The sequence below is a fragment of the Pristiophorus japonicus genome, unplaced genomic scaffold (genome assembly GCF_044704955.1).
Source record: "Pristiophorus japonicus isolate sPriJap1 unplaced genomic scaffold, sPriJap1.hap1 HAP1_SCAFFOLD_56, whole genome shotgun sequence".
NCBI classification, from domain to species: Eukaryota; Metazoa; Chordata; class Chondrichthyes; family Pristiophoridae; genus Pristiophorus; species Pristiophorus japonicus.
Genome location: NW_027254467.1, coordinates 105,168 through 177,256, shown reverse-complemented (window position 1 = coordinate 177,256; position 72,089 = coordinate 105,168).

Below are 72,089 nucleotides of genomic sequence, written 5' to 3'. Positions count from 1 at the left end.
CAATTCCCAAACTAATCCCACTACCCCGCTCTCTCCATAGCCCTGTATCAATCGCCAAACTAATCCCACTGCCCCGCTCTCTCCCCATAGTCCTATATAACATCCCCAAACTAATCCCACTGCCCCGCTCTCTCCCCATAGCCCTGCATCAATCTCCAAACTAATCCCACTGCCCCGCTCTCTCCCCATAGCCCTCTATCAAACGCCAAACTCATCACACTGCCCCGCTCTCTCCCCATAGTCCTGTATCAATCTCCAAACTAATCCCACTGCCCCGCTCTCTCCCCATAGCCCTGTATCAATCGCCAAACTAATCCGACAGCCCCGCTCTCTCCCCATAGTCCTGTATCAGTCTCTAAACTAATCCCACTGCCCCGCTCTCTCCCCATAGTCCTGTATCAATCCCCAAACTAATCCCACTGCCCCGCTCTCTCCCCATAGTCCTGTATCAATCCCCAACTAATCCCACTCCCCCGCTCTGTCCCCATAGTCCTGTATCAGTCCCAAACGAGTTCCACTGCCAGCTCTCTCCCCATATTCCTGTGTCAATCCCCAAACTAGTCCCACTGCCCCGCTCTCTCCCTGTAGTCCTGTATCAATCCCCAAACTAATCCCACCGCCCCGCTCTCTGCCCATAGTCCTGTATCAATCCCCAAACTAATACCACTGCCACGCTCTCTCCCCATAGTGCTGTATCAATTCCCAAACTAATCCCACTACCCCGCTCTCTCCATAGCACTGTATCAATCACCAAACTAATCCCACTGCCCCGCTCTCTCCCCATAGTCCTGTATCAATCCCCAAACTAATCCCACTGTCCCGCTCTCTCCCCAGAGTCCTATATAACATCCGCACTCTAATCCCACTGAACCGCTCTCTCCCCATAGTCCTGCATCAATCTCCAAACTAATCCCAATGCCCCGCTCTCTCCCCATAGCCCTCTATCAAACGCCAAACTAATCCCACTGCCCCGCTCTCTCCCCATAGTCCTGTATCAATCCCCAAACTAATCCCACTGCCCCGCTCTCTCCCCATAGTCCTGTATCAATCCCCAAACTAATCCCACTGCCCCACTCTCTCCCCATAGCCCTGTATCAATCCCCAAACGAAACCCACTGCCCCGCTCTCTCCCCATAGTCCGGTATCAATCCCAAACTTATCCCACTACCCCGCGCTCTCCCCATAGCCCTGTATCAATCCCCAAACTAATCCCACTGCCCCGCTCTCTCCCCATTGTCCGGTATCAATCCCAAACTTATCCCACTGCCCCGCTCTCTCCCCATAGTCCTGTATCAATCCCCAAACAAATCCCACTGCCCCGCTCTCTCCCCATAGTCCTGTATCAATTACCAAACTAATCCCACTGCCCCGCTCTCTCCCCATAGTCCTGTATCAATCCCCAAACTAATCCCACTGCCCCGCTCTCTCCCGATAGTCCTGTATCAATCCCCAAACTAATCCCACTGCCCCCGCACTCTGCCCATAGTCCTGTATCAATGCCCAAACTAATCCCACTGCCCCGCTCTCTCCCCATGGTCCTGTATCAATTCCCAAACTAATCCCACTACCCCGCCCTCTCCATAGCACTGTATCAATCACCAAACTAATCCCACTGCCCCGCTCTCTCCCCGTAGTCCTGTATCAATCCCCAAATTAATCCCACTGCCCCGCTCTCTCCCCATAGTCCTATATAACATCCCCAAACTAATCCCACTGCCCCGCTCTCTCCCCATAGTTATATATAACATCTCCAAACTAATCCCACGGCCCCGCTCTCTCCCCATAGTCCAGGATCAATTCCAAACTAATCCCACTGGCTCGCTCTCTCCCCATAGCCCTGTATCAATCCCCAAACTAATCCCACTGCCCCGCTCTCTCCCCATTGTCCGGTATCAATCCCAAACTTATCCCACTGCCCCGCTCTCTCCCCATAGTCCTGTATCAATCCCCAACCAAATCCCACTGCCCCGCTCTCTCCCCATAGTCCTGTATCAATCACCAAACTAATCCCACTGCCCCGCTCTCTCCCCATAGTCCTGTATCAATCCCCAAACTAATCCCACTGCCCCGCTCTCTCCCGATAGTCCTGTATCAATCCCCAAACTAATCCCACTGCCCCGCTCTCTGCCCATAGTCCTGTATCAATGCCCAAACTAATCCCACTGTCCCGCTCTCTCCCCATGGTCCTGTATCAAGTCCCAAACTAATCCCACTACCCCGCCCTCTCCATAGCACTGTATCAATCACCAAACTATTCCCACAGCCCCGCTCTCTCCCCATAGTCCTGTATCAATCCCCAAACTAATCCCACTGCCCCGCTCTCTCCCCATAGTCCTATATAACATCCCCAAACTAATCCCACTGCCCCGCTCTCTCCCCATAATCCTATATAACATCTCCAAACTAATCCCACTGCCCCGCTCTCTCCCCATAGCCCTCTATCAAACGCAAAACTATTCCCACTGCCCCGCTCTCTCCCCATAGTCCTGTATCAATCCCCAACTAATCCCACTGCCCCGCTCTCTCCCCATAGTCCAGTATCAGTCCCAAACGATTCCACTGCCCTGCTCTCTCCCCATGTTCCTGTATCAATCTCCAAACTAATCCCACTGCCTCGCTCTCTCCCCATGGTCCTGTATCAATTCCCAAACTAATCCCACTACCCCGCTCTCTCCATAGCCCTGTATCAATCCCCAAACTAATCCCACTCTCCCGCTCTCTCCCCAAAGTCCTGTATCAATCCCCAAACTAATCCCACTGCCCCGCTCTCTCCCCATAGTCCTATATAACATCCCCAAACTAATCCCACTGCCCCGCTCTCTCCCCATAGCCCTGCATCAATCTCCAAAATAATCCCAACGCCCCGCTCTCTCCCCATAGCCCTCTATCAAACGCCAAACTCATCACACTGCCCCGCTCTCTCCCCATAGTCCTGTATCAATCGCCAAACTAATCCCACTGCCCCGCTCTCTCCCCATAGCCCTGTACCAATCGCCAAACTAATCCGACAGCCCCGCTCTCTCCCCAAAGTCCTGTATCAGTCTCCAAACTAATCCCACTGCCCCGCTCTCTCCCCATAGTCCTGTATCAATCCCCAAACTAATCCCACTGCCCCGCTCTCTCCCCATAGTCCTGTGTCAATCCTCAACTAATCCCACTCCCCCGCACTCTCCCCATAGTCCTGTATCAGTCCCAAACCAACACCACTGCCAGCTCTCTCCCCATATTCCTGTATCAATCCCCAAACTAATCCCACTGCCCCGCTCTCTCCCTGTAGTCCTGTATCAATCCCCAAACTAATCCCACTGCCCCGCTCTCTGCCCATAGTCCTGTATCAATCCCCAAACTAATACCACTGCCCCGCTCTCTCCCCATAGTCCTGTATCAATTCCCAAACTAATCCCACTACCCCGCTCTCTCCATAGCACTGTATCAATCACCAAACTAATCCCACTGCCCCGCTCTCTCCCCATAGTCCTGTATCAATCCCCAAACTAATCCCACTGTCCCGCTCTCTACCCAGAGTCCTATATAACATCCGCAAACTAATCCCACTGACCCGCTCTCTCCCCATAGTCCTGCATCAATCTCCAAACTAATCCCACTGCCCCGCTCTCTCCCCATAGCCCTCTATCAAACGCCAAACTAATCCCACTGCCCCGCTCTCTCCCCATAGCCCTGGAGCAATCGCCAAACTAATCCCACTGCCCCGCTCTCTCCCCATAGCCCTGTAACAATCGCCAAACTAATCCGACTGCCCCGCTCTCTCCCCATAGTCCTGTATCAATCTCCAACTAATCCCACTGCCCCGCTCTCTCCCCATAGTCCTGTATCAATCCCCAAACTAATCCCACTGCCCCGCTCTCTCCCCTTCGCCCTGTATCAATCCCCAAACTAATCCCACTGCCCCGCTCTCTCCCCATAGCCCTGTATCAATCCCCAAACTAAACCCACTGCCCCGCTCTCTCCCCATAGTCCGGTATCAATCCCAAACTTATCCCACTACCCCGCGCTCTCCCCATAGTCCTGTTTCAATCCCCAAACTAATCCCACTGCCCCACTCTCTCCCCACAACCCTGTATCAATCCCCAAACTAATCCCACTGCCCCGCTCTCTCCCCATCGCCCTGCATCAATCCCCAAACTAAACCCACTGCCCCGCTCTCTCCCCATAGTCCGGTATCAATCCCAAACTTATCTCACTGCCCCGCTCTCTCCCCATAGTACTGTATCAATCCTAAACTAGTTCCACTGCCCCGCTCTCTCCCCATATTCCTGTATCAATCCACAAACTAATCCCACTGCCCCACTCTCTCCCCATAGTCCTGTATCAATCTCCAAACTAATCCCACTGCCCCGCTCTCTCCCCATAGTCCTGTATCATTCTCCAAACTAATCCCACTGCCCCGCTCTCTCCCCATAGTCCTGTATCAATCCCCAAACTAATCCCACTGCCCCGCTCTCTCCCCATAGTCCTGTATCAATCCCCAACTAATCCCACTGCCCCGCTCTCTCCCCATAGTCCAGTATCAGTCCCAAACGATTCCACTGCCCTGCTCTCTCCCCATATTCCTGTATCAATCTCCAAACTAATCCCACTGCCTCGCTCTCTCCCCATAGTCCTGTATCAATTCCCAAACTAATCCCACTGCCCCGCTCTCTCCCCATAGTCCTGTATCAATTCCCAAACTAATCCCACTACCCCGCTCTCTCCATAGCCCTGTATCAATCGCCAAACTAATCCCACTGCCCCGCTCTCTCCCCAGAGCCCTGTATCAATCGCCAAACTAATCCCACTGCCCCGCTCTCTCCCCATAGCCCTGTATCAATCGCCAAACTAATCCGACTGCCCCGCTCTCTCCCCATAGTCCTGTATCAATTCCCAAACTAATCCCACTGCCCCGCTCTCTCCCCATAGTCCTGTATCAATTCCCAAACTAATCCCACTACCCCGCTCTCTCCATAGCCCTGTATCAATCGCCAAACTAATCCCACTGCCCCGCTCTCTCCCCAGAGCCCTGTATCAATCGCCAAACTAATCCCACTGCCCCGCTCTCTCCCCATAGCCCTGTATCAATCGCCAAACTAATCCGACTGCCCCGCTCTCTCCCCATAGTCCTGTATCAATCTACAAACTAATCCCACTGCCCCGCTCTCTCCCCATAGCCCTGCATCAATCTCCAAACTAATCCCACTGCCCCGCTCTCTCCCCAAAGCCCTCTATCAAACGCCAAACTCATCCCACTGCCCCGCTCTCTCCCCATATTCCTGTATCAATCGCCAAACTAATCCCACTGCCCCACTCTCTCCCCATAGCCCTGTATCAATCGCCAAACTAATCCGACAGCCCCGCTCTCTCCCCATAGTCCTGTATCAATCTCCAAACTAATCCCACTGCCCCGCTCTCTCCCTATAGTCCTGTATCAATCCCCAAACTAATCCCACTGCCCCGCTCTCTCCCCATAGTCCTGTATCAATCGCCAACTAATCCCACTCCCCCGCTCTCTCCCCATTGTCCTGTATCAGTCCCAAACGAGTTCCACTGCCCCGCTCTCTCCCCATATTCCTATATCAATCCCCAAACTAATCCCACTGCCCCGCTCTCTCCCTATAGTCCTGTATCAATCCTCAAACTAATCCCACTGCCCCGCTCTCTGCCCATAGTCCTGTATCAATCCCCAAACTAATCCCACTGCCCCGCTCTCTCCCCATAGTCCTGTATCAATTCCCAAACTAATCCCACTACCCCGCTCTCTCCATAGCACTGTATCAATCACCAAACTAATCCCACTGCCCCGCTCTCTCCCCATAGTCCTGTATCAATCGCCAAACTAATCCGACTGCCCCGCTCTCTCCCCATAGTCCTGTATCAATCTCCAAACTAATCCCACTGCCCCGCTCTCTCCCCATAGTCCTCTATCAGTCCCAAACGATTCCATTGCCCTGCTCTCTCCCCATATTCCTGTATCAATCTCCAAACTAATCCCACTGCCCCGCTCTCTCCCCATGGTCCTGTATCAATCCCCAAACTAATCCCACTCTCCCGCTCTCTCCCCATAGTCCTGTATCAATCCCCAAACTAATCCCACTGCCCCGCTCTCTCCCCATAGTCCTATATAACATCCCCAAACTAATCCCACTGCCCCGCTCTCTCCCTATAGTCCTGTATCAATCCCCAAACTAATTCCACTGCCCCGCTCTCTGCCCATAGTCCTTTATCAATCCCCAAACTAATCCCACTGCCCCGCTCTCTCCCCATAGTCCTGTATCAATTCCCAAACTAATCCCACTACCCCGCTCTCTCCATAGCACTGTATCAATCACCAAACTAATCCCACTGCCCCGCTCTCTCCCCATAGTCCTGTATCAATCCCCAAAATAATCCCACTGTCCCGCTCTCTCCCCATAGTCCTATATAACGTCCCCAAACTAATCCCACTGACCCGCTCTCTCCCCATAGTCCTGCAACAATCTCCAAACTAATCCCACTGCCCCGCTCTCTCCCCATAGCCCTCTATCAAACGCCAAACTAATCCCACTGCCCCGCTCTCTCCCCATAGCCCTGGATCAATCGACAAACTAATCCCGCTGCCCCGCTCTCTCCCCATAGCCCTGTATCAATCGCCAAACTAATCCGACTGCCCCGCTCTCTCCCCATAGTCCTGTATCAATCTCCAAACTAATCCCACTGCCCCGCTCTCTCCCCATAGTCCTGTATCAATCCCCAAACTAATCCCACTGCCCCGCTCGCTCCCCATAGTCCGGTATCAATCCCAAACTTATCCCACTGTCCCGCTCTCTCCCCATAGTCCTGTATCAATCCCCAAACTAATCCCACTGCCCCGCTCTCTCCCCATAGCCCTGTATCAATCCCCAAACTAATCCCACTGCCCCGCTCAAACCCCATAGCCCTGTATCAATCCACGAACGAAACCCACTGCCCCGCTCTCTCCCCATAGTCCGGTATTAATCCCAAACTTATCCCACTACCCCGCGCTCTCCCCATAGTCCTGTTTCAATCCCCAAACTAATCCCACTGCCCCGCTCTCTCCCCATAGTCATGTATCAGTCCGAAACGAGTTCCACTGCCCCGCTCTCTCCCCATAGCCCTGTATCAATCCCCAAACTAATCCCACTGCCCCGCTCTCTCCCCATAGTCCGGTATCAATCCCAAACTTATCTCACTGCCCCGCTCTCTGCCCGTAGTACTATATCAATCCCAAACTAGTTCCACCACCCCGCTCTCTCCCTATATTCCTGTATCAATCGCCAAACTAATCCGACTGCCCCGCTCTCTCCCCATAGTCCTGTATCAATCCCCAAACTAATCCCACTGCCCCACTCTCTCCCCATAGTCCTGTATCAATCTCCAAACTAATCCCACTGCCCCGCTCTCTCCACATAGTCCTGTATCAATCTCCAAACTAATCCCACTGCCCCGCTCTTTCACCATATCCCTGTATCAATCCACAAATTAATCCGACTGCCCCGCTCTCTCCCCATACTCCTGTATCAATCTCCAAACTAATCCCAAGCCCCGCTCTCTCCCCATAGTTCTGTATCAATCCCCAAATTAATCCCACTGCCCCGCTCTCTCCCCATATTCCTGTATCAATCGCCAAACTAATCCGACTGCCCCGCTCTCTCCCCATAGTCCTGTATCAATCCCCAACTAATCCCACTGCCCCACTCTCTCCCCATAGTCCTGTATCAATCTCCAAACTAATCCCACTGCCCCGCTCTCTCCCCATAGTCCTGTATCAATCCCCAAACTAATCCCACTGCCCCGCTCTCTCCCCATAGTCCTGTATCAATCTCCAAACTAATCCCACTGCCCCGCTCTCTCCCCATAGTCCTGTATCAATCCCCAAACTAATCCCACTGCCCCGCTCTCTCCCCATAGTCCTGTATCAATCCCCAACTAATCCCACTGCCCCGCTCTCTCCCCATAGTCCTGTATCAGTCCCAAACGATTCCACTGTCCTGCTCTCTCCCCATATTCCTGTAACAATCTCCAAACTAATCCCACTGCCTCGCTCTCTCCCCATAGTCCTGTATCAATCCCCAAACTAATCCCACTGCCCCGCTCTCTCCCCATAGTCCTGTATCAATTCCCAAACTAATCCCACTACCCCGCTCTCTCCATAGCCCTGTATCAATCGCCAAACTAATCCCACTGCCCCGCTCTCTCCCCAGAGACCTGTATCAATCGCCACACTAATCCGACTGCCCCGCTCTCTCCCCATAGTCCTGTATCAAGCTCCAAACTAATCCCACTGCCCCGCTCTCTCCCCATGGTCCTGTATCATTCCCCAAACTAATCCCACTGCCCCGCTCTCTCCCCATAGTCCTGTATCAATCCCCAAACTAATCCCACTGCCCCGCTCTCTGCCCATAGTCCTATATAACATCCCCAAACTAATCCCACTGCCCCGCTCTCTCCCCATAGTCCTGTATCAATCCCCAACTAATCCCACTCCACCGCTCTCTCCCCATAGTGCTCTGTCAGTCCCAAACGAGTTCCACTGCCCCGCTCTCTCCCCATAGTCCTGTATCAATCTCCAAACTAATCCCACTGCCCCACTCTATCCCCATAGTCCTGTATCAATCTCCAAACTAATCCCATTGCCCCGCTCTCTTCCCATAGTCCTGTATCAATCTCCAAACTAATCCCACTGCCCCGCTCTCTCCCCATAGTCCTGTATCAATCCCCAAACTAATCCCACTGCCCCGCTCTCTCCCGATAGTCCTGTATCAATCCACAACTAATCCCACTGCCCCGCTCTCTCCCCATAGTCCTGTATCAGTCCCAAACGATTCCACTGCCCTGCTCTCTCCCCAAAATCCTGTATCAATCCCTAAACTAATCCCACTGCCCCGCTCTCTCCCCATCGCCCTGCATCAATCCCCAAACTAAACCCACTGCCCCGCTCTCTCCCCATAGTCCGGTATCAATCCCAAACTTATCTCACTGCCCCGCTCTCTCCCCATAGTACTGTATCAATCCCAAACTAGTTCCAATGCCCCGCTCTCTCCCCATATTCCTGTATCAATCGCCAAACTAATCCGACTGCCCCGCTCTCTCCCCATAGTCCTGTATCAATCCCCAAACTAATCCTACTGCCCCACTCTCTCCCCATAGTCCTGTATCAATCTCCAAACTAATCCCACTGCCCCGCTCTCTCCCCATAGTCCTGTATCAATCTCCAAACTAATCCCACTTCCCCGCTCTCTCCCCATAGTCCTGTATCAATCCCCAAACTAATCCCACTGCCCCGCTCTCTCCCGATAGTCCTGTATCAATCCCCAACTAATCCCACTGCCCCGCTCTCTCCCCATAGTCCTGTATCAGTCCCAAACGAGTCCACTGCCCTGCTCTCTCCCCATATTCCTGTATCAATCTCCAAACTAATCCCACTGCCTCGCTCTCTCCCCATAGTCCTGTATCAATCCCCAAACTAATCCCACTGCCCCGCTCTCTCCCCATAGTCCTGTATCAATTCCCAAACTAATCCCACTACCCCGCTCTCTCCATAGCCCTGTATCAATCGCCAAGCTAATCCCACTGCCCCGCTCTCTTCCCATAGCCCTGTATCAATCGCCAAACTAATCCGACTGCCCCGCTCTCTCCCCATAGTCCTGTATCAATCTCCAAACTAATCCCACTGCCCCGCTCTCTCCCCATGGTCCTGTATCAATCCCCAAACTAATCCCACTGCCCCGCTCTCTCCCCATAGTCCTGTATCAATCCCCAAACTAATCCCACTGCCCCGCTCTCTGCCCATAGTCCTATATAACATCCCCAAACTAATCCCACTGCCCCGCTCTCTCCCCATAGTCCTGCATCAATCCCCAACTAATCCCACTCCCCCGCTCTCTCCCCATAGTCCTGTTTAAGTCCCAAACGAGTTCCACTGCCCCGCTCTCTCCCCATATTCCTGTGTCAATCTCCAAACTAATCCCACTGCCTCGCTCTCTCCACATAGTCCTGTATCAATCCCTAAACTAATGCCACTGCCCCGCTCTCTCCCCATAGTCCTGTATCAATTCCAAACTAATCCACTGCCCAGCTCTCTCCCCATAGTCCTGTATCAGTCCCCAAACTAAACCCACTGCCCCGCTCTCTCCCCATAGTCCGGTATCAATCCCAAACTTAGCCCACTACCCCGCGCTCTCCCCATAGTCTTGTTTCAATCCCCAAACTCATCCCACTGCCCCGCTCTCTCCCCATAGCCCTGTACCAATCCCCAAACTAATCCCACTGCCCCGCTCTCTCCCCATCGCCTTGTATCAATCCCCAAACTAAACCCACTGCTCCGCTCTCTCCCCATAGTCCGGTATCAATCCCTAAACTAATGCCACTGCCCCGCTCTCTCCCCATAGTCCTGTATCAATTCCAAACTAATCCACTGCCCCGCCCTCTCCCCATAGTCCTGTATCAATCCCCAAACTAATCCCACTGCCCCACCCTCTCCCCATAGTCCTGTATCAATCTCCAAACTAATCCCACTGCCCCGCTCTCTCCCCATAGTCCTGTATCAATCTCCAATCTAATCCCACTGCCCTGCTCTTTCCCCATAGTCCTGTATCAATCCGCAAACTAATCCCACTGCCCCGCTCTCTCCCCATAGTCCTGTATCAATCCCCAACTAATCCATCTGCCCCGCTCTCTCCCCATAGTCCTGTATCAGTCCCAAACGATTCCACTGCCCTGCTCTCTCCCCATAGTACTGTATCAATCCCAAACTAGTTCCACTGCCCCGCTCTCTCCCCATAGTCCTGTATCAATCCCCAAACTAATCCCACTGCCCCACTCTCTCCCCACAGTCCTGTATCAATTCCCAAACTAATCCCACTACCCCGCTCTTTCCATAGCCCTGTATCAATCGCCAAACTAATCCCACTGCCGCGCTCTCTCCCCATAGCCCTGTATCAATCGCCAAACTAATCCCACTGCCCCGCTCTCACCCCATAGCCCTGTAACAATCGCCAAACTAATCCGACTGCCCCGCTCTCTCCCCATAGTCCTGTATCAATCTCCAAACTAGTCCCACTGCCCCGCTCTCTCCCCATGGTCCTGTATCAATCAGCAAACTAATCCCACTGCCCCGCTCTCTCCCCATAGTCGTGTATCAATCCCCAACTAATCCCACTGCCCCGCTCTCTCCCCATAGTCCTGTATCAGTCCGAAACGAGTTCCACTGCCCCGCTCTCTCCCCATATTCCTGTATCAATCTGCAAACTAATCCCACTGCATCGCTCTCTCCCCATAGTCCTGTATCAATCCCCAAACTAATCCCACTGCCCCGCTCTCTCCACATAGCCCTGTATCAATCCCCAAACTAAACCCACTGCCCCGCTCTCTCCCCATAGTCCGGTATCAATCCCAAACTTATCCCACTGCCCCGCTCTCTCCCCATAATCCTGTATCAATCCCCAAACTAATCCCACTGCCCCGCTCTCTCCCCATAGTCCTGTATCAATCTCCAAACTAAACCCACCGCCCCGCTCTCTCCCCATAGTCCTGCATCAATCCCCAAACCAATCCCACTGCCCTGCTCTCTCCCCATAGTCCTGCATCAATCTCCAAACTAATCACACTGCCCCGCTCTTTCCCCATAGCCCTGTATCAATCCACAAATTAAACCGACTGCCCCGCTCTCTCCCCATACTCCTGTATCAATCTCCAAACTAATCCCAAGCCCCGCTCTCTCCCCATAGTTCTGTATCAATCCCCAAATTAATCCCACTGCCCCGCTCTCTTACCATAGCCATCGATCAATCGCCAAAATAATCCCACTGCCCCGCTCTCTCCCCATAGCCCTGTATCAATCGCCAAACTAATCCCACTGCCCCACTCTCTCCTCATAGCCCTGTATCAATCCCCAAACTAATCCCACTGCCCCGCTCTCTCCCCATAGTCCAGTTTCAATCTTCAAACTAATCCCACTGCCCCGCTCTCTCCCCATGGACCTGTATCAATCCCCAAACTAATCCCACTGCCCCGCTCTCTCCCCATAGTCCTGTATCAATCCCCAAACTAATCCCACTGCCCCGCTCTCTGCCCATAGTCCTATATAACATCCCCAAACTAATCCCACTGCCCCGCTCTCTCCCCATAGTCCTGTATCAATCCCCAACTAATCCCACTCCTCCGCTCTCTCCCCATAGTCCTCTATCAGTCCCAAACGAGTTCCACTGCCCCGCTCTCTCCCCCTAGTCCTATATCAATCTCCAAACTATTCCCACTGCCCCACTCTCTCCCCATATTCCTGTATCAATCGCCAAAATAATCCGACTGCCCCGCTCTCTCCACATAGTCCTGTATCAATCCCCAAACTAATCCCACTGCCCCACTCTCTCCCCATAGTCCTGTATCAATCTCCAAACTAATCCCACTGCCCCGCTCTCTCCCCATAGTCCTGTATCAATCTCCAAACTAATCCCACTGCCCCGCTCTCTCCCCATAGTCCTGTATCAATCCCCAAACTAATCCCACTGCCCCGCTCTCTCCCGATAGTCCTGTATCAATCCCCAACTAATCCCACTGCCCCGCTCTCTCCCCATAGTCCTGTATCAGTCCCAAACGATTCCACTGCCCTGCTCTCTCCCCATATTCCTGTATCAATCTCCAAACTAATCCCACTGCCTCGCTCTCTCCCCATAGTCCTGTATCAATCCCCAAACTAATCCCACTGCCCCGCTCTCCCCCCATAGTCCTGTATCAATTCCCAAACTAATCCCACTACCCCGCTCTCTCCATAGCGCTGTATCAATCGCCAAACTAATCCCACTGCCCCGCTCTCTCCCCATAGCCCTGTATCAATCGCCAAACTAATCCGACTGCCCCGCTCTCTCCCCATAGTCCTGTATCAATCTCCAAACTAATCCCACTGCCCCGCTTTCTCCCCATGGTCCTGTATCAATCCCCAAACTAATCCCACTGCCCCGCTCTCTCCCCATAGTCCTGTATCAATCCCCAAACTAATCCCACTGCCCCGCTCTCTGCCCATAGTCCTATATAACATCCCCAAACTAATCCCACTGCCCCGCTCTCTCCCCATAGTCCTGCATCAATCCCCAACTAATCCCACTCCCCCGCTCTCTCCCCATAGTCCTGTTTAAGTCCCAAACGAGTTCCACTGCCCCGCTCTCTCCCCATATTCCTGTATCAATCTCCAAACTAATCCCACTGCCTCGCTCTCTCCACATAGTCCTGTATCAATCCCGAAACAAATGCCACTGCCCCGCTCTCTCCCCATAGTCCTGTATCAATTCCAAACCAATCCACTGCCCCGCTCTCTCCCCATAGTCCTGTATCAGTCCCCGAACTAAACCCACTGCCCCGTTCTCTCCCCATAGTCCGGTATCAATCCCAAACTTAGCCCACTACCCCGCGCTCTCCCCATAGTCCTGTTTCAATCCCCAAACTCATCCCACTGCCCCGCTCTCTCCCCATAGCCCTGTATCAATCCCAAACTAGTTCCACTGCCTCGCTCTCTCCCCATAGACCTGTATCAATCCCCAAACTAATCCCACTGCCCCGCTCTCTCCCCATAGTCCTGTATCAATTCCCAAACTAATCCCACTACCCCGCTCTTTCCATAGCCCTGTATCAATCGCCAAACTAATCCCACTGCCGCGCTCTCTCCCCATAGCCCTGTATCAATCGCCAAACTAATCCCACTGCCCCGCTCTCACCCCATAGCCCTGTAACATTCGCCAAACTAATCAGACTGCCCCGCTCTCTCCCCATAGTCCTGTATCAATCTCCAAACTAGTCCCACTGCCCCGCTCTCTCCCCATGGTCCTGTATCAATCAGCAAACTAATCCCACTGCCCCGCTCTCTCCCCATAGTCCTGTATCAATCCCCAACTAATCCCACTGCCCCGCTCTCTCCCCATAGTCCTGTATCAGTCCGAAACGAGTTCCACTGCCCCGCTCTCTCCCCATATTCCTGTATCAATCTGCAAACTAATCCCACTGCATCGCTCTCTCCCCATAGTCCTGTATCAATCCCCAAACTAATCCCACTGCCCCGCTCTCTCCCCATAGTCCTGTATCAATCCCCAAACTAAACCCACTGCCCCGCTCTCTCCCCATAGTCCTGCATCAATCCCCAAACCAATCCCACTGCCCTGCTCTCTCCCCATAGTCCTGCATCAATCTCCAAACTAATCCCACTGCCCCGCTCTTTCCCCATAGCCCTGTGTCAATCCACAAATTAATCCGACTGCCCCGCTCTCTCACCATACTCCTGTATCAATCTCCAAACTAATCCCAAGCCCCGCTCTCTCCCCATAGTTCTGCATCAATCCCCAAATTAATCCCACTGCCCCGATCTCTTCCCATAGCCCTCGATCAATCGCCAAAATAATCCCACTGCCCCGCTCTCTCCCCATAGCCCTGTATCAATCGCCAAACTAATCCCACTGCCCCACTCTCTCCTCATAGCCCTGTATCAATCGCCAAACTAATCCGACTGCCCCGCTCTCTCCCAATAGTCCTGTATCAATCCCCAAACTAATCCCACTGCCCCGCTCTCTCCCTATAGCCCTGTATCAATCCCCAAACTAATCCCACTGCCCCGCTCTCTCCCCATCGCCCTGCATCAATCCCCAAACTAAACCCACTGCCCCGCTCTCTCCCCATAGTCCGGTATCAATCCCAAACTTATCTCACTGCCCCGCTCTCTCCCCATAGTACTGTATCAATCCCAAACTAGTTCCACTGCCCCGCTCTCTCCCCATATTCCTGTATCAATTGCCAAACTAATCCGACTGCCCCGCTCTCTCCCCATAGTCCTGTATCAATCCCCAAACTAATCCCACTGCCCCACTCTCTCCCCATAGTCCTGTATCAATCTCCAAACTAATCCCACTGCCCCGCTCTCTCCCCATAGTCCTGTATCAATCTCCAAACTAATCCCATTGCCCCGCTCTCTCCCCATAGTCCTGTATCAATCCCCAAACTAATCCCACTGCCCCGCTCTCTCCCGATAGTCCTGTATCAATCCCCAACTAATCCCACTGCCCCGCTCTCTCCCCATAGTCCTGTATCAGTCCCAAACGATTCCACTGCCCTGCTCTCTCCCCATATTCCTGTATCAATCTCCAAACTAATCCCACTGCCTCGCTCTCTCCCCATAGTCCTGTATCAATCCCCAAACTAATCCCACTGCCCCGCTCTCTCCCCATAGTCCTGTATCAATTCCCAAACTAATCCCACTACCCCGCTCTCTCCATAGCCCTGTATCAATCGCCAAACTAATCCCACTGCCCCGCTCTCTGCCAATAGCCCTGTATCAATCGCCAAACTAATCCGACTGCCCCGCTCTCTCCCCACAGTCCTGTATCAATCTCCAAACTAATCCCACAGCCCCGCTCTCTCCCCATAGTCCTGTATCAATTCCCAAACTAATCCCACTACCCCGCTCTTTCCATAGCCCTGTATCAATCGCCAAACTAATCCCACTGCCGCGCTCTCTCCCCATAGCCCTGTATCAATCGCCAAACTAATCCCACTGCCCCGCTCTCACCCCATAGCCCTGTAACAATCGCCAAACTAATCCGACTGCCCCGCTCTCTCCCCATAGTCCTGTATCAATCTCCAAACTAGTCCCACTGCCCCGCTCTCTCCCCATGGTCCTGTATCAATCAGCAAACTAATCCCACTGCCCCGCTCTCTCCCCATAGTCCTGTATCAATCCCCAACTAATCCCACTGCCCCGCTCTCTCCCCATAGTCCTGTATCAGTCCGAAACGAGTTCCACTGCCCCGCTCTCTCCCCATATTCCTGTATCAATCTGCAAACTAATCCCACTGCATCGCTCTCTCCCCATAGTCCTGTATCAATCCCCAAACTAATCCCACTGCCCCGCTCTCTCCCCATAGCCCTGTATCAATCCCCAAACTAAACCCACTGCCCCGCTCTCTCCCCATAGTCCGGTATCAATCCCAAACTTATCCCACTGCCCCGCTCTCTCCCCATAATCCTGTATCAATCCCCAAACTAATCCCAATTGCCCCGCTCTCTCCCCATAGTCCTGTATCAATCCCCAAACTAAACCCACTGCCCCGCTCTCTCCCCATAGTCCTGCATCAATCCCCAAACCAATCCCACTGCCCTGCTCTCTCCCCATAGCCCTGCATCAATCTCCAAACTAATCCCACTGCCCCGCTCTTTCCCCATAGCCCTGTATCAATCCACAAATTAATCCGACTGCCCCGCTCTCTCCCCATACTCCTGTATCAATCTCCAAACTAATCCCAAGCCCCGCTCTCTCCCCATAGTTCTGTATCAATCCCCAAATTAATCCCACTGCCCCGCTCTCTTCCCATAGCCCTCGATCAATCGCCAAAATAATCCCACTGCCCCGCACTCTCCCCATAGCCCTGTATCAATCGCCAAACTAATCCCACTGCCCCACTCTCTCCCCATAGCCCTGTATCAATCGCCAAACTAATCCGACTGCCCCGCTCTCTCCCCATAGTCCTGTATCAATCCCCAAACTAATCCCACAGCCCCGCTCTCTCCCCATAGCCCTGTATCAATCCCCAAACTAATCCCACTGCCCCGCTCTCTCCCCATCGCCCTGCATCAATCCCCAAACTAAACCCACTGCCCCGCTCTCTCCCCATAGTCCGGTATCAATCCCAAACTTATCTCACTGCCCCGCTCTCTCCCCATAGTACTGTTTCAATCCCAAACTAGTTCCACTGCCCCGCTCTCTCCCCATATTCCTGTATCAATCGCCAAACTAATCCGACTGCCCCGCTCTCTCCCCATAGTCCTGTATCAATCCCCAAACTAATCCCACTGCTCCACTCTCTCCCCATAGTCCTGTATCAATCTCCAAACTAATCCTACTGCCCCGCTCTCTCCCCATAGTCCTGTATCAATCTCCAAACTAATCCAATTGCCCCGCTCTCTCCCCATAGTCCTGTATCAATCCCCAAACTAATCCCACTGCCCCGCTCTCTCCGGATAGTCCTGTATCAATCCCCAACTAATCCCACTGCCCCGCTCTCTCCCCATAGTCCTGTATCAGTCCCAAACGATTCTACTGCCCTGCTCTCTCCCCATATTCCTGTATCAATCTCCAAACTAATCCCACTGCCTCGATCTCTCCCCATAGTCCTGTATCAATCCCCAAACTAATCCCACTGCCCCGCTCTCTCCCCATAGTCCTGTATCAATTCCCAAACTAATCCCACTACCCCGCTCTCTCCATAGCCCTGTATCAATCGCCAAACTAATCCCACTGCCCCGCTCTCTCCCAATAGCCCTGTATCAATCGCCAAACTAATCCGACTGCCCCGCTCTCTCCCCATAGTCCTGTATCAATCTCCAAACTAATCCCACTGCCCCGCTCTCTCCCCATGGTCCTGTATCAATCCCCAAACTAATCCCACTGCCCCGCTCTCTCCCCATAGTCCTGTATCAATCCCCAAACTAATCCCACTGCCCCGCTCTCTGCCCAGAGTCGTATATAACATCCCCAAACTAATCCCACTGTCCCGCTCTCTCCCCATAGTCCTGTATCAATCCCCAACTAATCCCACTCCCCCGCTCTCTCCCCATAGTCCTCTATCAGTCCCAAACGAGTTCCACTGCCCCGCTCTCTCCCCATATTCCTGTATCAATATCCAAACTAATCCCACTGCCTCGCTCTCTCCACATAGTCCTGTATCAATCCCTAAACTACTGCCACTGCCCCGCTCTCTCCCCATAGTCCTGTATCAATTCCAAACTAATCCCACTGCCCCACTCTCTCCCCATAGTCCTGTATCAATCTCCAAACTAATCCCACTGCCCCGCTCTCTCCCCATAGTCCTGTATCAAACCCCAAATAATCCAACTGCCCCGCTCTCTCCCCATCGTCCTGTATCAGTCCCAAACGATTCCACTGCCCTGCTCTCTCCCCATAGTACTGTATCAATCCCAAACTAGTTCCACTGCCCCGCTCTCTCCCCATAGTCCTCTATCAATCCCCAAACTAAACCCACTGCTCCGCTCTCTCCCCATAGTCCGGTATCAATCCCAAACTTATCTCACTGCCCCGCTCTCTCGCCATAGTACTGTATCAATCCCAAACTAGTTCCACTGCCCCGCTCTCTCCCCATATTCCTGTATCAATCGCCAGCTAATCCCACTGCCCCGCTCTTTCCCCATAGTCCTGTATCAATCCCCAAACTAAACGCACTGCCCCGCTCTCTCCCCATAGTCCTGTATCAATCCCCAAACTAATCCCACTGCCCCACTCTCTCCCCATAGCCCTGTATCAATCTCCAAACTAATCCCACTGCCCCGCTCTCTCCCCATAGTCATGTATCAATCTCCAAACTAATCCCACTGCCCTGCTCTTTCCCCATAGTCCTGTATCAATCCCCAAACTAATCCCACTGCCCCGCTCTCTCCCCATAGTCCTGTATCAAACCCCAAATAATCCAACTGCCCAGCTCTCTCCCCATCGTCCTGTATCAGTCCCAAACGATTCCACTGCCCTGCTCTCTCCCCATAGTACTGTATCAATCCCAAACTAGTTCCACTGCCCCGCTCTCTCCCCATAGTCCTGTATCAATCCCCAAACTAATCCCACTGCCACGCTCTCTCCCCATAGTCCTGTATCAATTCCCAAACTAATCCCACTACCCCGCTCTCTCCATAGCCCTGTATCAATCGCCAAACTAATCCCACTGCCCCGCACTCTCCCCATATCCCTGTATCAATCGCCAAACTAATCCCACTGCCCCGCTCTCACCCCATAGCCCTGTAACAATCGCCAAACTAATCCGACTGCCCCGCTCTCTCCCCATAGTCCTGTATCAATCTCCAAACTAGTCCCACTGCCCCGCTCTCTCCCCATGGTCCTGTATCAATCACCAAACTAATCCCACTGCCCCGCTCTCTCCCCATAGTCCTGTATCAATCCCCAACTAATCCCACTGCCCCGCTCTCTCCCCATAGTCCTGTATCAGTCCGAAACGTGTTCCACTGCCCCGCTCTCTCCCCATATTCCTGTATCAATCTGCAAACTAATCCCACTGCATCGCTCTCTCCCCATAGTCCTGTATCAATCCCCAAACTAATCCCACTGCCCCGCTCTCTCCCCATAGCCCTGTATCAATACCCAAACTAAACCCACTGCCCCGCTCTCTCCCCATAGTCCGGTATCAATCCCAAACTTATCCCACTGCCCCGCTCTCTCCCCATAATCCTGTATCAATCCCCAAACTAATCCCACTGCCCCGCTCTCTCCCCATAGTCCTGTATAACATCCCCAAACTAATCCCACTGCCCCGCTCTCTCCCCATAGTCCTGTATCAATCCCCAACTAATCCCACTCCCCCGCTCTCTCCCCATAGTCCTGTATCAGTCCCAATCGAGTTCCACTGCCCCGCTCTCTCCCCATATTCCTGAATCAATCTCCAAACTAATCCCACTGCCTCGCTCTCTCCACATAGTCCTGTATCAATCCCTAAACTAATGCCACTGCCCCGCTCTCTCCCCATAGTCCTGTATCAATTCCAAACTAATCCACTGGCCCGCTCTCTCCCCATAGTCCTGTATCAATCCCTAAACTAATCCCACTGCCCCGCTCTCTTCCCATAGCCCTGTATCAATCCCCAAACTAAACCCACTGCCCCGCTCTCTCCCCATAGTCCTGTATCAATCCCCAAACTAATCCCACTGCCCTGCTCTCTCACCATAGCCCTACATCAATCCCCAAACTAATCCCACTGCCCCGCTCTCTCCCCATAGCCCTGTATCAATCCCTAAACTAATCCCACTGCCTCGCTCTCTCCACATAGTCCTGTATCAATCCCTAAACTACTGCCACTGCCCCGCTCTCTCCCCATAGTCCTGTATCAATTCCATACTAATCCACTGCCCCGCTCTCTCCCCATAGTCCTGTATCAATCCCTAAACTAATCCCACTGCCCCGCTCTCTTCCCATAGCCCTGTATCAATCCCCAAACTAAACCACCTGCCCCGCTCTTTTCCCATAGTCCTGTATCAATCCCCAAACTAATCCCACTGCCCCGCTCTCTCCCCATAGTCCGGTATCAATCCCAAACTTAGCCCACTACCCCGCGCTCTCCCCATAGTCCTGTTTCAATCCCCAAACTTTCCCACTGCCCCGCTCTCTCGCCATAGCCCTGTATCAATCCCCAAACTAATCCCACTGCCCCGCTCTCTCCCCATCGCCTTGTATCAATCCCCAAACTAAACCCACTGCTCCTTTCTCTCCCCATAGTCCGGTATCAATCCCAAACTTATCTCACTGCCCCGCTCTCTCGCCATAGTACTGTATCAATCCCAAACAGTTCCACTGCCCCGCTCTCTCCCCATATTCCTGTATCAATCGCCAGCTAATCCCAATGCCCCGCTCTTTCCCCGTAGTCCTGTATCAATCCCCAAACTAAACGCACTGCCCCGCTCTCTCCCCATAGTCCTGTATCAATCCCCAAACTAATCCCACTGCCCCACTCTCTCCCCATAGTCCTGTATCAATCTCCAAACTGATCCCACTGCCCCGCTCTCTCCCCACAGTCATGTATCAATCTCCAAACTAATCCCACTGCCCTGCTCTTTCCCCATAGTCCTGTATCAATCCCCAAACTAATCCCACTGCCCCGCTCTCTCTCCATAGTCCTGTATCAAACCCGAAATAATCCAACTGCCCCGCTCTCTCCCCATCGTCCTGTATCAGTCCCAAACGATTCCACTGCCCTGCTCTCTCCCCATAGTACTGTATCAATCCCAAACTAGTTCCACTGCCCCGCTCTCTCCCCATAGTCCTGTATCAATCCCCAAACTAATCCCACTGCCCCGCTCTCTCCCCATAGTCCTGTATCAATTCCCAAACTAATCCCACTGCCCCGCTCTCTTCCCATAGCCCTCGATCAATCGCCAAAATAATCCCACTGCCCCGCTCTCTCCCCATAGCCCTGTATCAATCGCCAAACTAATCCCACTGCCCCACTCTCTCCCCATAGCCCTGTATCAATCGCCAAACTAATCCGACTGCCCCGCTCTCTCCCCATAGTCGTGTATCAATCCCCAAACTAATCCCACAGCCCCGCTCTCTCCCCATAGCCCTGTATCAATCCCCAAACTAATCCCACTGCCCCGCTCTCTCCCCATCGCCCTGCATCAATCCCCAAACTAAACCCACTGCCCCGCTCTCTCCCCATAGTCCGGTATCAATCCCAAACTTATCTCACTGCCCCGCTCTCTCCCCATAGTACTGTTTCAATCCCAAACTAGTTCCACTGCCCCGCTCTCTCCCCATATTCCTGTATCAATCGCCAAACTAATCCGACTGCCCCGCTCTTTCCCCATAGTCCTGTATCAATCCCCAAACTAATCCCACTGCCCCACTCTCTCCCCATAGTCCTGTATCAATCTCCAAACTAATCCCACTGCCCCGCTCTCTCCCCATAGTCCTGTATCAATCTCCAAACTAATCCCATTGCCCCGCTCTCTCCCCATAGTCCTGTATCAATCCCCAAACTAATCCCACTGCCCCGCTCTCTCCCGATAGTCCTGTATCAATCCCCAACTAATCCCACTGCCCCGCTCTCTCCCCATAGTCCTGTATCAGTCCCAAACGATTCTACTGCCCTGCTCTCTCCCCATATTCCTGTATCAATCTCCAAACTAATCCCACTGCCTCGATCTCTCCCCATAGTCCTGTATCAATCCCCAAACTAATCCCACTGCCCCGCTCTCTCCCCATAGTCCTGTATCAATTCCCAAACTAATCCCAATACCCCGCTCTCTCCATAGCCCTGTATCAATCGCCAAACTAATCCCACTGCCCCGCTCTCTCCCAATAGCCCTGTATCAATCGCCAAACTAATCCGACTGGCCCGCTCTCTCCCCATAGTCCTGTATCAATCTCCAAACTAATACCACTGCCCCGCTCTCTCCCCATGGTCCTGTATAAATCCCCAAACTAATCCCACTGCCCCGCTCTCTCCCCATAGTCCTGTATCAATCCCCAAACTAATCCCACTGCCCCGCTCTCTGCCCAGAGTCCTATATAACATCCCCAAACTAATCCCACTGTCCCGCTCTCTCCCCATAGTCCTGTATCAATCCCCAACTAATCCCACTCCCCCGCTCTCTCCCCATAGTCCTCTATCAGTCCCAAACGAGTTCCACTGCCCCGCTCTCTCCCCATATTCCTGTATCAATCTCCAAACTAATCCCACTGCCTCGCTCTCTCCACATAGTCCTGTATCAATCCCTAAACTACTGCCACTGCCCCGCTCTCTCCCCATAGTCCTGTATCAATTCCAAACTAATCCACTGCCCCGCTCTCTCCCCATAGTCCTGTATCAATCCCTACACTAATCCCACTGCCCCGCTCTCTTCCCATAGGCCTGTATCAATCCCCAAACTAAACCAACTGCCCCGCTCTTTTCCCATAGTCCTGTATCAATCCCCAAACTAATCCCACTGCCCTGCTCTCTCACCATAGCCCTACATCAATCCCCAAACTAATCCCACTGCCCCGCTCTCTTCCCATAGCCCTGTATCAATCCCCAAACTAAACCCACTGCCCCGCTCTCTCCCCATAGTCCGGTATCAATCCCAAACTTAGCCCACTACCCCGCGCTCTCCCAATAGTCCTGTTTCAATCCCCAAACTCATCCCACTGCCCCGCTCTCTCGCCATAGCCCTGTATCAATCCCCAAACTAATCCCACTGCCCCGCTCTCTCCCCATCGCCTTGTATCAATCCCCAAACTAAACCCACTGCTCCGCTCTCTCCCCATAGTCCGGTATCAATCCCAAACTTATCTCACTGCCCCGCTCTCTCGCCATAGTACTGTATCAATCCCAAACTAGTTCCACTGCCCCGCTCTCTCCCCATATTCCTGTATCAATCGCCAGCTAATCCCACTGCCCCGCTCTTTCCCCATAGTCCTGTATCAATCCCCAAACTAAACGCACTGCCCCGCTCTCTCCCCATAGTCCTGTATCAATCCCCAAACTAATCCCACTGCCCCACTCTCTCCCCATAGTCCTGTATCAATCTCCAAACTAATCCCACTGCCCCGCTCTCTCCCCATAGTCATGTATCAATCTCCAAACTAATCCCACTGCCCTGCTCTTTCCCCATAGTCCTGTATCAATCCCCAAACTAATCCCACTGCCCCGCTCTCTCCCCATAGTCCTGTATCAAACCCCAAATAATCCAACTGCCCCGCTCTCTCCCCATCGTCCTGTATCAGTCCCAAACGATTCCACTGCACTGCTCTCTCCCCATAGTACTGTATCAATCCCAAACTAGTTCCACTGCCCCGCTCTCTCCCCATAGTCCTCTATCAATCCCCAAAATAAACCCACTGCTCCGCTCTCTCCCCATAGTCCGGCATCAATCCCAAACGTATCTCACTGCCCCGCTCTCTCGCCATAGTACTGTATCAATCCCAAACTAGTTCCACTGCCCCGCTCTCTCCCCATATTCCTGTATCAATCGCCAGCTAATCCCACTGCCCCGCTCTTTCCCCATAGTCCTGTATCAATCCCCAAACTAAACGCACTGCCCCGCTCTCTCCCCATAGTCCTGTATCAATCCCCAAACTAATCCCACTGCCCCGCTCTCTTCCCATAGCCCTCGATCAATCGCCAAAATAATCCCACTGCCCCGCTCTCTCCCCATAGCCCTGTATCAATCGCCAAACTAATCCCACTGCCCCACTCTCTCCCCATAGCCCTGTATCAATCGCCAAACTAATCCGACTGCCCCGCTCTCTCCCCATAGTCCTGTATCAATCCCCAAACTAATCCCACAGCCCCGCTCTCTCCCCATAGCCCTGTATCAATCCCCAAACTAATCCCACTGCCCCGCTCTCTCCCCATCGCCCTGCATCAATCCCCAAACTAAACCCACTGCCCCGCTCTCTCCCCATAGTCCGGTATCAATCCCAAACTTATCTCACTGCCCCGCTCTCTCCCCATAGTACTGTTTCAATCCCAAACTAGTTCCACTGCCCCGCTCTCTCCCCATATTCCTGTATCAATCGCCAAACTAATCCGACTGCCCCGCTCTCTCCCCATAGTCCTGCATCAATCCCCAAACTAATCCCACTGCCCCACTCTCTCCCCATAGTCCTGTATCAATCTCCAAACTAATCCCACTGCCCCGCTCTCTCCCCATAGTCCTGTATCAATCTCCAAACTAATCCCATTGCCCCGCTCTCTCCCCATAGTCCTGTATCAATCCCCAAACTAATCCCACTGCCCCGCTCTCTCCCGATAGTCCTGTATCAATCCCCAACTAATCCCACTGCCCCGCTCTCTCCCCATCGTCCTGTATCAGTCCCAAACGATTCCACTGCCCTGCTCTCTTCCCATATTCCTGTATCAATCTCCAAACTAATCCCACTGCCTCGATCTCTCCCCATAGTCCTGTATTAATCCCCAAACTAATCCCACTGCCCCGCTCTCTCCCCATAGTCCTGTATCAATTCCCAAACTAATCCCAATACCCCGCTCTCTCCATAGCCCTGTATCAATCGCCAAACTAATCCCACTGCCCCGCTCTCTCCCAATAGCCCTGTATCAATCGCCAAACTAATCCGACTGCCCCGCTCTCTCCCCATAGTCCTGTATCAATCTCCAAACTAATACCACTGCCTCGCTCTCTCCCCATGGTCCTGTATCAATCCACAAACTAATCCCACTGCCCCGCTCTCTCGCCATAGTCCTGTATCAATCCCCAAACTAATCCCACTGCCCCGCTCTCTGCCCAGAGTCCTATATAACATCCCCAAACTAATCCCACTGTCCCGCTCTCTCCCCATAGTCCTGTATCAATCCCCAACTAATCCCACTCCCCCGCTCTCTCCCCATAGTCCTCTATCAGTCCCAAACGAGTTCCACTGCCCCGCTCTCTCCCCATATTCCTGTATCAATCTCCAAACTAATCCCACTGCCTCGCTCTCTCCACATAGTCCTGTATCAATCCCTAAACTACTGCCACTGCCCCGCTCTCTCCCCATAGTCCTGTATCAATTCCAAACTAATCCACTGCCCCGCTCTCTCCCCATAGTCCTGTATCAATCCCTACACTAATCCCACTGCCCCGCTCTCTTCCCATAGGCCTGTATCAATCCCCAAACTAAACCAACTGCCCCGCTCTTTTCCCATAGTCCTGTATCAATCCCCAAACTAATCCCACTGCCCTGCTCTCTCACCATAGCCCTACATCAATCCCCAAACTAATCCCACTGCCCCGCTCTCTCCCCATAGCCCTGTATCAATCCCCAAACTAAACCCACTGCCCCGCTCTCTCCCCATAGTCCGGTATCAATCCCAAACTTAGCCCACTACCCCGCGCTCTCCCAATAGTCCTGTTTCAATCCCCAAACTCATCCCACTGCCCCGCTCTCTCGCCATAGCCCTGTATCAATCCCCAAACTAATCCCACTGCCCCGCTCTCTCCCCATCGCCTTGTATCAATCCCCAAACTAAACCCACTGCTCCGCTCTCTCCCCATAGTCCGGTATCAATCCCAAACTTATCTCACTGCCCCGCTCTCTCGCCATAGTACTGTATCAATCCCAAACTAGTTCCACTGCCCCGCTCTCTCCCCATATTCCTGTATCAATCGCCAGCTAATCCCACTGCCCCGCTCTTTCCCCATAGTCCTGTATCAATCCCCAAACTAAACGCACTGCCCCGCTCTCTCCCCATAGTCCTGTATCAATCCCCAAACTAATCCCACTGCCCCACTCTCTCCCCATAGTCCTGTATCAATCTCCAAACTAATCCCACTGCCCCGCTCTCTCCCCATAGTCATGTATCAATCTCCAAACTAATCCCACTGCCCTGCTCTTTCCCCATAGTCCTGTATCAATCCCCAAACTAATCCCACTGCCCCGCTCTCTCCCCATAGTCCTGTATCAAACCCCAAATAATCCAACTGCCCCGCTCTCTCCCCATCGTCCTGTATCAGTCCCAAACGATTCCACTGCCCTGCTCTCTCCCCATAGTACTGTATCAATCCCAAACTAGTTCCACTGCCCCGCTCTCTCCCCATAGTCCTCTATCAATCCCCAAACTAAACCCACTGCTCCGCTCTCTCCCCATAGTCCGGTATCAATCCCAAACGTATCTCACTGCCCCGCTCTCTCGCCATAGTACTGTATCAATCCCAAACTAGTTCCACTGCCCCGCTCTCTCCCCATATTCCTGTATCAATCGCCAGCTAATCCCACTGCCCCGCTCTTTCCCCATAGTCCTGTATCAATCCCCAAACTAAACGCACTGCCCCGCTCTCTCCCCATAGTCCTGTATCAATCCCCAAACTAATCCCACTGCCCCACTCTCTCCCCATAGTCCTGTATCAATCTCCAAACTAATCCCACTGCCCCGCTCTCTCCCCATAGTCATGTATCAATCTCCAAACTAATCCCACTGTCCTGCTCTTTCCCCATAGTCCTGTATCAATCCCCAAACTAATCCCACTGCCCCGCTCTCTCCCCATAGTCCTGTATCAAACCCCAAATAATCCAACTGCCCCGCTCTCTCCCCATCGTCCTGTATCAATCCCAAACTAGTTCCACTGCCCCGCTCTCACCCCATAGTCCTGCATCAATCCCCAAACTAATCCCACTGCCCCGCTCTTTCCCCATAGTCCTGTATCAATCCCCAAACTAATCCCACTGCCCCGCTCTCTCCCCATAGTCCTGTATCAAACCCCAAATAATCCAACTGCCCCGCTCTCTCCCCATCGTCCTGTATCAGTCCCAAACGATTCCACTTCCCTGCTCTCTCCCCATAGTACTGTATCAATCCCAAACTAGTTCCACTGCCCCGCTCTCACCCCATAGTCCTGCATCAATCCCCAAACTAATCCCACTGCCCCGCTCTCTCCCCATAGTCCTGTATCAATTCCCAAACTAATCCCACTACCCCGCTCTCTCCATAGCCCTGTATCAATCGCCAAACTAATCCCACTGCCCCGCACTCTCCCCATAGCCCTGTATCAATCGCCAAACTAATCCCACTGCCCCGCTCTCACCCCATAGCCCTGTAACAATCGCCAAACTAATCCGACTGCCCCGCTCTCTCCCCATAGTCCTGTATCAATCTCCAAACTAGTCCCACTGCCCCGCTCTCTCCCCATGGTCCTGTATCAATCACCAAACTAATCCCACTGCCCCGCTCTCTCCCCATTGTCCTGTATCAATCCCCAACTAATCCCACTGCCCCGCTCTCTCCCCATAGTCCTGTATCAGTCCGAAACGTGTTCCACTGCCCCGCTCTCTCCCCATATTCCTGTATCAATCTGCAAACTAATCCCACTGCATCGCTCTCTCCCCATAGTCCTGTATCAATCCCCAAACTAATCCCACTGCCCCGCTCTCTCCCCATAGCCGTGTATCAATACCCAAACTAAACCCACTGCCCCGCTCTCTCCCCATAGTCCGGTATCAATCCCAAACTTATCCCACTGCCCCGCTCTCTCCCCATAATACTGTATCAATCCCCAAACTAATCCCACTGCCCCGCTCTCTCCCCATAGTCCTGTATAACATCCCCAAACTAATCCCACTGCCCCGCGCTCTCCCCATAGTCCTGTATCAATCCCCAACTAATCCCACTCCCCCGCTCTCTCCCCATAGTCCTGTATCAGTCCCAATCGAGTTCCACTGCCCCGCTCTCTCCCCATATTCCTGAATCAATCTCCAAACTAATCCCACTGCCTCGCTCTCTCCACATAGTCCTGTATCAATCCCTAAACTAATGCCACTGCCCCGCTCTCTCCCCATAGTCCTGTATCAATTCCAAACTAATCCACTGGCCCGCTCTCTCCCCATAGTCCTGTATCAATCCCTAAACTAATCCCACTGCCCCGCTCTCTTCCCATAGCCCTGTATCAATCCCCAAACTAAACCCACTGCCCCGCTCTCTCCCCATAGTCCTGTATCAATCCCCAAACTAATCCCACTGCCCTGCTCTCTCACCATAGCCCTACATCAATCCCCAAACTAATCCCACTGCCCCGCTCTCTCCCCATAGCCCTGTATCAATCCCTAAACTAATCCCACTGCCTCGCTCTCTCCACATAGTCCTGTATCAATCCCTAAACTACTGCCACTGCCCCGCTCTCTCCCCATAGTCCTGTATCAATTCCAAACTAATCCACTGCCCCGCTCTCTCCCCATAGTCCTGTATCAATCCCTAAACTAATCCCACTGCCCCGCTCTCTTCCCATAGCCCTGTATCAATCCCCAAACTAAACCAACTGCCCCGCTCTTTTCCCATAGTCCTGTATCAATCCCCAAACTAATCCCACTGCCCCGCTCTCTCCCCATAGTCCGGTATCAATCCCAAACTTAGCCCACTACCCCGCGCTCTCCCCATAGTCCTGTTTCAATCCCCAAACTTTCCCACTGCCCCGCTCTCTCGCCATAGCCCTGTATCAATCCCCAAACTAATCCCACTGCCCCGCTCTCTCCCCATCGCCTTGTATCAATCCCCAAACTAAACCCACTGCTCCGCTCTCTCCCCATAGTCCGGTATCAATCCCACACTTATCTCACTGCCCCGCTCTCTCGCCATAGTACTGTATCAATCCCAAACTAGTTCCACTGCCCCGCTCTCTCCCCATATTCCTGTATCAATCGCCAGCTAATCCCAGTGCCCCGCTCTTTCCCCGTAGTCCTGTATCAATCCCCAAACTAAACGCACTGCCCCGCTCTCTCCCCATAGTCCTGTATCAATCCCCAAACTAATCCCACTGCCCCACTCTCTCCCCATAGTCCTGTATCAATCTCCAAACTGATCCCACTGCCCCGCTCTCTCCCCACAGTCATGTATCAATCTCCAAACTAATCCCACTGCCCTGCTCTTTCCCCATAGTCCTGTATCAATCCCCAAACTAATCCCACTGCCCCGCTCTCTCTCCATAGTCCTGTATCAAACCCGAAATAATCCAACTGCCCCGCTCTCTCCCCATCGTCCTGTATCAGTCCCAAACGATTCCACTGCCCTGCTCTCTCCCCATAGTACTGTATCAATCCCAAACTAGTTCCACTGCCCCGCTCTCTCCCCATAGTCCTGTATCAATCCCCAAACTAATCCCACTGCCCCGCTCTCTCCCCATAGTCCTGTATCAATTCCCAAACTAATCCCACTACCCCGCTCTCTCCATAGCCCTGTATCAATCGCCAAACTAATCCCACTGCCCCGCACTCTCCCCATAGCCATGTATCAATCGCCAAACTAATCCCACTGCCCCGCTCTCAACCCATAGCCCTGTAACAATCGCCAAACTAATCCGACTGCCCCGCTCTCTCCCCATAGTCCTGTATCAATCTCCAAACTAGTCCCACTGCCCCGCTCTCTCCCCATGGTCCTGTATCAATCACCAAACTAATCCCACTGCCCCGCTCTCTCCCCATAGTCCTGTATCAATCCTCAACTAATCCCACTGCCCCGCTCTCTCCCCATAGTCCTGTATCAGTCCGAAACGAGTTCCACTGCCCCGCTCTCTCCCCATATTCCTGTATCAATCTGCAAACTAATCCCATGCATCGCTCTCTCCCCATAGTCCTGTATCAATCCCCAAACTAATCCCACTGCCCCGCTCTCTCCCCATAGCCCTGTATCAATACCCAAACTAAACGCACTGCCCCGCACTCTCCCCATAGTCCGGTATCAATCCCAAACTTATCCCACTGCCCCGCTCTCTCCCCATAATCCTGTATCAATCCCCAAACTAATCCCACTGCCCCGCTCTCTCCCCATAGTCCTGTATCAATCCCCAAACTAATCCCACTGCCCCGCTCTCTGCCCATAGTCCTATATAACATCCCCAAACTAATCCCACTGCCCCGCTCTCTCCCCATAGTCCTGTATCAATCCCCAACTAATCCCACTCCCCCGCTCTCTCCCCATAGTCCTGTATCAGTCCCAATCGAGTTCCACTGCCCCGCTCTCTCCCCATATTCCTGAATCAATCCCCAAACTAATCCCACTGCCCTGCTCTCTCACCATAGCCCTACATCAATCCCCAAACTAATCCCACTGCCCCGCTCTCTCCCCATAGCACTGTATCAATCCCCAAACTAAACCCACTGCCCCGCTCTCTCCCCATAGTCCGGTATCAATACCAAACTTAGCCCACTACCCCGCGGTCTCCCCATAGTCCTGTTTCAATCCCCAAACTCATCCCACTGCCCCGCTCTCTCCCCATAGCCCTGTATCAATCCCCAAACTAATCCCACTGACCCGCTCTCTCCCCATCGCCTTGTATCAATCCCCAAACTAAACCCACTGCTCCGCTCTCTCCCCATAGTCCGGTATCAATCCCAAACTTATCTCACTGCCCCGCTCTCTCGCCATAGTACTGTATCAATCCCAAACTAGTTCCACTGCCCCGCTCTCTCCCCATATTCCTGTATCAATCGCCAGCTAATCCCACTGCCCCGCTCTTTCCCCATAGTCCTGTATCAATCCCCAAACTAAACGCACTGCCCCGCTCTCTCCCCATAGTTCTGTATCAATCCCCAAACTAATCCCACTGCCCCACTCTCTCCCCATAGTCCTGTATCAATCTCCAAACTAATCCCACTGCCCCGCTCTCTCCCCATAGTCCTGTATCAATCTCCAAACTAATCCCACTGCCCTGCTCTTTCCCCATAGTCCTGTATCAATCGCCAAACTAATCCCACTGCCCCGCTCTCTCCCCATAGTCCTGTATCAATCCCCAACTAATCCAACTGCCCCGCTCTCTCCCCATCGTCCTGTATCAGTCCCAAACGATTCCACTGCCCTGCTCTCTCCCCATAGTACTGTATCAATCCCAAACTAGTTCCACTGCCCCGCTCTCTCCCCATAGTCCTGTATCAATCCCCAAACTAATCCCACTGCCCCGCTCTCTCCCCATTGTCCTGTATCAATTCCCAAACTAATCCCACTAACCCGCTCTCTCCATAGCCCTGTATCAATCGCCAAACTAATCCCACTGCCCCGCTCTCACCCCATAGCCCTGTAACAATCGCCAAACTAATCCGACTGCCCCGCTCTCTCCCCATAGTCCTGTATCAATCTCCAAACTAGTCCCACTGCCCCGCTCTCTCCCCATGGTCCTGTATCAATCACCAAACTAATCCCACTGCCCCGCTCTCTCCCCATAGTCCTGTATCAATCCCCAACTAATCCCACTGCCCCGCTCTCTCCCCATAGTCCTGTATCAGTCCGAAACGAGTTCCACTGCCCCGCTCTCTCCCCATATTCCTGTATCAATCTGCAAACTAATCCCACTGCATCGCTCTCTCCCCATAGTCCTGTATCAATCCCCAAACTAATCCCATTGCCCCGCTCTCTCCCCATAGTCCTGTATCAATTCCAAACTAATCCCACTGCCTCGCTCTCTCCCCATAGCCCTGTATCAATCCCCAAACTAAACCCACTGCCCCGCTCTCTCCCCATAGTCCTTTATCAATCCCCAAACCAATCCCACTGCCCTGCTCTCTCCCCATAGTCCTGCATCAATCTCCAAACTAATCCCACTGCCCCGCTCTTTCCCCATAGCCCTGTATCAATCCACAAATTAATCCGACTGCCCCGCTCTCTCCCCATACTCCTGCATCAATCGCCAAACTAATCCCACTGCCCCGCTCTCTCCCCATCGCCCTGTTTCAATCTCCAAACTAATCCCACTGCCCCGCTCTCTCCCCATAGTTCTGTATCAATCCCCAAACTAATCCCACTGCCCCTCTCTCTCCCCATAGTCCTGTATCATTCCACAAATTAAGCCCACTGCCTCGCTCTCTCCCCATAGTCCTGTTTCAATCCCCAAACTAATCCCACTGCCCCGCTCTCTCCCCATAGTCCTGTATCTATCCCCAAACTAATCCCACTGCCCCGCTCTCTCCCCATAGTCCTGTATCAATCCCCTAACTAATCCCACTGCCTCGCTCTCTCCCCATAGTCCTGTAACAATCCTCAAACTAATGCCACTGCCCCCCTCTCTCCCCATAGTCCTGCTTCAAACCCAAACTAATCCCACTGCCATGCTCTCTCCCCATAGTCCTGTATCAATCTCCAAACTAATCCCACTGCCCCGCTCTCTCCCCATAGTCCTGTATCAATCCCCAACTAATGTCACTGCCGCGCTCTCTCCCCATAGCCCTCTATCAATCCCTAACTCGTCCCATTGCCCCGATCTCTCCAAACAGCCCTGTATCAATCGCCAAACTAATCCTACTGCCCCGCTCTCTCCCCATAGTACTGTATCAATCCCAAACTAGTTCCACTGCCCCGCTCTCTCCCCATATTCCTGTATCAATCGCCAAACAAATCCGACTGCCCCGCTCTCCCCATAGTCCTGTATCAATCTCCAAACTAATCCCACTGCCCCGCTCTCTCCCCATAGTCCTGTATCAATCCCCAAACCAATCCCACTGCCCCGCTCTCTCCCCATAGTCCTGCATCAATCTCCAAACTAATCCCACTGCCCCGCTCTTTCCCCATAGCCCTGTATCAATCCACAAATTAATCCGACTGCCCCGCTCTCTCCCCATACTCCTGCATCAATCCCCAAACTAATCCCACTGCCCCGCTCTCTCCCCATAGCCCTGTTTCAATCTCCAAACTAATCCCACTGCCCCGCTCTCTCCCCATAGTTCTGTATCAATCCCCAAACTAATCGCACTGCCCCGCTCTCTCCCAATAGTCCTGTATCAATCCACAAACTAAGCCCACTGCCTCGCTCTCTCCCCATAGTCCTGTTTCAATCCCCAAACTAATCCCACTGCCCCGCTCTCTCCCCATAGTCCTGTATCTATCCCCAAACTAATCCCACTGCCCCGCTCTCTCCCCATAGTCCTGTATCAATCCCCTAACTAATCCCACTGCCTCGCTCTCTCCCCATAGTCCTGTATCAATCCTCAAACTAATGCCACTGCCCCCCTCTCTCCCCATAGTCCTGCATCAATCCCCAAACTAATCCCACTGCCATGCTCTCTCCCCATAGTCCTGTATCAATCTCCAAACTAATCCCACTTCCCCGCTCTCTCCCCATAGTCCTGTATCAATCCCCAAACAAATCCCACTGCCCCGCTCTCTCCCCATAGTCCTGTATCAATCCCCAACTAATGTCACTGCCGCGCTCTCTCCCCATAGCCCTCTATCAATCCCTAACTCGTCCCATTGCCCCGATCTCTCCAAACAGCCCTGTATCAATCGCCAAACTAATCCTACTGCCCCGCTCTCTCCCCATAGTACTGTATCAATCCCAAACTAGTTCCACTGCCCCGCTCTCTCCCCATATTCCTGTATCAATCGCCAAACAAATCCGACTGCCCCGCTCTCCCCATAGTCCTGTATCAATCTCCAAACTAATCCCACTGCCCCGCTCTCTCCCCATAGTCCTGTATCAATCCCCAAACCAATCCCACTGCCCCGCTCTCTCCCCATAGTCCTGCATCAATCTCCAAACTAATCCCACTGCCCCGCTCTTTCCCCATAGCCCTGTATCAATCCACAAATTAATCCGACTGCCCCGCTCTCTCCCCATATTCCTGCATCAATCCCCAAACTAATCCCACTGCCCCGCTCTCTCCCCATAGCCCTGTTTCAATCTCCAAACTAATCCCACTGCCCCGCTCTCTCCCCATAGTTCTGTATCAATCCCCAAACTAATCGCACTGCCCCGCTCTCTCCCAATAGTCCTGTATCAATCCACAAACTAAGCCCACTGCCTCGCTCTCTCCCCATAGTCCTGTTTCAATCCCCAAACTAATCCCACTGCCCCGCTCTCTCCCCATAGTCCTGTATCTATCCCCAAACTAATCCCACTGCCCCGCTCTCTCCCCATAGTCCTGTATCAATCCCCTAACTAATCCCACTGCCTCGCTCTCTCCCCATAGTCCTGTATCAATCCTCAAACTAATGCCACTGCCCCCCTCTCTCCCCATAGTCCTGCATCAATCCCCAAACTAATCCCATTGCCATGCTCTCTCTCCATAGTCCTGTATCAATCTCCAAACTAATCACACTTCCCCGCTCTCTCCCCATAGTCCTGTATCAATCCCCAAACAAATCCCACTGCCCCGCTCTCTCCCCATAGTCCTGTATCAATCCCCAACTAATCTCACTGCCGCGCTCTCTCCCCATAGCCCTCTATCAATCCCAAACTCGTCCCATTGCCCCGATCTCTCCAAGCAGCCCTGTATCAATCGCCAAACTAATCCTATTGCCCCGCTCTCTCCCCATAGTACTGTATCAATCCCAAACTAGTTCCACTGCCCCGCTCTTTCCCCATATTCCTGTATCAATCGCCAAACAAATCCGACTGCCCCGTTCTCTCCCCATAGTCCTGTATCAATCTCCAAACTAATCCCACTGCCCCGCTCTCTCCCCATAGTCCTGTATCAATCCCCAAACTAATCCCACTGCCCCGCTCTCTCCCCATAGTCCTGTATCAATCCTCAACTAATCCCACTGCCCCGCTCTCTCCCCATAGTCCTGTATCAGTCCCAAACGAGTTCCACTGCCCCGCTCTCTCCCCACATTCCTGTATCAATCTCCAAACTAATCCCACTGCCTTGCTCTCTCCCCATAGTCCTGTATCAATGCCCAAACTAATCCCACTGCCCCGCTCTCTCCCAATAGTCCTGTATAAATTCCAAACTAATCCCACTGCCTCACTCTCTCCACTTAGCCCTGTATCAATCCCCAAACTAATCCCACTGCCCCGCTCTCTCCCCATAGTCCTGTATCAATCCCCAAACTAATCCCACTGCCCCGCTCTCTCCCCATAGTCCGGTATCAATCCCAAACATATCCCACTGCCCCGCTCTCTCCCCTTAGTCCTGTATCAATCCCCGAACTAATCCCACTGCCCCGCTCTCTACCCATAGTCCTGTATCAATCCCCAAACTAATCCCACTGCCGCGCTCTCTCCCCATAGTCCTGTATTAATCCTCAAACTAATCCCACTGCCCCGCTCTCTCACCATAGTCCTGTATCAATCCCCAAACTAATCCCACTGACCCCCTCTCTCCCCATAGTCCTGTATCAATCCCCAAACCAATCCAACTGCCCCGCTCTCTCCCCATAGTCCTGTATCAATCCCCAACTAATCCAACTGCCTCGCTCTCTCCCCATCGTCCTGTATCAGTCCCAAACGATTCCACTGCCTTGCTCTCTCCCCATAGTACTGTATCAATCCCAAACTAGTTCCACTGCCCCGCTCTCTCCCCATAGTCCTGTATCAATCCCCAAACTAATCCCACTGCCCCGCTCTCTCCCCATTGTCCTGTATCAGTTCCCAAACTAATCCCACTACCCCGCTCTCTCCATAGCCCTGTATCAATCGCCAAACTAATCCCACTGCCCCGCTCTCACCCCATAGCCCTGTAACAATCGCCAAACTAATCCGACTGCCCCGCTCTCTCCCCATAGTCCTGTATCAATCTCCAAACTAGGCCCACTGCCCCGCTCTCTCCCCATGGTCCTGTATCAATCACCAAACTAATCCCACTGCCCCGCTCTCTCCCCATAGTCCTGTATCAATCCCCAAACTAATCCCATTGCCCCGCTCTCTCCCCATAGTCCTATATCAATTCCAAACTAATCCCACTGCCTCGCTCTCTCCCCATAGCCCTGTATCAATCCCCAAACTAATCCCACTGCCCCGCTCTCTCCCCATAGCCCTGTATCAATCCCCAAACTAAACCCACTGCCCCGCTCTCTCCCCATAGTCCGGAATCAATCCCAAACTTATCCCACTGCCCCGCTCTCTCCCCATAATCCTGTATCAATCCCCAAACCAATCCCACTGCCCTGCTCTCTCCCCATAGTCCTGCATCAATCTCCAAACTAATCCCACTGCCCCGCTCTTTCCCCATAGCCCTGTATCAATCCCCATACTAATCCCACTGCCCCGCTCTCTCCCCATAGTCCTGTATCAATCCCCAAACTAAACCCACTGCCCCGCTCTCTCCCCATAGTCCTGTATCAATCCCCAAACCAATCCCACTGCCCTGCTCTCTCCCCATAGTCCTGCATCAATCTCCAAACTAATCCCACTGCCCCGCTCTTTCCCCATAGCCCTGTATCAATCCACAAATTAATCCGACTGCCCCGCTCTCTCCCCATACTCCTGCATCAATCGCCAAACTAATCCCACTGCCCCGCTCTCTCCCCATAGCCCTGTTTCAATCTCCAAACTAATCCCACTGCCCCGCTCTCTCCCCATAGTTCTGTATCAATCCCCAAACTAATCCCACTGCCCCTCTCTCTCCCCATAGTCCTGTATCATTCCACAAATTAAGCCCACTGCCTCGCTCTCTCCCCATAGTCCTGTTTCAATCCCCAAACTAATCCCACTGCCCCGCTCTCTCCCCATAGTCCTGTATCTATCCCCAAACTAATCCCACTGCCCCGCTCTCTCCCCATAGTCCTGTATCAATCCCCTAACTAATCCCACTGCCTCGCTCTCTCCCCATAGTACTGTAACAATCCTCAAACTAATGCCACTGCCCCCCTCTCTCCCCATAGTCCTGCTTCAAACCCAAACTAATCCCACTGCCATGCTCTCTCCCCATAGTCCTGTATCAATCTCCAAACTAATCCCACTGCCCCGCTCTCTCCCCATAGTCCTGTATCAATCCCCAACTAATGTCACTGCCGCGCTCTCTCCCCATAGCCCTCTATCAATCCCAAACTCGTCCCATTGCCCCGATCTCTCCAAACAGCCCTGTATCAATCGCCAAACTAATCCTACTGCCCCGCTCTCTCCCCATAGTACTGTATCAATCCCAAACTAGTTCCACTGCCCCGCTCTCTCCCCATATTCCTGTATCAATCGCCAAACAAATCCGACTGCCCCGCTCTCCCCATAGTCCTGTATCAATCTCCAAACTAATCCCACTGCCCCGCTCTCTCCCCATAGTCCTGTATCAATCCCCAAACCAATCCCACTGCCCCGCTCTCTCCCCATAGTCCTGCATCAATCTCCAAACTAATCCCACTGCCCCGCTCTCTCCCCATAGCCCTGTATCAATCCACAAATTAATCCCACTGCCCCGCTCTCTCCCCATAGTTATGTATCAATCCCCAAACTAATCGCACTGCCCGGCTCTCTCCCAATAGTCCTGTATCAATCCACAAACTAAGCCCACTGCCTCGCTCTCTCCCCAAAGTCCTGTTTCAATCCCCAAACTAATCCCACTGCCCCGCTCTCTCCCCATAGTCCTGTATCTATCCCCAAACTAAACCCACTGCCCCGCTCTCTCCCCATAGTCCTGTATCAATCCCCTAACTAATCCCACTGCCTCGCTCTCTCCCCATAGTCCTGTATCAATCCTCAAACTAATGCCACTGCCCCCCTCTCTCCCCATAGTCCTGCATCAATCCCCAAACTAATCCCACTGCCATGCTCTCTCCCCATAGTCCTGTATCAATCTCCAAACTAATCCCACTTACCCGCTCTCTCCCCATAGTCCTGTATCAATCCCCAAACAAATCCCACTGTCCCGCTCTCTCCCCATAGTCCTGTATCAATCCCCAACTAATGTCACTGCCGCGCTCTCTCCCCATAGCCCTCTATCAATCCCAAACTCGTCCCATTGCCCCGATCTCTCCAAGCAGCCCTGTATCAATCGCCAAACTAATCCTATTGCCCCGCTCTCTCCCCATAGTAATGTATCAATCTCAAACTAGTTCCACTGCCCCGCTCTTTCCCCATATTCCTGTATCAATCGCCAAACAAATCCGACTGCCCCGTTCTCTCCCCATAGTCCTGTATCAATCTGCAAACTAATCCCATGCATCGCTCTCTCCCCATAGTCCTGTATCAATCCCCAAACTAATCCCACTGCCCCGCTCTCTCCCCATAGCCCTGTATCAATACCCAAACTAAACGCACTGCCCCGCACTCTCCCCATAGTCCGGTATCAATCCCAAACTTATCCCACTGCCCCGCTCTCTCCCCATAATCCTGTATCAATCCCCAAACTAATCCCACTGCCCCGCTCTCTCCCCATAGTCCTGTATCAATCCCCAAACTAATCCCACTGCCCCGCTCTCTGCCCATAGTCCTATATAACATCCCCAAACTAATCCCACTGCCCCGCTCTCTCCCCATAGTCCTGTATCAATCCCCAACTAATCCCACTCCCCCGCTCTCTCCCCATAGTCCTGTATCAGTCCCAATCGAGTTCCACTGCCCCGCTCTCTCCCCATATTCCTGAATCAATCCCCAAACTAATCCCACTGCCCTGCTCTCTCACCATAGCCCTACATCAATCCCCAAACTAATCCCACTGCCCCGCTCTCTCCCCATAGCCCTGTATCAATCCCCAAACTAAACCCACTGCCCCGCTCTCTCCCCATAGTCCGGTATCAATCCCAAACTTAGCCCACTACCCCGCGGTCTCCCCATAGTCCTGTTTCAATCCCCAAACTCATCCCACTGCCCCGCTCTCTCCCCATAGCCCTGTATCAATCCCCAAACTAATCCCACTGACCCGCTCTCTCCCCATCGCCTTGTATCAATCCCCAAACTAAACCCACTGCTCCGCTCTCTCCCCATAGTCCGGTATCAATCCCAAACTTATCTCACTGCCCCGCTCTCTCGCCATAGTACTGTATCAATCCCAAACTAGTTCCACTGCCCCGCTCTCTCCCCATATTCCTGTATCAATCGCCAGCTAATCCCACTGCCCCGCTCTTTCCCCATAGTCCTGTATCAATCCCCAAACTAAACGCACTGCCCCGCTCTCTCCCCATAGTCCTGTATCAATCCCCAAACTAATCCCACTGCCCCACTCTCTCCCCATAGTCCTGTATCAATCTCCAAACTAATCCCACTGCCCCGCTCTCTCCCCATAGTCCTGTATCAATCTCCAAACTAATCCCACTGCCCTGCTCTTTCCCCATAGTCCTGTATCAATCGCCAAACTAATCCCACTGCCCCGCTCTCTCCCCATAGTCCTGTATCAATCCCCAACTAATCCAACTGCCCCGCTCTCTCCCCATCGTCCTGTATCAGTCCCAAACGATTCCACTGCCCTGCTCTCTCCCCATAGTACTGTATCAATCCCAAACTAGTTCCACTGCCCCGCTCTCTCCCCATAGTCCTGTATCAATCCCCAAACTAATCCCACTGCCCCGCTCTCTGCCCATTGTCCTGTATCAATTCCCAAACTAATCCCACTAACCCGCTCTCTCCATAGCCCTGTATCAATCGCCAAACTAATCCCACTGCCCCGCTCTCACCCCATAGCCCTGTAACAATCGCCAAACTAATCCGACTGCCCCGCTCTCTCCCCATAGTCCTGTATCAATCTCCAAACTAGTCCCACTGCCCCGCTCTCTCCCCATGGTCCTGTATCAATCACCAAACTAATCCCACTGCCCCGCTCTCTCCCCATAGTCCTGTATCAATCCCCAACTAATCCCACTGCCCCGCTCTCTCCCCATAGTCCTGTATCAGTCCGAAACGAGTTCCACTGCCCCGCTCTCTCCCCATATTCCTGTATCAATCTGCAAACTAATCCCACTGCATCGCTCTCTCCCCATAGTCCTGTATCAATCCCCAAACTAATCCCATTGCCCCGCTCTCTCCCCATAGTCCTGTATCAATTCCAAACTAATCCCACTGCCTCGCTCTCTCCCCATAGCCCTGTATCAATCCCCAAACTAAACCCACTGCCCCGCTCTCTCCCCATAGTCCTTTATCAATCCCCAAACCAATCCCACTGCCCTGCTCTCTCCCCATAGTCCTGCATCAATCTCCAAACTAATCCCACTGCCCCGCTCTTTCCCCATAGCCCTGTATCAATCCACAAATTAATCCGACTGCCCCGCTCTCTCCCCATACTCCTGCATCAATCGCCAAACTAATCCCACTGCCCCGCTCTCTCCCCATCGCCCTGTTTCAATCTCCAAACTAATCCCACTGCCCCGCTCTCTCCCCATAGTTCTGTATCAATCCCCAAACTAATCCCACTGCCCCTCTCTCTCCCCATAGTCCTGTATCATTCCACAAATTAAGCCCACTGCCTCGCTCTCTCCCCATAGACCTGTTTCAATCCCCAAACTAATCCCACTGCCCCGCTCTCTCCCCATAGTCCTGTATCTATCCCCAAACTAATCCCACTGCCCCGCTCTCTCCCCATAGTCCTGTATCAATCCCCTAACTAATCCCACTGCCTCGCTCTCTCCCCATAGTCCTGTAACAATCCTCAAACTAATGCCACTGCCCCCCTCTCTCCCCATAGTCCTGCTTCAAACCCAAACTAATCCCACTGCCATGCTCTCTCCCCATAGTCCTGTATCAATCTCCAAACTAATCCCACTGCCCCGCTCTCTCCCCATAGTCCTGTATCAATCCCCAACTAATGTCACTGCCGCGCTCTCTCCCCATAGCCCTCTATCAATCCCTAACTCGTCCCATTGCCCCGATCTCTCCAAACAGCCCTGTATCAATCGCCAAACTAATCCTACTGCCCCGCTCTCTCCCCATAGTACTGTATCAATCCCAAACTAGTTCCACTGCCCCGCTCTCTCCCCATATTCCTGTATCAATCGCCAAACAAATCCGACTGCCCCGCTCTCCCCATAGTCCTGTATCAATCTCCAAACTAATCCCACTGCCCCGCTCTCTCCCCATAGTCCTGTATCAATCCCCAAACCAATCCCACTGCCCCGCTCTCTCCCCATAGTCCTGCATCAATCTCCAAACTAATCCCACTGCCCCGCTCTTTCCCCATAGCCCTGTATCAATCCACAAATTAATCCGACTGCCCCGCTCTCTCCCCATACTCCTGCATCAATCCCCAAACTAATCCCACTGCCCCGCTCTCTCCCCATAGCCCTGTTTCAATCTCCAAACTAATCCCACTGCCCCGCTCTCTCCCCATAGTTCTGTATCAATCCCCAAACTAATCGCACTGCCCCGCTCTCTCCCAATAGTCCTGTATCAATCCACAAACTAAGCCCACTGCCTCGCTCTCTCCCCATAGTCCTGTTTCAATCCCCAAACTAATCCCACTGCCCCGCTCTCTCCCCATAGTCCTGTATCTATCCCCAAACTAATCCCACTGCCCCGCTCTCTCCCCATAGTCCTGTATCAATCCCCTAACTAATCCCACTGCCTCGCTCTCTCCCCATAGTCCTGTATCAATCCTCAAACTAATGCCACTGCCCCCCTCTCTCCCCATAGTCCTGCATCAATCCCCAAACTAATCCCACTGCAATGCTCTCTCCCCATAGTCCTGTATCAATCTCCAAACTAATCCCACTTCCCCGCTCTCTCCCCATAGTCCTGTATCAATCCCCAAACAAATCCCACTGCCCCGCTCTCTCCCCATAGTCCTGTATCAATCCCCAACTAATGTCACTGCCGCGCTCTCTCCCCATAGCCCTCTATCAATCCCTAACTCGTCCCATTGCCCCGATCTCTCCAAACAGCCCTGTATCAATCGCCAAACTAATCCTACTGCCCCGCTCTCTCCCCATAGTACTGTATCAATCCCAAACTAGTTCCACTGCCCCGCTCTCTCCCCATATTCCTGTATCAATCGCCAAACAAATCCGACTGCCCCGCTCTCCCCATAGTCCTGTATCAATCTCCAAACTAATCCCACTGCCCCGCTCTCTCCCCATAGTCCTGTATCAATCCCCAAACCAATCCCACTGCCCCGCTCTCTCCCCATAGTCCTGCATCAATCTCCAAACTAATCCCACTGCCCCGCTCTTTCCCCATAGCCCTGTATCAATCCACAAATTAATCCGACTGCCCCGCTCTCTCCCCATATTCCTGCATCAATCCCCAAACTAATCCCACTGCCCCGCTCTCTCCCCATAGCCCTGTTTCAATCTCCAAACTAATCCCACTGCCCCGCTCTCTCCCCATAGTTCTGTATCAATCCCCAAACTAATCGCACTGCCCCGCTCTCTCCCAATAGTCCTGTATCAATCCACAAACTAAGCCCACTGCCTCGCTCTCTCCCCATAGTCCTGTATCTATCCCCAAACGAATCCCACTGCCCCGCTCTCTCCCCATAGTCCTGTATCAATCCCCTAACTAATCCCACTGCCTCGCTCTCTCCCCATAGTCCTGTATCAATCCTCAAACTAATGCCACTGCCCCCCTCTCTCCCCATAGTCCTGCATCAATCCCCAAACTAATCCCATTGCCATGCTCTCTCCCCATAGTCCTGTATCAATCTCCAAACTAATCCCACTTCCCCGCTCTCTCCCCATAGTCCTGTATCAATCCCCAAACAAATCCCACTGCCCCGCTCTCTCCCCATAGTCCTGTATCAATCCCCAACTAATCTCACTGCCGCGCTCTCTCCCCATAGCCCTCTATCAATCCCAAACTCGTCCCATTGCCCCGATCTCTCCAAGCAGCCCTGTATCAATCGCCAAACTAATCCTATTGCCCCGCTCTCTCCCCATAGTACTGTATCAATCCCAAACTAGTTCCACTGCCCCGCTCTTTCCCCATATTCCTGTATCAATCGCCAAACAAATCCGACTGCCCCGTTCTCTCCCCATAGTCCTGTATCAATCTCCAAACTAATCCCACTGCCCCGCTCTCTCCCCATAGTCCTGTATCAATCCCCAAACTAATCCCACTGCCCCGCTCTCTCCCCATAGTCCTGTATCAATCCTCAACTAATCCCACTGCCCCGCTCTCTCCCCATAGTCCTGTATCAGTCCCAAACGAGTTCCACTGCCCCGCTCTCTCCCCACATTCCTGTATCAATCTCCAAACTAATCCCACTGCCTTGCTCTCTCCCCATAGTCCTGTATCAATGCCCAAACTAATCCCACTGCCCCGCTCTCTCCCAATAGTCCTGTATAAATTCCAAACTAATCCCACTGCCTCACTCTCTCCACTTAGCCCTGTATCAATCCCCAAACTAATCCCACTGCCCCGCTCTCTCCCCATAGTCCTGTATCAATCCCCAAACTAATCCCACTGCCCCGCTCTCTCCCCATAGTCCGGTATCAATCCCAAACATATCCCACTGCCCCGCTCTCTCCCCTTAGTCCTGTATCAATCCCCGAACTAATCCCACTGCCCCGCTCTCTCCCCATAGTCCTGTATCAATCCCCAAACTAATCCCACTGCCGCGCTCTCTCCCCATAGTCCTGTATTAATCCTCAAACTAATCCCACTGCCCCGCTCTCTCACCATAGTCCTGTATCAATCCCCAAACTAATCCCACTGACCCCCTCTCTCCCCATAGTCCTGTATCAATCCCCAAACCAATCCAACTGCCCCGCTCTCTCCCCATAGTCCTGTATCAATCCCCATCTAATCCAACTGCCCCGCTCTCTCCCCATCGTCCTGTATCAGTCCCAAACGATTCCACTGCCCTGCTCTCTCCCCATAGTACTGTATCAATCCCAAACTAGTTCCACTGCCCCGCTCTCTCCCCATAGTCCTGTATCAATCCCCAAACTAATCCCACTGCCCCGCTCTCTCCCCATTGTCCTGTATCAGTTCCCAAACTAATCCCACTACCCCGCTCTCTCCATAGCCCTGTATCAATCGCCAAACTAATCCCACTGCCCCGCTCTCACCCCATAGCCCTGTAACAATCGCCAAACTAATCCGACTGCCCCGCTCTCTCCCCATAGTCCTGTATCAATCTCCAAACTAGTCCCACTGCCCCGCTCTCTCCCCATGGTCCTGTATCAATCACCAAACTAATCCCACTGCCCCGCTCTCTCCCCATAGTCCTGTATCAATCCCCAAACTAATCCCATTGCCCCGCTCTCTCCCCATAGTCCTATATCAATTCCAAACTAATCCCACTGCCTCGCTCTCTCCCCATAGCCCTGTATCAATCCCCAAACTAATCCCACTGCCCCGCTCTCTCCCCATAGCCCTGTATCAATCCCCAAACTAAACCCACTGCCCCGCTCTCTCCCCATAGTCCGGAATCAATCCCAAACTTATCCCACTGCCCCGCTCTCTCCCCATAATCCTGTATCAATCCCCAAACCAATCCCACTGCCCTGCTCTCTCCCCATAGTCCTGCATCAATCTCCAAACTAATCCCACTGCCCCGCTCTTTCCCCATAGCCCTGTATCAATCCCCAAACTAATCCCACTGCCCCGCTCTCTCCCCATAGTCCTGTATCAATCCCCAAACTAAACCCACTGCCCCGCTCTCTCCCCATAGTCCTGTATCAATCCCCAAACCAATCCCACTGCCCTGCTCTCTCCCCATAGTCCTGCATCAATCTCCAAACTAATCCCACTGCCCCGCTCTTTCCCCATAGCCCTGTATCAATCCACAAATTAATCCGACTGCCCCGCTCTCTCCCCATACTCCTGCATCAATCGCCAAACTAATCCCACTGCCCCGCTCTCTCCCCATAGCCCTGTTTCAATCTCCAAACTAATCCCACTGCCCCGCTCTCTCCCCATAGTTCTGTATCAATCCCCAAACTAATCCCACTGCCCCTCTCTCTCCCCATAGTCCTGTATCATTCCACAAATTAAGCCCACTGCCTCGCTCTCTCCCCATAGTCCTGTTTCAATCCCCAAACTAATCCCACTGCCCCGCTCTCTCCCCATAGTCCTGTATCTATCCCCAAACTAATCCCACTGCCCCGCTCTCTCCCCATAGTCCTGTATCAATCCCCTAACTAATCCCACTGCCTCGCTCTCTCCCCATAGTACTGTAACAATCCTCAAACTAATGCCACTGCCCCCCTCTCTCCCCATAGTCCTGCTTCAAACCCAAACTAATCCCACTGCCATGCTCTCTCCCCATAGTCCTGTATCAATCTCCAAACTAATCCCACTGCCCCGCTCTCTCCCCATAGTCCTGTATCAATCCCCAACTAATGTCACTGCCGCGCTCTCTCCCCATAGCCCTCTATCAATCCCAAACTCGTCCCATTGCCCCGATCTCTCCAAACAGCCCTGTATCAATCGCCAAACTAATCCTACTGCCCCGCTCTCTCCCCATAGTACTGTATCAATCCCAAACTAGTTCCACTGCCCCGCTCTCTCCCCATATTCCTGTATCAATCGCCAAACAAATCCGACTGCCCCGCTCTCCCCATAGTCCTGTATCAATCTCCAAACTAATCCCACTGCCCCGCTCTCTCCCCATAGTCCTGTATCAATCCCCAAACCAATCCCACTGCCCCGCTCTCTCCCCATAGTCCTGCATCAATCTCCAAACTAATCCCATTGCCCCGCTCTTTCCCCATAGCCCTGTATCAATCCACAAATTAATCCGACTGCCCCGCTCTCTCCCCATACTCCTGCATCAATCCCCAAACTAATCCCACTGCCCCGCTCTCTCCCCATAGCCCTGTTTCAATCTCCAAACTAATCCCACTGCCCCGCTCTCTCCCCATAGTTATGTATCAATCCCCAAACTAATCGCACTGCCCGGCTCTCTCCCAATAGTCCTGTATCAATCCACAAACTAAGCCCACTGCCTCGCTCTCTCCCCAAAGTCCTGTTTCAATCCCCAAACTAATCCCACTGCCCCGCTCTCTCCCCATAGTCCTGTATCTATCCCCAAACTAAACCCACTGCCCCGCTCTCTCCCCATAGTCCTGTATCAATCCCCTAACTAATCCCACTGCCTCGCTCTCTCCCCATAGTCCTGTATCAATCCTCAAACTAATGCCACTGCCCCCCTCTCTCCCCATAGTCCTGCATCAATCCCCAAACTAATCCCACTGCCATGCTCTCTCCCCATAGTCCTGTATCAATCTCCAAACTAATCCCACTTACCCGCTCTCTCCCCATAGTCCTGTATCAATCCCCAAACAAATCCCACTGTCCCGCTCTCTCCCCATAGTCCTGTATCAATCCCCAACTAATCTCACTGCCGCGCTCTCTCCCCATAGCCCTCTATCAATCCCAAACTCGTCCCATTGCCCCGATCTCTCCAAGCAGCCCTGTATCAATCGCCAAACTAATCCTATTGCCCCGCTCTCTCCCCATAGTACTGTATCAATCTCAAACTAGTTCCACTGCCCCGCTCTTTCCCCATATTCCTGTATCAATCGCCAAACAAATCCGACTGCCCCGTTCTCTCCCCATAGTCCTGTATCAATCTCCAAACTAATCCCACTGCCCCGCTCTCTCCCCATAGTCCTGTATCAATCCCCAAACTAATCCCACTGCCCCGCTCTCTCCCCATAGTCCTGTATCAATCCTCAACTAATCCCACTGCCCCGCTCTCTCCCCATAGTCCTGTATCAGTCCCAAACGAGTTCCACTGCCCCGCTCTCTCCCCACATTCCTGTATCAATCTCCAAACTAATCCCACTGCCTTGCTCTCTCCCCATAGTCCTGTATCAATGCCGAAACTAATCCCACTGCCCCGCTCTCTCCCAATAGTCCTGTATAAATTCCAAACTAATCCCACTGCCTCACTCTCTCCACTTAGCCCTGTATCAATCCCCAAACTAATCCCACTGCCCCGCTCTCTCCCCATAGTCCTGTATCAATCCCCAAACTAATCCCACTGCCCCGCTCTCTCCCCATAGTCCGGTATCAATCCCAAACATATCCCACTGCCCCGCTCTCTCCCCTTAGTCCTATATCAATCCCCGAACTAATCCCACTGCCCCGCTCTCTCCCCATAGTCCTGTATCAATCCCCAACTTATCCCACTGCCCCGCTCTCTCCCCATAGTCCTGTATTAATCCCCAAACTAATCCCACTGCCCCGCTCTCTCACCATAGTCCTGTATCAATCCCCAAACTAATCCCACTGACCCCCTCTCTCCCCATAGTCCTGTATCAATCCCCAAACCAATCCAACTGCCCCGCTCTCTCCCCATAGTCCTGCATCATTCTCCAAACTAATCCCACTGCCCCGCTCTTTCCCCATAGCCCTGTATCAATACACAAATTAATCCGACTGCCCCGCTCTCTCCCCATACTCCTGTATCAATCACCAAACTAATCCCACTGCCCCGCTCTCACCCCATAGCCCTGTTTCAATCTCCAAACTAATCCCACTGCCCCGCTCTCTCCCCATTGTTCTGTATCAATCCCCAAATTAATCCCATTGCCCCGCTCTCTCCCCATAGCCCTCTATCAATCGCCAAACTAATTCCACTGTCCCGCTCTCTCCCCATAGCCCTGTATCAATCGCCAAACTAATCCCACTGCCCCGCTCTCTCCCCATAGCCCTGTATCAATCGCCAAACTAATCCCACTGCCTCGCTCTCTCCCCATAGCCCTCTATCGATCCCCAAACTAATCCCACTGCCCCGCTCTCTCCCCATAGTCCTGTATCAATCCCCAAACCAATCCAACTGCCCCGCTCTCTCCCCATAGTCCTGCATCAATCTCCAAACTAATCCCACTGCCCCGCTCTTTCCCCATAGCCCTGTATCAATCCCCAAACTAATCCCACTGCCCCGCTCTCTCCCCATAGTCCTATATAACATCCCCAAACTAATCCCACTGCCCCGCTCTCTCCCTATAGTCCTGTATCAATCCCCAAACTAATTCCACTGCCCCGCTCTCTGCCCATAGTCCTTTATCAATCCCCAAACTAATCCCACTGCCCCGCTCTCTCCCCATAGTCCTGTATCAATTCCCAAACTAATCCCACTACCCCGCTCTCTCCATAGCACTGTATCAATCACCAAACTAATCCCACTGCCCCGCTCTCTCCCCATAGTCCTGTATCAATCCCCAAAATAATCCCACTGTCCCGCTCTCTCCCCATAGTCCTATATAACATCCCCAAACTAATCCCACTGACCCGCTCTCTCCCCATAGTCCTGCAACAATCTCCAAACTAATCCCACTGCCCCGCTCTCTCCCCATAGCCCTCTATCAAACGCCAAACTAATCCCACTGCCCCGCTCTCTCCCCATTGCCCTGGATCAATCGACAAACTAATCCCACTGCCCCGCTCTCTCCCCATAGCCCTGTATCAATCGCCAAACTAATCCGACTGCCCCGCTCTCTCCCCATAGTCCTGTATCAATCTCCAAACTAATCCCACTGCCCCGCTCTCTCCCCATAGTCCTGTATCAATCCCCAAACTAATCCCACTGCCCCGCTCGCTCCCCATAGTCCGGTATCAATCCCAAACTTATCCCACTGTCCCGCTCTCTCCCCATAGTCCTGTATCAATTTCCAAACTAATTCCACTGCCCCGCTCTCTCCCCATAGTTCTGTATCAATCTCCACACTAATCCCACTGCCCCGCTCTCTCCCCATAGTCCTGTATCAATCCCCAAACTAATCCCACTGCCCCGCTCTCTCCCCATAGTCCTGTATCAATCCCCAACTAATCCCACTGCCCCGCTCTCTCCCCATAGTCCTGGATCAGTCCCAAACGATTCCATTGCCCTGCTCTCTCCCCATATTCCTGTATCAATCTCCAAACTAATCCCACTGCCTCGCTCTCTCCCCATAGTCCTGTATCAATCCCCAAACTAATCCCACTGCCCCGCTCTCTCCCCATAGTCCTGTATCAATTCCCAAACTAATCCTACTGCCCCGCTCTCTCCATAGCCCTGTATCAATCGCCAAACTAATCCCACTGCCCCGCTCTCTCCCCATAGTCCTCTATCAATCGCCAAACTAATCCCACTGCCCCGCTCTCTCCCCATAGCCCTGTATCAATCGCCAAACTAATCCCACTGCCCCGCTCTCTCCCCATGGTCCTGTTTAAATCCCCAAACTAATCCCACTCTCCCGCTCTCTCCCCATAGTCCTGTATCAATCCCCAAACTAATCCCACTGCCCCGCTCTCTCCCCATAGTCCTATATAACATCACCAAACTAATCCCACTGCCCCGCTCTCTCCCCATAGTCCTGCATCAATCTCCAAACTAATCCCACTGCCCCGCTCTCTCCCCATAGCCCTCTATCAAACGCCAAACTAATCCCACTGCCCCGCTCTCTCCCCATAGCCCTGTATCAACCGCCAAACTAATCCCACTGCCCAGCTCTCTCCCCATAGCCCTGTATCAATCGCCAATCTAATCCGACTGCCCCGCTCTCTCCCCATAGTCCTGTATCAATCTCCAAACTAATCCCACTGCCCCGCACTCTCACCATAGTCCTGTATCAATCCCCAAACTAATCCCACTGCCCCGCTCTCTCCCCATAGTCCTGTAACAATCCCCAACTAATCCCACTCCCCCGCTCTCTCTCCATAGTTCTGTATCAGTCCCAAACGAGTTCCACTGCCCCGCTCTCTCCCCATATTCCTGTATCAATCTCCAAACTAATCCCACTTCCTCGCTCTCTCCCCATAGTCCTGTATCAATCCCTAAACTAATGCCACTGCCCCGCTCTCTCCCCATAGCCCTGTATCAATTCCAAACTAATCCACTGCCTCGCTCTCTCCCCATAGCCCTGTATCAATTCCAAACTAATCCACTGCCTCGCTCTCTCCCCATAGTCCTGTATCAATCCCCAAACTAATCCCACTGCCCCGCTCTCTCCCCATAGTACTGTATCAATCCCTAAACTAATCCCACTGCCCCGCTCTCTCCCCATAGTCCTGTATCAATCCCTCAACTAATCCCACTGCCCCGCTCTCTCCCCATAGTCCTGTATCAATCCCCAAACTAAACCCACTGCCCCGCTCTCTCCCCAATAGTCCGGTATCAATACCAAACTTATCCCACTGCCCCGCTCTCTCCCCATAGTCCTGTATCAATCCCCAAACTAATCCCACTGCCCCGCTCTCTCCCCATAGCCCTGTATCAATCCCCAAACGAATCCCACTGCCCCGCTCTCTCCCCATCGCCCTGCATCAATCCCCAAACTAAACCCACTGCCCTGCTCTCTCCCCATAGTCCGGTATCAATCCCAATCTAGTTCCACTGCCCCGCTCTCTCCCCATATTCCTTTATCAATCGCCAAACTGAGCCGACTGCCCCGCTCTCTCCCCATAGTCCTGTATCAATCCCCAAACTAATCCCTCTGCCCCACTCTCTCCCCATAGTCCTGTATCAATTTCCAAACTAATTCCACTGCCCCGCTCTCTCCCCATAGTTCTGTATCAATCTCCACACTAATCCCACTGCCCCGCTCTCTCCCCATAGTCCTGTATCAATCCCCAAACTAATCCCACTGCCCCGCTCTCTCCCCATAGTCCTGTATCAATCCCCAACTAATCCCACTGCCCCGCTCTCTCCCCATAGTCCTGTATCAGTCCCAAACGATTCCATTGCCCTGCTCTCTCCCCATATTCCTGTATCAATCTCCAAACTAATCCCACTGCTCGCTCTCTCCCCATAGTCCTGTATCAATCCCCAAACTAATCCCTCTGCCCCGCTCTCTCCCCATAGTCCTGTATCAATTCCCAAACTAATCCCACTACCCCGCTCTCTCCATAGCCCTGTATCAATCGCCAAACTAATCCCACTGCCCCGCTCTCTCCCCATAGCCCTCTATCAATCGCCAAACTAATCCCACTGCCCCGCTCTCTCCCCATAGCCCTGTATCAATCGCCAAACTAATACCACTGCCCCGCTCTCTCCCCATGGTCCTGTATAAATCCCCAAACTAATCCCACTCTCCCGCTCTCTCCCCATAGTCATGTATCAATCCCCAAACTAATCCCACTGCCCCGCTCTCTCCCCATAGTCCTATATAACATCACCAAACTAATCCCACTGCCCCGCTCTCTCCCCATAGTCCTGCATCAATCTCCAAACTAATCCCACTGCCCCGCTCTCTCCCCATAGCCCTCTATCAAACGCCAAACTAATCCCACTGCCCCGCTCTCTCCCCATAGCCCTGTATCAACCGCCAAACTAATCCCACTGCCCAGCTCTCTCCCCATAGCCCTGTATCAATCGCCAAACTAATCCGACTGCCCCGCTCTCTCCCCATAGTCCTGTATCAATCTCCAAACTAATCCCACTGCCCCGCTCTCTCCCCATAGTCCTGTATCAATCCCCAAACTAATCCCACTGCCCCGCTCTCTCCCCATAGTCCTGTAACAATCCCCAACTAATCCCACTCCCCCGCTCTCTCTCCATAGTTCTGTATCAGTCCCAAACGAGTTCCACTGCCCCGCTCTCTCCCCATATTCCTGTATCAATCTCCAAACTAATCCCACTTCCTCGCTCTCTCCCCGTAGTCCTGTATCAATCCCTAAACTAATGCCACTTCCCCGCTCTCTCCCCATAGCACTGTATCAATTCCAAACTAATCCACTGCCTCGCTCTCTCCCCATAGCCCTGTATCAATTCCAAACTAATCCACTGCCTCGCTCTCTCCCCATAGTCCTGTATCAATCCCCAAACTAATCCCATTGCCCCGCTCTCTCCCCATAGTACTGTATCAATCCCTAAACTAATCCCACTGCCCCGCTCTCTCCCCATAGTACTGTATCAATCCCTCAACTAATCCCACTGCCCCGCTCTCTCCCCATAGCCCTGTATCAATCCCCAAACTAAACCCACTGCCCCGCTCTCTCCCCAATAGTCCGGTATAAATACCAAACTTATCCCACTGCCCCGCTCTCTCCCCATAGTCCTGTATCAATCCCCAAACTAATCCCACTGCCCCGCTCTCTCCCCATAGCCCTGTATCAATCCCCAAACTAATCCCACTGCCCCACTCTCTCCCCATCGCCCTGCATCAATCCCCAAACTAAACCCACTGCTTCGCTCTCTCCCCATAGTCCGGAATCAATCCCAAACTTATCTCACTGACCCGCTCTCTCCCCATAGTACTATATCAATCCCGAACTAATCCACTGCCTCGCTCTCTCCCCATAGCCCTGTAACAATTCCAAACTAATCGACTGCCTCGCTCTCTCCCCATAGTCCTGTATCAATCCCCAAACTAATCCCACTGCCCCGCTCTCTCCCCATAGTACTGTATCAATCCCTAAACTAATCCCACTGCCCCGCTCTCTCCCCATAGTCCTCTATCAATCCCTCAACTAATCCCACTGCCCCGCTCTCTCCCCATAGTCCTGTATCAATCCCCAAACTAAACCCACTGCCCCGCTCTCTCCCCAATAGTCCGGTATCAATACCAAACTTATCCCACTGCCCCGCTCTCTCCCCATAGTCCTGTATCAATCCCCAAACTAATCCCACTGCCCCGCTCTCTCCCCATAGCCCTGTATCAATCCCCAAACTAATCCCACTGCCCCGCTCTCTCCCCATCGCCCTGCATCAATCCCCAAACTAAACCCACTGCCCCGCTCTCTCCCCATAGTCCGGTATCAATCCCAAACTTATCTCACTGCCCCGCTCTCTCCCCATAGTACTATATCAATCCCAAACTAGTTCCACTGCCCCGCTCTCTCCCCATATTCCTGTATCAATCGCCAAACTAATCCGACTGCCCCGCTCTCTCCCCATAGTCCTGTATCAATCCCCAAACTAATCCCACTGCCCCACTCTCTCCCCATAGTCCTGTATCAATCTCCAAACTAATCCCACTGCCCCGCTCTCTCCCCATAGTCCTGTATCAATCTCCAAACTAATCCCACTGCCCCGCTCTGTCCCCATAGTCCTGCATCAATCCCCAAACTAATCCCACTGCCCCGCTCTCTCCCGATAGTCCTGTATCAATCCCCAACTAATCCCACTGCCCCGCTCTCTCCCCATAGTTCTGTATCAGTCCCAAACGATTCCACTGTCCTGCTCTCTCCCCATATTCCTGTATCAATCTCCAAACTAATCCCACTGCCTCGCTCTCTCCCCATAGTCCTGTATCAATCCCCAAACTAATCCCACTGCCCCGCTCTCTCCCCATAGTCCTGTATCAATTCCCAAACTAATCCCACTACCCCGCTCTCTCCATAGCCCTGTATCAATCGCCAAACTAATCCCACTGCCCCGCTCTCTCCCCATAGCCCTGTATCAATCGCCAAACTAATCCGACTGCCCCGCTCTCTCCCCATAGTCCTGTATCAATCTCCAAACTAATCCCACTGCCCCGCTCTCTCCCCATGGTCCTGTATCAATCCCCAAACTAATCCCACTGCCCCGCTCTCTCCCCATAGTCCTGTATCAATCCCCAAACTAATCCCACTGCCCCGCTCTCTCCCCATAGTCCTATATAACATCCCCAAACTAATCCCACTGCCCCGCTCTCTCCCCATAGTCCTGTATCAATCCACAACTAATCCCACTCCCCCGCTCTCTCCCCATAGTCCTGTATCAGTCCCAAACGAGTTCCACTGCCCCGCTCTCTCCCCATATTCCTGTATCAATCTCCAAACTAATCCCACTGCCTCGCTCTCTCCACATAGTCCTGTATCAATCCCTAAACTAATGCCACTGTCCCGCTCTCTCCCCATAGTCCTGTACCAATCCCCAAACTAAACCCACTGCCCCGCTCTCTTCCCATAGCCCTGTATCAATCCCCAAACTCATCCCACTGCCCCGCTCTCTCCCCATAGCCCTGTATCAATCCCCAATCTAATCCCACTGCCCCGCTCTCTCCCCATCGCCTTGTATCAATCCCCAAACAAAACCCACTGCTCCGCTCTCTCCCCATAGTCAGGTATCAATCCCAAACTTATCTCACTGCCCCGCTCTCTCGCCATAGTACTGTATCAATCCCAAACTAGTTCCACTGCCCCGCTCTCTACCCATATTCCTGTATCAATCGCCAGCTAATCCCACTGCCCCGCTCTTTCCCCATAGTCCTGTATCAATCCCCAAACTAAACGCACTGCCCCGCTCTCTCCCCATAGTCCTGTATCAATCCCCAAACTAAACCCACTGCCCCGCTCTCTCCCCAATAGTCCGATATCAATACCAAACTTATCCCACTGCCCCGCTCTCTCCCCATAGCCCTGCATCAATCCTCAAACTAAACCCACTGCCCCGCTCTCTCCCCATAGTCCGGTATCAATCCCAAACTTATCTCACTGCCCCGCTCTCTCCCCGTAGTACTATATCAATCCCAAACTAGTTCCACTGCCCCGCTCTCTCCCCATATTCCTGTATCAATCGCCAAACTAATCCGACTGCCCCGCTCTCTCCCCATAGTCCTGTATCAATCCCCAAACTAATCCCACTGCTCCGCTCTCTCCCCATAGTCCGGTATCAATCCCAAACTTATCTCACTGCCCCGCTCTCTCGCCATAGTACTGTATCAATCCCAAACTAGTTCCACTGCCCCGCTCTCTACCCATATTCCTGTATCAATCGCCAGCTAATCCCACTGCCCCGCTCTTTCCCCATAGTCCTGTATCAAGCCCCAAACTAAACGCACTGCCCCGCTCTCTCCCCATAGTCCTGTATCAATCCCCAAACTAAACCCACTGCCCCGCTCTCTCCCCAATAGTCCGGTATCAATACCAAACTTATCCCACTGCCCCGCTCTCTCCCAATAGTCCTGTATCAATCCCCAAACTAATCCCACTGCCCCGCTCTCTCCCATAGCCCTGTATCAATCCCCAAACTAATCCCACTGCCCCGCTCTCTCCCCATCGCCCTGCATCAATCCCCAAACTAAACCCACTTCCCCGCTCTCTCCCCATAGTCCGGTATCAATCCCAAACTTATCTCACTGCCCCGCTCTCTCCCCGTAGTACTATATCAATCCCAAACTAGTTCCACTACCCCGCTCTCTCCCTATATTCCTGTATCAATCGCCAAACTAATCCGACTGCCCCGCTCTCTCCCCATAGTCCTGTATCAATCCCCAAACTAATCCCACTGCCCCGCTCTCTCCCCATGGTCCTGTATCAATCCCCAAACTAATCCCACTGCCCCGCTCTCTCCCCATAGTCCTGTATCAATCCCCAAACTAATCCCACTGCCCCGCTCTCTCCCCATAGTCCTATATAACATCCCCAAACTAATCCCACTGCCCCGCTCTCTCCCCATAGTCCTGTATCAATCCACAACTAATCCCACTCCCCCGCTCTCTCCCCATAGTCCTTATCAGTCCCAAACGAGTTCCACTGCCCCGCTCTCTCCCCATATTCCTGTATCAATCTCCAAACTAATCCCACTGCCTCGCTCTCTCCACATAGTCCTGTATCAATCCCTAAACTAATGCCACTGCCCCGCTCTCTCCCCATAGTCCTGTATCAATCCCCAAACTAAACCCACTGCCCCGCTCTCTTCCCATAGCCCTGTATCAATTCCAAACTAATCCACTGCCTCGCTCTCTCCCCATAGTCCTGTATCAATCCCCAAACTAATCCCACTGCCCCGCTCTCTCCCCATAGTACTGTATCAATCCCTAAACTAATCCCACTGCCCCGCTCTCTCCCCATAGTACTGTATCAATCCCTCAACTAATCCCACTGCCCCGCTCTCTCCCCATAGCCCTGTATCAATCCCCAAACTAAACCCACTGCCCCGCTCTCTCCCCAATAGTCCGGTATAAATACCAAACTTATCCCACTGCCCCGCTCTCTCCCCATAGTCCTGTATCAATCCCCAAACTAATCCCACTGCCCCGCTCTCTCCCCATAGCCCTGTATCAATCCCCAAACTAATCCCACTGCCCCGCTCTCTCCCCATCGCCCTGCATCAATCCCCAAACTAAACCCACTGCTTCGCTCTCTCCCCATAGTCCGGAATCAATCCCAAACTTATCTCACTGCCCCGCTCTCTCCCCATAGTACTATATCAATCCCGAACTAATCCACTGCCTCGCTCTCTCCCCATAGCCCTGTAACAATTCCAAACTAATCGACTGCCTCGCTCTCTCCCCATAGTCCTGTATCAATCCCCAAACTAATCCCACTGCCCCGCTCTCTCCCCATAGTACTGTATCAATCCCTAAACTAATCCCACTGCCCCGCTCTCTCCCCATAGTCCTCTATCAATCCCTCAACTAATCCCACTGCCCCGCTCTCTCCCCATAGTCCTGTATCAATCCCCAAACTAAACCCACTGCCCCGCTCTCTCCCCAATAGTCCGGTATCAATACCAAACTTATCCCACTGCCCCGCTCTCTCCCCATAGTCCTGTATCAATCCCCAAACTAATCCCACTGCCCCGCTCTCTCCCCATAGCCCTGTATCAATCCCCAAACTAATCCCACTGCCCCGCTCTCTCCCCATCGCCCTGCATCAATCCCCAAACTAAACCCACTGCCCCGCTCTCTCCCCATAGTCCGGTATCAATCCCAAACTTATCTCACTGCCCCGCTCTCTCCCCATAGTACTATATCAATCCCAAACTAGTTCCACTGCCCCGCTCTCTCCCCATATTCCTGTATCAATCGCCAAACTAATCCGACTGCCCCGCTCTCTCCCCATAGTCCTGTATCAATCCCCAAACTAATCCCACTGCCCCACTCTCTCCCCATAGTCCTGTATCAATCTCCAAACTAATCCCACTGCCCCGCTCTCTCCCCATAGTCCTGTATCAATCTCCAAACTAATCCCACTGCCCCGCTCTGTCCCCATAGTCCTGCATCAATCCCCAAACTAATCCCACTGCCCCGCTCTCTCCCGATAGTCCTGTATCAATCCCCAACTAATCCCACTGCCCCGCTCTCTCCCCATAGTTCTGTATCAGTCCCAAACGATTCCACTGTCCTGCTCTCTCCCCATATTCCTGTATCAATCTCCAAACTAATCCCACTGCCTCGCTCTCTCCCCATAGTCCTGTATCAATCCCCAAACTAATCCCACTGCCCCGCTCTCTCCCCATAGTCCTGTATCAATTCCCAAACTAATCCCACTACCCCGCTCTCTCCATAGCCCTGTATCAATCGCCAAACTAATCCCACTGCCCCGCTCTCTCCCCATAGCCCTGTATCAATCGCCAAACTAATCCGACTCCCCCGCTCTCTCCCCATAGTCCTGTATCAGTCCCAAACGAGTTCCACTGCCCCGCTCTCTCCCCATATTCCTGTATCAATCTCCAAACTAATCCCACTGCCTCGCTCTCTCCACATAGTCCGGTATCAATACCAAACTTATCCCACTGCCCCGCTCTCTCCCCATAGTCCTGTATCAATCCCCAAACTAATCCCACTGCCCCGCTCTCTCCCCATAGCCCTGTATCAATCCCCAAACTAATCCCACTGCCCCGCTCTCTCCCCATCGCCCTGCATCAATCCCCAAACTAAACCCACTGCCCCGCTCTCTCCCCATAGTCCGGTATCAATCCCAAACTTATCTCACTGCCCCGCTCTCTCCCCATAGTACTATATCAATCCCAAACTAGTTCCACTGCCCCGCTCTCTCCCCATATTCCTGTATCAATCGCCAAACTAATCCGACTGCCCCGCTCTCTCCCCATAGTCCTGTATCAATCCCCAAACTAATCCCACTGCCCCACTCTCTCCCCATAGTCCTGTATCAATCTCCAAACTAATCCCACTGCCCCGCTCTCTCCCCATAGTCCTGTATCAATCTCCAAACTAATCCCACTGCCCCGCTCTGTCCCCATAGTCCTGCATCAATCCCCAAACTAATCCCACTGCCCCGCTCTCTCCCGATAGTCCTGTATCAATCCCCAACTAATCCCACTGCCCCGCTCTCTCCCCATAGTTCTGTATCAGTCCCAAACGATTCCACTGTCCTGCTCTCTCCCCATAGTCCTGTATCAATCTCCAAACTAATCCCACTGCCCCGCTCTCTCCCCATGGTCCTGTATCAATCCCCAAACTAATCCCACTGCCCCGCTCTCTCCCCATAGTCCTGTATCAATCCCCAAACTAATCCCACTGCCCCGCTCTCTCCCCATAGTCCTATATAACATCCCCAAACTAATCCCACTGCCCCGCTCTCTCCCCATAGTCCTGTATCAATCCACAACTAATCCCACTCCCCCGCTCTCTCCCCATAGTCCTGTATCAGTCCCAAACGAGTTCCACTGCCCCGCTCTCTCCCCATATTCCTGTATCAATCTCCAAACTAATCCCACTGCCTCGCTCTCTCCACATAGTCCTGTATCAATCCCTAAACTAATGCCACTGTCCCGCTCTCTCCCCATAGTCCTGTACCAATCCCCAAACTAAACCCACTGCCCCGCTCTCTTCCCATAGCCCTGTATCAATCCCCAAACTCATCCCACTGCCCCGCTCTCTCCCCATAGCCCTGTATCAATCCCCAATCTAATCCCACTGCCCCGCTCTCTCCCCATCGCCTTGTATCAATCCCCAAACAAAACCCACTGCTCCGCTCTCTCCCCATAGTCAGGTATCAATCCCAAACTTATCTCACTGCCCCGCTCTCTCGCCATAGTACTGTATCAATCCCAAACTAGTTCCACTGCCCCGCTCTCTACCCATATTCCTGTATCAATCGCCAGCTAATCCCACTGCCCCGCACTTTCCCCATAGTCCTGTATCAATCCCCAAACTAAACGCACTGCCCCGCTCTCTCCCCATAGTCCTGTATCAATCCCCAAACTAAACCCACTGCCCCGCTCTCTCCCCAATAGTCCGATATCAATACCAAACTTATCCCACTGCCCCGCTCTCTCCCCATAGCCCTGCATCAATCCTCAAACTAAACCCACTGCCCCGCTCTCTCCCCATAGTCCGGTATCAATCCCAAACTTATCTCACTGCCCCGCTCTCTCCCCGTAGTACTATATCAATCCCAAACTAGTTCCACTGCCCCGCTCTCTCCCCATATTCCTGTATCAATCGCCAAACTAATCCGACTGCCCCGCTCTCTCCCCATAGTCCTGTATCAATCCACAAACTAATCCCACTGCCCCGCTCTGTCCCCATAGTCCTGTATCAATTCCCAAACTAATACCACTGCCCCGCTCTCTCCCGATAGTCCTGTATCAATCCCCAACTAATCCCACTGCCTCGCTCTCTCCCCATAGTTCTGTATCAGTCCCAAACGATTCCACTGCCCTGCTCTCTCCCCATATTCCTGTATCAATCTCCAAACTAATCCCACTGCCTCGCTCTCTCCCCATAGTCCTGTATCAATCCCCAAACTAATCCCACTGCTCCGCTCTCTCCCCATAGTCCGGTATCAATCCCAAACTTATCTCACTGCCCCGCTCTCTCGCCATAGTACTGTATCAATCCCAAACTAGTTCCACTGCCCCGCTCTCTACCCATATTCCTGTATCAATCGCCAGCTAATCCCACTGCCCCGCTCTTTCCCCATAGTCCTGTATCAAGCCCCAAACTAAACGCACTGCCCCGCTCTCTCCCCATAGTCCTGTATCAATCCCCAAACTAAACCCACTGCCCCGCTCTCTCCCCAATAGTCCGGTATCAATACCAAACTTATCCCACTGCCCCGCTCTCTCCCCATAGTCCTGTATCAATCCCCAAACTAATCCCACTGCCCCGCTCTCTCCCATAGCCCTGTATCAATCCCCAAACTAATCCCACTGCCCCGCTCTCTCCCCATCGCCCTGCATCAATCCCCAAACTAAACCCACTTCCCCGCTCTCTCCCCATAGTCCGGTATCAATCCCAAACTTATCTCACTGCCCCGCTCTCTCCCCGTAGTACTATATCAATCCCAAACTAGTTCCACTACCCCGCTCTCTCCCTATATTCCTGTATCAATCGCCAAACTAATCCGACTGCCCCGCTCTCTCCCCATAGTCCTGTATCAATCCCCAAACTAATCCCACTGCCCCGCTCTCTCCCCATGGTCCTGTATCAATCCCCAAACTAATCCCACTGCCCCGCTCTCTCCCCATAGTCCTGTATCAATCCCCAAACTAATCCCACTGCCCCGCTCTCTCCCCATAGTCCTATATAACATCCCCAAACTAATCCCACTGCCCCGCTCTCTCCCCATAGTCCTGTATCAATCCACAACTAATCCCACTCCCCCGCTCTCTCCCCATAGTCCTTATCAGTCCCAAACGAGTTCCACTGCCCCGCTCTCTCCCCATATTCCTGTATCAATCTCCAAACTAATCCCACTGCCTCGCTCTCTCCACATAGTCCTGTATCAATCCCTAAACTAATGCCACTGTCCCGCTCTCTCCCCATAGTCCTGTATCAATCCCCAAACTAAACCCACTGCCCCGCTCTCTTCCCATAGCCCTGTATCAATCCCCAAACTCATCCCACTGCCCCGCTCTCTCCCCATAGCCCTGTATCAATCCCCAATCTAATCCCACTGCCCCGCTCTCTCCCCATCGCCTTGTATCAATCCCCAAACAAAACCCACTGCTCCGCTCTCTCCCCATAGTCAGGTATCAATCCCAAACTTATCTCACTGCCCCGCTCTCTCGCCATAGTCCTGTATCAATCCCCAACTAATCCCACTGCCCCGCTCTCTCCCCATAGTTCTGTATCAGTCCCAAACGATTCCACTGCACTGCTCTCTCCCCATATTCCTGTATCAATCTCCAAACTAATCCCACTGCCTCGCTCTCTCCCCATAGTCCTGTATCAATCCCCAAACTAATCCCACTGCCCCGCTCTCTCCCCATAGTCCTGTATCAATTCCCAAACTAATCCCACTACTCCGCTCTCTCCATAGCCCTGTATCAATCGCCAAACTAATCCCACTTCCCCGCTCTCTCCCCATAGCCCTGTATCAATCGCCAAACTAATCCGACTGCCCCGCACTCTCCCCATAGTCCTGTATCAATCTCCAAACTAATCCCACTGCCCCGCTCTCTCCCCATGGTCCTTTATCAATCCCCAAACTAATCCCACTGCCCCGCTCTCTCCCCATAGTCCTGTATCAATCCCCAAACTAATCCCGCTGCCCCGCTCTCTCCCCATAGTCCTATATAACATCCCCAAACTAAACCCACTGCCCCGCTCTCTCCCCATGGTCCTTTATCAATCCCCAAACTAATCCCACTGCCCCGCTCTCTCCCCATAGTCCTATATAACATCCCCAAACTAATCCCACTGCCCCGCTCTCTCCCCATAGTCCTGTATCAATCCCCAACTAATCCCACTCCCCCGCTCTCTCCCCATAGTCCTGTATCAGTCCCAAACGAGTTCCACTGCGCCGCTCTCTCCCCATATTCCTGTATCAATCTCCAAACTAATTCCACTGCCTCGCTCTCTCCACATAGTCCTGTATCAATCCCTAAACTAAGGCCACTGCCCCGCTCTCTCCCCATAGTCCTGTATCAATCCCCAAACTAATCCCACTGCCCCGCTCTCTCCCCATAGTCCTATATAACATCCCCAAACTAATCCCACTGCCCCGCTCTCTCCCCATAGTCCTGTATCAATCCCCAACTAATCCCACTGCCCCGCTCTCTCCCCATAGTTCTGTATCAGTCCCAAACGATTCCACTGCCCTGCTCTCTCCCCATATTCCTGTATCAATCTCCAAACTAATCCCACTGCCTCGCTCTCTCCCCATAGTCCTGTATCAATCCCCAAACTAATCCCACTGCTCCGCTCTCTCCCCATAGTCCGGTATCAATCCCAAACTTATCTCACTGGCCCGCTCTCTCGCCATAGTACTGTATCAATCCCAAACTAGTTCCACTGCCCCGCTCTCTACCCATATTCCTGTATCAATCGCCAGCTAATCCCACTGCCCCGCTCTTTCCCCATAGTCCTGTATCAAGCCCCAAACTAAACGCACTGCCCCGCTCTCTCCCCATAGTCCTGTATCAATCCCCAAACTAAACCCACTGCCCCGCTCTCTCCCCAATAGTCCGGTATCAATACCAAACTTATCCCACTGCCCCGCTCTCTCCCCATAGTCCTGTATCAATCCCCAAACTAATCCCACTGCCCCGCTCTCTCCCATAGCCCTGTATCAATCCCCAAACTAATCCCACTGCCCCGCTCTCTCCCCATCGCCCTGCATCAATCCCCAAACTAAACCCACTTCCCCGCTCTCTCCCCATTGTCCGGTATCAATCCCAAACTTATCTCACTGCCCCGCTCTCTCCCCGTAGTACTATATCAATCCCAAACTAGTTCCACTACCCCGCTCTCTCCCTATATTCCTGTATCAATCGCCAAACTAATCCGACTGCCCCGCTCTCTCCCCATAGTCCTGTATCAATCCCCAAACTAATCCCACTGCCCCGCTCTCTCCCCATGGTCCTGTATCAATCCCCAAACTAATCCCACTGCCCCGCTCTCTCCCCATAGTCCTGTATCAATCCCCAAACTAATCCCACTGCCCCGCTCTCTCCCCATAGTCCTATATAACATCCCCAAACTAATCCCACTGCCCCGCTCTCTCCCCATAGTCCTGTATCAATCCACAACTAATCCCACTCCCCCGCTCTCTCCCCATAGTCCTTATCAGTCCCAAACGAGTTCCACTGCCCCGCTCTCTCCCCATATTCCTGTATCAATCTCCAAACTAATCCCACTGCCTCGCTCTCTCCACATAGTCCTGTATCAATCCCTAAACTAATGCCACTGTCCCGCTCTCTCCCCATAGTCCTGTATCAATCCCCAAACTAAACCCACTGCCCCGCTCTCTTCCCATAGCCCTGTATCAATCCCCAAACTCATCCCACTGCCCCGCTCTCTCCCCATAGCCCTGTATCAATCCCCAATCTAATCCCACTGCCCCGCTCTCTCCCCATCGCCTTGTATCAATCCCCAAACAAAACCCACTGCTCCGCTCTCTCCCCATAGTCAGGTATCAATCCCAAACTTATCTCACTGCCCCGCTCTCTCGCCATAGTCCTGTATCAATCCCCAACTAATCCCACTGCCCCGCTCTCTCCCCATAGTTCTGTATCAGTCCCAAACGATTCCACTGCACTGCTCTCTCCCCATATTCCTGTATCAATCTCCAAACTAATCCCACTGCCTCGCTCTCTCCCCATAGTCCTGTATCAATCCCCAAACTAATCCCACTGCCCCGCTCTCTCCCCATAGTCCTGTATCAATTCCCAAACTAATCCCACTACTCCGCTCTCTCCATAGCCCTGTATCAATCGCCAAACTAATCCCACTTCCCCGCTCTCTCCCCATAGCCCTGTATCAATCGCCAAACTAATCCGACTGCCCCGCACTCTCCCCATAGTCCTGTATCAATCTCAAAACTAATCCCACTGCCCCGCTCTCTCCCCATGGTCCTTTATCAATCCCCAAACTAATCCCACTGCCCCGCTCTCTCCCCATAGTCCTGTATCAATCCCCAAACTAATCCCACTGCCCCGCTCTCTCCCCATAGTCCTATATAACATCCCCAAACTAAACCCACTGCCCCGCTCTCTCCCCATGGTCCTTTATCAATCCCCAAACTAATCCCACTGCCCCGCTCTCTCCCCATAGTCCTATATAACATCCCCAAACTAATCCCACTGCCCCGCTCTCTCCCCATAGTCCTGTATCAATCCCCAACTAATCCCACTCCCCCGCTCTCTCCCCATAGTCCTGTATCAGTCCCAAACGAGTTCCACTGCGCCGCTCTCTCCCCATATTCCTGTATCAATCTCCAAACTAATTCCACTGCCTCGCTCTCTCCACATAGTCCTGTATCAATCCCTAAACTAAGGCCACTGCCCCGCTCTCTCCCCATAGTCCTGTATCAATCCCCAAACTAATCCCACTGCCCCGCTCTCTCCCCATAGTCCTATATAACATCCCCAAACTAATCCCACTGCCCCGCTCTCTCCCCATAGTCCTGTATCAATCCCCAACTAATCCCACTCCCCCGCTCTCTCCCCATAGTCCTGTATCAGTCCCAACCGAGTTCCACTGCCCCGCTCTCTCCCCATATTCCTGTATCAATCTCTAAACTAATTCCACTGCCTCGCTCTCTCCACATAGTCCTGTATCAATCCCTAAACTAAGGCCACTGCCCCGCTCTCTCCCCATAGTCCTGTATCAATCCCCAAACTAATCCCACTGCCCCGCTCTCTTCCCATAGCCCTGTATCAATCCCCAAACTAAACCCACTGCCCCGCTCTCTCACCATTGCCCTACATCAATTCCCAAACTAATCCCACTGCCCCGCTCTCTCCCCATAGCCCTGTATCAATCCCCAAACTAAACCCACTGCCCCGCTCTCTCCCCATAGTCCGGTATCAATCCCAAACTTAGCCCACTACCCCGCGCTCTCCCCATAGTCCTGTTTCAATCCCCAAACTCATCCCACTGCCCCGCTCTCTCCCCATAGCCCTGTATCAATCCCCAAACTAATCCCACTGCCCCGCTCTCTCCCCATCGCCTTGTATCAATCCCCAAACAAAACCCACTGCTCCGCTATCTCCCCATAGTCCGGTATCAATCCCAAACTTATCTCACTGCCACGCTCTCTCGCCATAGTACTGTATCAATCCCAAACTAGTTCCACTGCCCCGCTCTCTCCCCATATTCCTGTATCAATCGCCAGCTAATCCCACTGCCCCGCTCTTTCCCCATAGTCCTGTATCAATCCCCAAACTAAACGCACTGCCCCGCTCTCTCCCCATAGTCCTGAATCAATCCCCAAACTAATCTCACTGCCCCGCTCTCTCCCCATAGTCCTGTATCAATCTCTAAACTAATCCCACTGCACTGCTCTTTCCCCATAGTCCTGTATCAATCCCCAAACTAATCCCACTGTCCCGCTCTCTCCCCATAGTCCTGTATCAATCCCCAACTAATCCAACTGCCCCGCTCTCTCCCCATAGTCCTGTATCAGTCCCAAACGATTCCACTGCCCTGCTCTCTCCCCATAGTACTGTATCAATCCCAAACTAGTTCCACTGCCCCGCTCTCTCCCCATAGTCCTGTATCAATCCCCAAACTAATCCCACTGCCCCGCTCTCTCCCCATAGTCCTGTATCAATTCCCAAACTAATCCCACTACCCCGCTCTCTCCATAGCCCTGTATCAATCGCCAAACTAATCGCACTGCCCCGCTCTCTCCCCATAGCCCTGTATCAATCGCCAAACTAATCCCACTGCCCCGCTCTCACCCCATAGCCATGTAACAATCGCCAAACTAATCCGACTGCCCCGCTCTCTCCCCATGGTCCTGTATCAATCAGCAAACTAATCCCACTGCCCCGCTCTCTCCCCATAGTCCTGTATCAATCCCCAACTAATCCCACTGCCCCGCTCTCTCCCCATAGTCATGTATCAGTCCGAAACGAGTTCCACTGCCCCGCTCTCTCCCCATAGCCCTGTATCAATCCCCAAACTAATCCCACTGCCCCGCTCTCTCCCCATAGCCCTGTATCAATCCCCAAACTAAACCCACTGCCCCGCTCTCTCCCCATAGTCCGGTATCAATCCCAAACTTATCCCACTGCCCCGCTCTCTCCCCATAATCCTGCATCAATCCCCAAACTAATCCCACTGCCCGGATCTCTCCCCATAGTCCTGTATCAATCCCCAAACTAAACCCACTGCCCCGCTCTCTCCCCATAGTCCTGTATCAATCCCCAAACCAATCCCACTGCCCTGCTCTCTCCCCATAGTCCTGCATCTATCTCCAAACTAATCCCACTGCCCCGCTCTTTCCCCATATCCCTGTATCAATCCACAAATTAATCCGACTGCCCCGCTCTCTCCCCATACTCCTGTATCAATCTCCAAACTAATCCCAAGCCCCGCTCTCTCCCCATAGTTCTGTATCAATCCCCAAATTAATCCCACTGCCCCGGTCTCTCCCCATATTCCTGTATCAATCGCCAAACTAATCCGACTGCCCCGCTCTCTCCCCATAGTCCTGTCTCAATCCCCAAACTAATCCCACTGTCCCACTCTCTCCCCATAGTCCTGTATCAATCTCCAAACTAATCCCACTGCCCCGCTCTCTCCCCATAGTCCTGTATCAATCCCCAAACTAATCCCACTGCCCCGCTCTCTCCCCATAGTCCTGTATCAATCCCCAACTAATCCCACTGCCCCGCTCTCTCCCCATAGTCCTGTATCAGTCCCAAACGATTCCACTGTCCTGCTCTCTCCCCATATTCCTGTAACAATCTCCAAACTAATCCCACTGCCTCGCTCTCTCCCCATAGTCCTGTATCAATCACCAAACTAATCCCACTGCCCCGTTCTCTCCCCATAGTCCTGTATCAATCCCCAAACTAATCCCACTGCCCCGCTCTCTGCCCATAGTCCTATATAACATCCCCAACCTAATCCCACTGCCCCGCTCTCTCCCCATAGTCCCGTATCAATCCCCAACTAATCCCACTCCCCCGCTCTCTCCCCATAGTGCTCTATCAGTCCCAAACGAGTTCCACTGCCCCGCTCTCTCCCCATAGTCCTGTATCAATCTCCAAACTAATCCCACTGCCCCACTCTCTCCCCATAGTCCTGTATCAATCGCCAAACTAATCCCGCTGCCTCGCTCTCTCCCCATAGTCCTGTATCAATCACCAAACTAATCCCACTGCCCCGTTCTCTCCCCATAGTCCTGTATCAATTCCCAAACTAATCCCACTACCCCGCTCTCTCCATAGCCCTGTATCAATCGCCAAACTAATCCCACTGCCCCGCTCTCTCCCCATAGACCTGTATCAATCGCCAAACTAATCCGACTGCCCCGCTCTCTCCCATAGTCCTGTATCAAGCTCCAAACTAATCCCACTGCCCCGCTCTCTCCCCATGGTCCTGTATCAATCCCCAAACTAATCCCACTGCCCCGCTCTCTCCCCATAGTCCTGTATCAATCCCCAAACTAATCCCACTGCCCCGCTCTCTGCCCATAGTCCTATATAACATCCCCAAACTAATCCCACTGCCCCGCTCTCTCCCCATAGTCCTGTATCAATCCCCAACTAATCCCACTCCCCCGCTCTCTCCCCATAGTGCTCTATCAGTCCCAAACGAGTTCCACTGCCCCGCTCTCTCCCCATAGTCCTGTATCAATCTCCAAACTAATCCCACTGCCCCACTCTCTCCCCATAGTCCTGTATCAATCGCCAAACTAATCCCACTGCCCCGCTCTCTCCCCATAGTCCTGTATCAATCTCCAAACTAATCCCACTGCCCCGCTCTCTCCCCATAGTCCTGTATCAATCCCCAAACTAATCCCACTGCCCCGCTCTCTCCCGATAGTCCTGTATCAATCCACAACTAATCCCACTGCCCCGCTCTCTCCCCATAGTCCTGTATTAGTCCCAAACGATTCCACTGCCCTGCTCTCTCCCCAAAATCCTGTATCAATCCCAAACTTATCTCACTGCCCCGCTCTCTCCCCATAGTACTGTATCAATCCCAAACTAGTTCCAATGCCCCGCTCTCTCCCCATATTCCTGTATCAATCGCCAAACTAATCCGACTGCCCCGCTCTCTCCCCATAGTCCTGTATCAATCCCCAAACTAATCCCACTGCGCCACTCTCTCCCCATAGTCCTGTATCAATCTCCAAACTAATCCCACTACCCCGCTCTCTCCATAGCCCTGTATCAATCGCCAAACTAATCCCACTGCCCCGCTCTCTTCCCATAGCCCTGTATCAATCGCCAAACTAATCCGACTGCCCCGCTCTCTCCCCATAGTCCTGTATCAATCTCCAAACTAATCCCACTGCCCCGCTCTCTCCCCATGGTCCTGTATCAATCCCCAAACTAATCCCACTGCCCCGCTCTCTCCCCATAGTCCTGTATCAATCCCCAAACTAATCCCACTGCCCCGCTCTCTGCCCATAGTCCTATATAACATCCCCAAACTAATCCCACTGCCCCGCTCTCTCCCCATAGTCCTGCATCAATCCCCAACTAATCCCACTCCCCCGCTCTCTCCCCATAGTCCTGTTTAAGTCCCAAACGAGTTCCACTGCCCCGCTCTCTCCCCATATTCCTGTGTCAATCTCCAAACTAATCCCACTGCCTCGCTCTCTCCACATAGTCCTGTATCAATCCCTAAACTAATGCCACTGCCCCGCTCTCTCCCCATAGTCCTGTATCAATTCCAAACTAATCCACTGCCCCGCTCTCTCCCCATAGTCCTGTATCAGTCCCCAAACTAAACCCACTGCCCCGCTCTCTCCCCATAGTCCGGTATCAATCCCAAACTTAGCCCACTACCCCGCGCTCTCCCCATAGTCTTGTTTCAATCCCCAAACTCATCCCACTGCCCCGCTCTCTCCCCATAGCCCTGTACCAATCCCCAAACTAATCCCACTGCCCCGCTCTCTCCCCATCGCCTTGTATCAATCCCCAAACTAAACCCACTGCTCCGCTCTCTCCCCATAGTCCGGTATCAATCCCTAAACTAATGCCACTGCCCCGCTCTCTCCCCATAGTCCTGTATCAATTTCAAACTAATCCACTGCCCCGCCCTCTCCCTATAGTCCTGTATCAATCCCCAAACTAATCCCACTGCCCCACCCTCTCCCCATAGTCCTGTATCAATCTCCAAACTAATCCCACTGCCCCGCTCTCTCCCCATAGTCCTGTATCAATCTCCAATCTAATCCCACTGCCCTGCTCTTTCCCCATAGTCCTGTATCAATCCGCAAACTAATCCCACTGCCCCGCTCTCTGCCCATAGTCCTGTATCAATCCCCAACTAATCCAACTGCCCCGCTCTCTCCCCATAGTCCTGTATCAGTCCCAAACGATTCCACTGCCCTGCTCTCTCCCCATAGTACTGTATCAATCCCAAACTAGTTCCACTGCCCCGCTCTCTCCCCATAGTCCTGTATCAATCCCCAAACTAATCCCACTGCCCCACTCTCTCCCCACAGTCCTGTATCAATTCCCAAACTAATCCCACTACCCAGCTCTTTCCATAGCCCTGTATCAATCGCCAAACTAATCCCACTGCCGCGCTCTCGCCCCATAGCCCTGTATCAATCGCCAAACTAATCCCACTGCCCCGCTCTCACCCCATAGCCCTGTAACAATCGCCAAACTAATCCGACTGCCCCGCTCTCTCCCCATTGTCCTGTATCAATCTCCAAACTAGTCCCACTGCCCCGCTCTCTCCCATGGTCCTGTATCAATCAGCAAACTAATCCCACTGCCCCGCTCTCTCCCCATAGTCGTGTATCAATCCCCAACTTATCCCACTGCCCCGCTCTCTCCCCATAGTCCTGTATCAGTCCGAAACGAGTTCCACTGCCCCGCTCTCTCCCCATATTCCTGTATCAATCTGCAAACTAATCCCACTGCATCGCTCTCTCCCCATAGTCCTGTATCAATCCCCAAACTAATCCCACTGTCCCGCTCTCTCCCCATAGCCCTGTATCAATCCCCAAACTAAACCCACTGCCCCGCTCTCTCCCCATAGTCCGGTATCAATCCCAAACTTATCCCACTGCCCCGCTCTCTCCCCATAATCCTGTATCAATCCCCAAACTAATCCCACTGCCCCGCTCTCTCCGCATAGTCCTGCATCAATCCCCAAACCAATCCCACTGCCCTGCTCTCTCCCCATAGTCCTGCATCAATCTCCAAACTAATCCAACTGCATCGCTCTCTCCCCATAGTCCTGTATCAATCCCCAAACTAATCCCACTGTCCCGCTCTCTCCCCATAGCCCTGTATCAATCCCCAAATTAATCCCACTGCCCCGCTCTCTTACCATAGCCCTCGATCAATCGCCAAAATAATCCCACTGCCCCGCTCTCTCCCCATAGCCCTGTATCAATCGCCAAACTAATCCCACTGCCCCACTCTCTCCTCATAGCCCTGTATCAATCCCCAAACTAATCCCACTGCCCCGCTCTCTCCCCATAGTCCAGTATCAATCTCCAAACTAATCCAACTGCCCCGCTCTCTCCCCATGGTCCTGTATCAATCCCCAAACTAATCCCACTGCCCCGCTCTCTCCCCATAGTCCTGTATCAATCCCCAAACTAATCTCACTGCCCCGCTCTCTGCCCATAGTCCTATATAACATCCCCAAACTAATCCCACTGCCCCGCTCTCTCCCCATAGTCCTGTATCAATCCCCAACTAATCCCACTCCCCCGCTCTCTCCCCATATTCCTCTATCAGTCCCAAACGAGTTCCACTGCCCCGCTCTCTCCCCATAGTCCTGTATCAATCTCCAAACTATTCCCACTGCCCCACTCTCTCCCCATATTCCTGTATCAATCGCCAAAATAATCCGACTGCCCCGCTCTCTCCACATAGTCCTGTATCAATCCCCAAACTAATCCCACTGCCCCACTCTCTCCCCATAGTCCTGTATCAATCTCCAAACTAATCCCACTGCCCCGCTCTCTCCCCATAGTCCTGTATCAATCTCCAAACTAATCCCACTGCCCCGCTCTCTCCCCATAGTCCTGTATCAATCCCCAAACTAATCCCACTGCCCCGCTCTCTCCCGATAGTCCTGTATCAATCCCCAACTAATCCCACTGCCCCGCTCTCTCCCCATAGTCCTGTATCAGTCCCAAACGATTCCACTGCCCTGCTCTCTCCCCATATTCCTGTATCAATCTCCAAACTAATCCCACTGCCTCGCTCTCTCCCCATAGTCCTGTATCAATCCCCAAACTAATCCCACTGCCCCGCTCTCCCCCCATAGTCCTGTATCAATTCCCAAACTAATCCCACTACCCCGCTCTCTCCATAGCGCTGTATCAATCGCCAAACTAATCCCACTGCCCCGCTCTCTCCCCATAGCCCTGTATCAATCGCCAAACTAATCCGACTGCCCCGCTCTCTCCCCATAGTCCTGTATCAATCTCCAAACTAATCCCACTGCCCCGCTCTCTCCCCATGGTCCTGTATCAATCCCCAAACTAATCCCACTGCCCCGCTCTCTCCCCATAGTCCTGTATCAATCCCCAAACTAATCCCACTGCCCCGCTCTCTGCCGATAGTCCTATATAACATCCCCAAACTAATCCCACTGCCCCGCTCTCTCCCCATAGTCCTGCATCAATCCCCAACTAATCTCACTCCCCCGCTCTCTCCCCATAGTCCTGTTTAAGTCCCAAACGAGTTCCACTGCCCCGCTCTCTCCCCATATTCCTGTATCAATCTCCAAACTAATCCCACTGCCTCGCTCTCTCCACATAGTCCTGTATCAATCCCGAAACTAATGCCACTGCCCCGCTCTCTCCCCATAGTCCTGTATCAATTCCAAACCAATCCACTGCCCCGCTCTCTCCCCATAGTCCTGTATCAGTCCCCAAACTAAACCCACTGCCCCGCTCTCTCCCCATAGTCCGGTATCAATCCCAAACTTAGCCCACTACCCCGCGCTCTCCCCATAGTCCTGTTTCAATCCCCAAACTCATCCCACTGCCCCGCTCTCTCCCCATAGCCCTGTATCAATCCCAAACTAGTTCCACTGCCCCGCTCTCTCCCCATGGTCCTGTATCAAACCCCAACTAATCCCACTGCCCCGGTCTCTCCCCATAGTCCTGTATCAGTCCCAAACTAATCCCACTACCCCGCTCTTTCCATAGACCTGTATCAATCTCCAAACTTATCCCACTGCATCGCTCTCTCCCCATAGTCCTGTATCAATCCCCAAACTAATCCCACTGCCCCGCTCTCTCCCCATAGCCCTGTATCAATCCCCAAACTAAACCCACTGCCCCGCTCTCTCCCCATAGTCCGGTATCAATCCCAAACTTATCCCACTGCCCCGCTCTCTCCCCATAATCCTGTATCAATCCCCAAACTAATCCCACTGCCCCGCTCTCTCCCCATAGTCCTGTATCAATCTCCAAACTAAACCCACCGCCCCGCTCTCTCCCCATAGTCCTGCATCAATCCCCAAACCAATCCCACTGCCCTGCTCTCTCCCCATAGCCCTGTATCAATCCCCAAACTAATCCCACTGCCCCGCTCTTTCCCCATAGCCCTGTATCAATCCACAAATTAAACCGACTGCCCCGCTCTCTCCCCATACTCCTGTATCAATCTCCAAACTAATCCCAAGCCCCGCTCTCTCCCCATAGTTCTGCATCAATCCCCAAATTAATCCCACTGCCCCGCTCTCTTACCATAGCCCTCGATCAATCGCCAAAATAATCCCACTGCCCCGCTCTCTCCCCATAGCCCTGTATCAATCGCCAAACTAATCCCACTGCCCCACTCTCTCCTCATAGCCCTGTATCAATCCCCAAACTAATCCCACTGCCCCGCTCTCTCCCCATAGTCCAGTATCAATCTCCAAACTAATCCCACTGCCCCGCTCTCTCCCCATGGTCCTGTATCAATCCCCAAACTAATCCCACTGCCCCGCTCTCTCCCCATAGTCCTGTATCAATCCCCAAACTAATCCCACTGCCCCGCTCTCTCCCCATAATCCTATATAACATCCCCAAACTAATCCCACTGCCCCGCTCTCTCCCCATAGTCCTGTATCAATCCCCAACTAATCCCACTCCCCCGC